The following is a 71,822-nucleotide window of genomic DNA, read 5'->3' on the forward strand; positions in this document are numbered from 1 at the left end:
ATATCTAGATATAACGTATGTTTAGATATATAGTAAAATAGATATACCAAAAAATCAAAACGACTTATAATTTGGAACGAATGGAGTATCTATATCCTCCCTCTATCCTAAAATAAATAAATTTATAAAAAAATTCATATAGATTAAGGACGTTGGCAAAAGATACATGTGCCCTCATCTCCTTTCTTTTCTCGAAGAGTATCTTCTGGATTTGGCAGTTATCACTTGCACTAAGATTTTGTACGTGCTCCATATTTTTATATAATGTTATATTTTAGGATAAATTTTAAACCACCGAAAGTTATTTATTTTGGGTTGGAGTGAGTATTTTGTATCTATAAGCATCCATTATATATCTATATCTATCTATCAATCCATCCATCCATCCATCTACTAATCAATGAAATTCTCACACTAGCCATAGAAGAACAAAACATCTAGCCATTAATTTTTGTGATATTGAATTATAGCAGCTCGGATTTAACTAGAGAGGCCATCTATTTGTTCCATGTCACATGTATAATTTAAAGCTAATCATTGTTCAAGAAAAAAAATTGCCGCATACGCTACTACACAAAACCACATTTATTAAAAAAAGTGTTAACATTTACAAAATCAAAGAGGTAAACTATGAAACCACATTTCATAAGATATCTAACGACACTAATTTTATTTTGTAAATATTATTATTGTTTCTAAAAAAAACCTTGATCAAACTTGACTTAAACAGCTCAAGACCCCTTATATTTCATCAGCATGGAGCTGAGAATAAATAAATACAAGCAGACATTATTGACATTTGCCAAATTCAATTTCTAGAAATTTATTGAGTTGCGCACATTCATTGCCACAAATTACATTAAACATATACGAACGTGTTTCTTGCCTTTAAAATAACATCTCAACAATTTTCATTTTTTTTACGCCAAAATATGAACCAGCAATAATTTAATAGCTCAAATTTTGAGTCATAAATAACCAAACCACACATGGGTCGACGGCTTGGTTGTTGACCTGTGTGGGAAATTGGGGATCACATCCTCACAGGAAAAGTGGTGCTAAAAGCGGCAAACCAGATGCATCGGTGAGCACAGTGAAGGACAGGAAAATTGGCACGCACGGTTGTTGCCCCAGCTTCGAATGCTTCATGACCTTGATGTTTGATATGATCCATGCACGCATATCGCATGGGCATGACCGTGACCACGGACCAGAACTTCACGGGCACCCAAAGTACCAAACCGCGCATGACGTCATGAGGCTGAACCTGAAGCCAGCACCAACTGGCAGCTGCGTACCAACGGGACCGGACCAATCGCAATCCTGCTGCAGTGCTGCTGCTACCCGCAAACCTACGCAGGCAGCCAAAGTGTCTGCTGAAACCTATGCGAGGGCCGAGGAGCAGGGAGTCGACCGACGGCTGAAACCCATGCGACGGCCAAAGTGTCTGCTGAAACCTATGCGACGGCCGAGAAACCGTCTATTCTTGCATTTTTCTGGCAGATGATGAAGGCTAATCATGGGCATGCTTCGTGCATCCAGGTCCAGCCCCGTGGGCCGTGGTCCAGGGCTGCTTGCCGCCCGCATGGCGGCGGAGGCGGCCGCGTGCCCGCGTCGCCTGCCGAAGCAGGACGCGCGAACGGAGTTGTTTTTGTCCACGAGACCACGATCAGGCTTCACCCCGGGATAGCAACAAGCGCAGGTAGCCAGTTCCTGTTGCGTCCGTCAACAGCTGGTCCATCGTCGTGACGGTGAGCTCGTGATTTGCCGGCCTCAGGCTCTGCTTTGTGCCGTGATGGCTACATGGCACATTCCAAAACGGAAAAAATTATCGCAAGTTATATCCGGCAAAAAGGAAGATTGGAAGTCCTGTTGTGCACTTGTGCTGCGCGGAATCTTCTTGACTGAGCATTTTGTTCTCACGCTCGGTTGGATCAAACATCCGAGACAAGTCTGCACATACGTACATATGGTCTTTGATACGGTAGTAGTAGTCCACTACTGCTCCATAAACAGTCACGAAATGCTCTCAAAACTAACATAGCACGTTCAGGTTAAGCTGAGGAAAAATACCGGACCGAGAGAGAAAAAAAAAAAGAGGAGCAATGAAGATTCCTCACGATTCCATTTGATTAGTGGCGTTTGCTGCAGCAGTCGCTCTCTGATTTGAACCGAGCCAACCAACTCTGCAGGTTGCGTCCACGGGCAAGCCCCCAAATCAACGACCGAAACCAAACAAATCGTCTGAATGCAGGCCGGGCTTCCAGGACAAGCTTCGATCTATTAAAAGTCTATAAAACCAAATAAAGCTGCACTGCCGTTGCAGGAACATCGCTGTTATAGGCTGTGGAGGTTTTGGACGATGCAAATGATCTTCTGGTAGGTGGCCAAATAGCTTCCATGAACAGCCAAAAATAATGCCGTTTGGATCGCAGTGGGTCACATGACGCGAGGAACAGGCGGCACAAAATGTGTAAATGTCAAATCTCTCTGGCGAGAGAGGTCACTGTGACTGGCCTGCAACGCAACAGGCTTGTCACTGGGGGAGGGTGTACCACTACTACTGTACTGTGAGGCAGGCCAATGAGATTTGACAGGAGTTCAGCTAGCGTTAGATCCCTCGAAGCGTTGCGGTCCAATGAAACGTAGGCGTGGAACTTCCAGCAGCAAGCTTTGGTTAGGCGGTGTTTGTTACCTAGAGGTTGTCATCGATGTTTAGACACATGCATGAATTATTAAATATAGATTAATTATGAAACTAATTGTATAGTTTGCGACTAATTTACGAGACAAATCTTTTAAGCTTAATTAGTCCATGTTTTGACAATGTGGCGCTACAGTAAAGCTACGGTAAACATGTGCTGATGATGAATTAATTATGCTTACAAAATTCGCCTCGTGGAGTACCGACGGATTATGTAATTTGTTTTTTTATAAGTATCCGAGCACCCCATGCAACATCCTCCCGACGCATCTCCTAAATTTTAATCACCGGATCAAACACCACCTTAGTCGGTTCAGAGTGTTCGATCAGCTAGCTGCTATTCCCTGTACTACTAGTCTACTACCTCCCTTTTGTCTGAAAAATGTCATTTACCTGAAGTCCTGAACCGAACAAGGAGAGAGCGAGGAACACCGATCGGTCTATCAGAAACCACGGACGGAACGGAAGAAGACGAGCAGAAGCAGAGGAAAAAATGCTTATTGCTTAGGGCACATCCCTTTCTCTTTCTCCGGTACCACAGCCAAAGCGACGCCCCATGGCTATGGCCTACTACGGGGGTGTGGTGCTGCCTTGCTGTCGAAAAGGATGCCGCAACCGCGCACGCACTTCGATTTCAGCTAATGTCGCATGAGTCCAGTCCAGTCGTGAATGAATATGAATCTACGTCGCTCGAATGCTTGTTTCCCCCTCGAATTCGCTTTCTTATGGTTGTGGCTGCCTTTTGCGTAGCCAGCCTGCGCTGCGAAGCACCCGCGAGTTGGTCGTGCAACGAGCCAATGGCAGTGCTCTGGAATCTGGACAGACATGGTGTGTGTTCGCTGAAGCATGCATGCCCCGGGTTTCAGGACTGACGAGCAAACACGTTTCCTGAGGGTGAGGGGAACAGAGACAAATGGAGATTATTGGCACACAGGGAGCACTAATTGGCACATTGGGAGCACTAATGCTCGCAGCATATACTAATGTACCGTTACATGATTGGACAGCAACCGTTTTCTTTCGGGATTAATTGGCACTTGGTGGTGGTAGATGGCACAACGGTATCTTCCATGCCTCACAAGAGAAGCGACAGGGCAGCGGGGAATCACAAGCAATTCTCATTCCATTATCGCTTAAGACTTAGTGGCAATACCTAAGTTGCAGAAATGTGGTTAAGTGAAGCACAATAGCACAATGCTACAGAAGTTGAAGCAGCTGAAATGCCAACCGGTGTGACTTTTCTTATGCAAATGGAGTGCTCCCGTGGTCATATAAGGAGAACTGAAGTGAGCCTGTCATGTATATTAACATCTAGAATACCTGATAGGATCAAGAATCAGGGAATTTACGTTGAGCATATAATGGAATAGTAAGCCACACATGTTTTTTTTATTGCACGTCATGAAGTAAGCTGTAACAATAGGGGCCTGTTCGGTTACTCTGGATTCCACCAGGAATCAATCCGGATGATCAAAACTTATATAAACCTATGCAAGCAAACCAGACAAGAATAGTTCCAGGTCACAATACTCCTGCAACCGAACGGGCCCTAAAGGGTTTCGATCCTATTTGGTGCGAGAGGATCAAATCATTTGTACAAGGAGGTGATGTTGAGATAAATGTAAATGATTAATTGGGTCATATTTTCATACCAAGGGCCTAAAACAAGGTGATCCACTATCCCCTGTACTAGTAGGTTGGCAATCATTTTGTCTAGAGCTAAGGATGGTGGTTAAATGAAAGGGGTAATGCCTTGTTTAATTGAAGATGGCTTCACTATTTTCCAATATGCAGATGTACAGTATTTTTATGGATCATGATATTGAACATGCAAAGAACAGAAAGCTACTAGTATATAATTTTGAATAATTGTCTTATCTTAAAATTAACTTTCATAGAAATGAAATATTCTACTCTGGGAAGGCAAGAGACTGTGAGTCATAATATTCATAATAATTTGGCTGCAAAATACTCTTTTATCCTTTTCGCTATTTGGGTGTTCCATTGCACCGTAGGAAAGCCAACAACAATGATTGGAAGACCAGTGAAAGTGCATCTAGCTAAGTTAGTTATAGATGGCTTGAGTAGCACTCCTCAACTCCTAGGTTCGACTCCCCGTGGGGAGCAAATTTCCAGGCTAGAGTAAAAAAAAATCACCTCGTTTGTTCCATACCAAAGCACAGGTCTAAGTTTCAGCCCCTGTCGTTGTGGTTTTCGCATGGACTACAGTGCAACTATATATGAGTGGGGCACGGGTTTGGAGATATTCTCGGCCTACGTGAGAAGGTCTTCTTCTTCTTAATTTAATGTTCGGGGTTGTTTTACCTCCATAGGTTGAGTTCTTCTTTAAAATCCTTTCATGCGGAGTCTTCACAAAGATAGCCTTTTCACAGCCAAGTCTATGTGTAGTTATTGTCAATAATGATGTTAAGGTTACCCAAGAAATTTGCCATTTGAAATTACCTCTCAAAATAAAAATTTTATGTGTTACTTTAACAAAGGAGTCGTCCTTACTGAGGATAATTTATCTAGAAGAAATTGGAATGGTAGTAAATTACGCTACTTTAATAGCCAATCAGAAACTATACAACACATTTTCATAGTGTTATTATGCCAAGCCTTGTGTTGTGATGTGCATTTTGTATTGCGCACCAAACCTCCACACTTGATCTAAGCAAAGCGGTCAGATTCTTAGATCTTTGTTATTGACAGGGGCCGTGGTAGTTTGGTAGGCAATTTGGCTAAGTAGAAATGATTTTGTGTTCAATAATGACCAAACAAAAAATTTCTTGCATGTACTTTTTTTGGGGGGGGAGGTACTGGTTTCGATTCCGGGCCCTGTTACAACACACTGATGACCATAAAGGATTGGTTAATTTCGGTGTGCCAACTTCTAGAAACCAAAGTAATACTATTCTTTACTTCCTATGGATGGCATTTTCGATTTCATATTGACTAATAATGTTTAACATTTTTTAGTTTCCGTCTTTAGTTGTATTTTTCTGTGGACTAATGTCTTCTCTTTGAAGAGGTCTGACACTGGAACTTTTTGTTTATGGAAAAAAATTATGGTGAAGTTATGGGGGTCTTAGTCACTGGTTCACCCTTCACTCTCCAACTACAAATTGTAGTTTATATCTATATTTGTATCTATATCCACATCTATATATCTATCTATATCTATGTATCTACCTATCTATATCTTATATTTTCAATCCTTGCTAACATTCTATTTCTCCATGCAAGTTGACCACATTATCATCCACTAGCATGTGATTATTATAGCCCACTAGCATTTGAAATTACTGCTTTGTTCAAGCTATTCATGTCAGCAAGCTAATCTTCCACTAATGTGCCTTTAGTTATCCACATCAGCGTACTACACCGTCCACTAACATTCATTATAACATTCAGTATGATAGTTTATCTTTTCATATAAATCATCTAATTTTCACTTCAAATCATCTGTGATTTTTTGCAGTAGCGTGCGGGTAACCTTCTAGTTTAGTTTAGTTTTATCTTGAATCAAACATTTCAAATTCAAAAATCGCATCCAACAAGATTGTAATTCTATGGTTCTCTAGCTAATAAAATCACTCACTTTGCCGGTTTGCCCTGAGAAAATATCTAATGAATGTATTACCTGGACATATTTGATGGTGGATTTAATAAAACCAATTTTTTATTATAGATATTTGATGGCGGCCATGACGATGATAATGGGGGTGGTAGTGACGACGGGGGTAACGGCGATCATAATGCTGACGCCAATGACGGCTATGTCGAGGATTGGCCAACACCCCGCAGGAACTCTGAAGTCGACGACGACTCCGGTGACAGCAACTACAACCACTACCACCCTAGGGCCAGCTGCGGTCGCGGCGCTGCCCCGGCAACGTCTGTCCTGATCGGTGCCGTGTCGTGCCCCCTTGCAGCCCAGCCTCTTGGGCATGCTGATGCTGCGCCTTCACGTGGGCTGGTCGTTCACTCTCCGGTGGATTCGCCACCACCCACCCCGCCTCGGCTGACGTTGGAACCGGTGCCCGGGTCCACCGGGGATGCGTTGCCCGCCTCACCTGCTGCGGTGCCCGCAACGCCACTCCCTGTCGCGCACGTCGAGAATTCCCCTGCCACCGGTATGGTGGCCCGCTTCATCAACATTGCCCTGCACCTCCTGCTGGCGGGCATAAGTGTCCAGTGTCCACCAACGCCGCCACGCGAAGACTGGTGGGCAGCATGCGCTGAGGACGAGCTGGCTTTGGCTCCTCGGCCGGGTGTCTCTCCTGTGCGCCTAGTCCTTCCACAGACGCCGGATAGCCCACCCACACCGGAAGTGCCGGCCTCGCCACCGCCGCAGGGATCCTCGACTCCTCCTACCGCACAGCCTCCTCTTAACGCAGTTCCTCTGGGACCGGCGGATGCCGTTTGCGATGTGGTGCCTGATGAACCGTCGATCCAGGAGATGTTGGAGGGCGAAGTGTGTATCCCGTTACAGACACCGCTCGTTCACCGCGGACCGACGCTGCGCCGCTCCCGAACACCTATCTCGATCCATTCCTTACGGCGGAGCGGACGGATCGCAGCACGACCGCGCGCACCGAACGCGACTCGACAGGCGCAAATTGTATTGCTGAAGAAGATGGGGATTCATGTCGACGAGAATGCGCCAGATGCGGAGGCCGAAGCGAAACTCAAGCTTGCGTTTTGCGGGGACATGACCCAGCGGAAGCAAAATTGTTTACAGAAGCTGTTGCTTGGCAACATCGACCTGGCGGCCCTGGACCTCAACCTCGAGGGGCTGGGCAATGGCATGGCCTGATCGGTCAGCGCTCATGGACTTCGTCGCCCAACTGTTCTCCATGTTAACAAACTCTAGCTGCTTTGTGTGGAATGTCCGCGGTCTCAATGACCACGCGAGGAGGAATGTCGTCAAGGAATTTGTGTTGCTCCTTAAACCAACCATAGTTTGCATCCAGGAGACCAAGCTCTCCTCTATTTGTAACAATGTTGCTGTCAAAATAGTGGGGGGCTCCTTTGACTATGATTTTGTGCCTATTGATGGTGCGGCCGGGGGTATCATGTTGGCCTAGGCACGTGATTGGACTCTCTACATAGGGGCAGATTCTCCCTGACCACCAGATTCTCTAGCAGGGCTCTGTTGGAACAGCCCTGGTGGATCTCAGTCGTATACGGGCCTCAGCTTATTTCAGACAAGATCGAGTTCCTTGATGAGCTGCGATAGTTTAGGGCCGCCTCCTTGGGCCCTTGGTTCCTATGTGGCGACTTCAATATGATCTATCGGGCATAGGATAAAAATAATGACAGGCTTGATAGGCGCAGTATGCGGCGTTTTCGGGCTTTTCTGGACCAGCTACAGCTCGAGGAAATCAACATGGTGGGGAGATTATATACTTGGTCCAGCCGCAGAGAATAGCCAACACTGGAGCTCCCGGATAGAATGTTCGCCACGGCGGATTGGCTGTCTGCCTTCCCCAACCATGTCCTCAAACCGCTCTCCTCCGACTGTTCTGATCATTGCCCTCTGTTGCTGCATCACCATGTCTACAATGGGGCAAAATGAAGGTTCAAGTTCGAGCTGTATTGGATCAAGCTACCGGGGTACATGGAGGTCGTCGCTGCCACATGGGCGTCTACCCCGATCGGTGCTGATCCTTTCCGCATCCTGGACGACAAACTCCGTAATGTGGCTAAGGCTCTATGTAGCTGGAGCAATTCCAAGCTCAGTAATATCAGAATGCAGCTTGCGATGGCGAGGGAGGTTATCTTATGCCTTGATGGTGAGCAAGAGAGAAGGCCGTTAGACTCCTGGGAGTTCAACTTACACTGTGCCCTCAAACATCAGGTGCTTGGCCTAGCTTCGTTGTCCCGCACCATTGCGCGACAAATGCTCCAGAATCCTCTTTCTAGCAGAAGGAGACGCAAATACAAAATTTTACCACCTTCAAGCATGTCATCGCAACAGGCACAACCATATCGACTCAATTATTTCAGATGGGTCACAGCTTATAAATGATCGTGAGATGGAAGATGCTCTGTACAACCATTATAATACCATTCTGGGAGTTAATTTTGAACGGACCAGAAGGATTGCCTTCGAGGCTATTGGGCTGCCGTCCGTGGACTTGGACGCCCTAGAGGTTCTTTTCACTGAAGATGAGGTTTGGCCCACCATCAGAGAGCTGCCAAATGACAAAGCGCCGGGGCCGGATGGATTTATGGACGCGTTCTATAAGTCGACTTGGGACATTATAAAAACCGACATTATGCACGCCATCAACGTGTTCTGGTCACTCAACTTCAGAAGCTTCCATCACTTAAATGGCGTGTATATGGTCCTGTTAAAGAAGCGGCCCAACCCGTCTAGAATCAGAGACTACCGGCCCATTAGCCTCATACACAGTTTCAGCAAGATCATCACTAAGTGCTTGGCACGTCGGGTAGCTGTGGTGGCAGATCACCTTGTCCTACAAAATCAAAGTGCCTTTATCAAGGGGAGAAGCATTCATGATAACTTCAGGAACGTCCAACTCACATGCAAGGCTATGCACGTCAAGAAAGCAGCTTGTGTCATGCTGAAAGTCGACATTGCAAAGGCTTTCGATACAGTTGCATGGTCCTTCCTCCTTGAGATCCTTCAGCACATGGGATTTGGCCAAAGATGGAGAAATTGGATATCTACCATTCTGTCTACGACTAGTACCAGAATACTGCTCAATGGTCATCTAGGCAGACGTATTTGCCATGCCGGGGGACTTCGCCAAGGGGACCCATTGTCGCCACTGCTGTTCGTATTTGTCATGGAGGTCCTCAACCGCCTACTGGTCTGGGTGGAGACGTGGGGCCACTTGTCGCCCATCAGTGGTATTGCTGCTTCTCGTGTAAGTCTCTACGCTGATGACCTCTTGCTATTCATCAAGCCCACAGAGAATGACCTAAGGGTGGTCATGGCTACGCTCAACATCTTCGGCCTTGCCTCGAGACTGTTCTCCAACCTACAGAAAAGTGTCGCCATGCCTATTCATTGCTCTGATCAGGAAATACTATGCATTCAGGACATCCTGGCCTGCGCCATTCAGGACTTCCCTTGCCGCTACTTGGGTATTCCGCTCTCGGTTCGCAAGCTGAAGCGTGCGGACGAACAACCACTGCTTGATAAGGTCGCGGCAAGGATTCCGGATTGGAAAGGAAATTTGCTAAATACTGCTGGACGCTCTGCTCTTGTCTAGGCAACGCTATCAGCAATTCCGATCCATGCCTCCATCGCACTCTGTCTCTCGCCTTGGGCAATTGGATGTATCGACAAGCTTCGACGAGCTTTTATCTGGGCAGGCTCTGACTCGGTGGCTGGTGGTCGCTGCAAGGTGGCCTGGACAATTGTATGTCATCCCAAGGAGCTGGGTGGCCTGGGCATTGCGGATCTGACCAGGGCCGGTGTCGCTTTGCGGACGCGGTGGCTTTGGAAGGAACACGTCGCAGGGATAGCTACAAACACCAAGGACATAGCTGCGCTTGCTCTGTTCCAGGTAGCAACGGTTTTCACTGTGGGCGATGGGAGATCGACCATTTTCTGGACGGACCGTTGGCTGCAGGGCTCCTGTGTTCAGGACATTGCACCGACCGTTTTTGCTGTGGTTATGTCGCGAAAGAGAAGGGCGACAGTAGCTGAGGCTATCATTGATGATGCATGGGTACAGCACATTACAGCGTCGACAACAGTACAACTGCTAATTGAGTTTGGTAAGCTCTGCGACCTCATTGAGGGGGTACAACTCACACCAAACCCAGACACTATCACTTGGAAGTTCTATGAGGATCAGGGTTACTCGGCGGCCTCGGCGTACGGCGCCATGTTCCTCGGTTGCTCCACTCCACTGGGCGCATGACAGATCTGGAAGACCGGTGCGCCGCTGCGAGTGCGCTTCTTCTTCTGGCTGGTCATGCATGACAGGAGTTGGACGGCCGAGCATCGATTTTGGCACGGCCTACAACATTCCAGTACTTGTGTTCTGTGTGATCAAGAAGTGGAAACGATGGACCACATTCTTCTTGGATGCTCCTTCAGCCGTGTGGTTTGGCACATTTGGCTGCGCAAGCTGCACCTGCAAGACTCCATTGTACCCAGCCAGGAACCGGCCTTGCATTGGTGGTTAAAAAACAGGAAGCTCATCCCAAAGCAGCAGCGTCGTGGCTTTGACTCATTCTTCTTCCTCATCGGCTGGGCGCTTTGGAAGGAGCGTAATGCAAAAACCTTCAACAGCTCGATAACCACGGCTCAGCAGCTCGCGTTATTGGTGCAGGACGAGGTGGAAGCCTGGTGCACGGCCGGGTTCAGGCGCCTTCGCTCACTCGTGGCCAGGATGTGAGGCTTCCCGGCTGCTTCGTGTGTTTTAGTCGCAAATTAGTTGCTACGTAATCGCTTTATGGTGCTCATTGTTCGTTGGAGTCCGGTAACCTTGGATTACCGTTTCCAAGTTGTTGTTTGAAACTCCTTTCTTCTTAATGAAAAACGCGCTTCGGCGTGGTCGGAAAAAAATTATAGATATTTGTGATTTTAACTTAGTTAAACTTGAGAGTATGACTTAGCATAAAACTAAAATGACATTTTAAAATGAAGGGATTGGGATATATGGTAAGAGACAGTAGTGGCTTTCAAAATCATCCATAGGGCGCGTGTTTAGTTGGAGGGAATTTTGGAATTTGGCTACTGTAGCACTTTCGTTTTTATTTGGCAATTAGTGTTCAATCATGGACTAATTAGGTTCAAAACGTTCGTCTCACAATTTCCCACCAAACTGTGTAATTAGTTTTTTTCGTCTATATTTAATGCTTCATGCACGTATCGTAAGATTCGATGTGATGGATACTGTAGTACTTTTTAGGAAGTTATTTTAGAACTGAACACGGGCTTAGTAGAACATTTTGTCATTCCTTCTTCGTCACAGAAAACTAACACTGGCGCCTGATGTGCTGGACTAGACTCTGTTATTCCTGTTCGTACACGTGGGAAATTTTTGCTCTGAAAACATATCTTTCCCTTCACTGACAAGCCTGATGCACAAATCCAGGAGCAGTGACCCCATCCGCCGCCACCAAGAAGTCTCCACTGTCACGCTGTACTGGAATCAACGGTCACGTCGATGCAACTCCATCATTTCCAGAAGTCTCAAACCGGTCGTTAGCTGTTAGCTCTACGTGCGCTAGCACGTACTGCACAAGGTTAGGCCGTTGGGTGAAATTTGAAAATTTGATTACAGTAATACTTTCGTTTTTATTTGGAAATTAGTATTCAATCATAATCTAATTAGGCTCAAAACGTTTGTCTCGCGATTTTCAACTAAATTGTACAATTAGTTTTTTTCATCTATATTTAATATTCCATACATGTATCATATATCATAAGATTCGATGTGCTGACTACTGTAGTACTTTTTGGAAAAACTTTTTAAAACTAAACAAGGCCTTAGCTGAAATGTCACGCATTATTCTATCTACCAAGCAAAGCGTCGAAAACAATGGGAGAAATCCAATGAAATCCCGGCTGCGTTCTCCCAAACATCCGTGACGCACGCGCGCGCACGTTCTTCTTTCTCGAGAGGAAATGCGTGTTCATGTTGTTCTCAACATCTCCTCATCGTATATCATCATCATATTTCATAAACAGGCTGTCCATGTATATATATAGAATGGAGTTACCTCGTTTCATCAGGTCAGGACCGAAAAAAATCGTTGAATCGCATCGCCGCTTTCTGCTAGCTTATCGTCCAATCTAAGGTCTGCGCCTCCTTTTTTAACGTAATAAAATTAATTCATTCTAAAATAACAGTTTGCTAAATAACAGTTTGCTGGAATTTGTTCCGTTATGTAAAAAAAATCTTTTCCGATCTCCTCAGTAATGTTTAGAGGTGTGTGTGTATATATAGCTTCGTATTCAATACAGTGCTGTAGATACGAAGTAGTGGTTGAAATTAAACTAGTCCTAATATGTCAGTGACGTGCTGTACCACGTTTGTCCATGTCTATAGCATCGTATGGCCAGGTCGCGGCGACTACAGAGAATTTGTCAAGGCATAAAACAAATCCGTTCCATCCCTCCTGTTAATCAACTTTTGGGCTTGTTTGTCTGATAAGCCATGATTAAAAGTACTATTGACTAATTTGGTGCGACAAAAAAAATATTATTTATTAATGAAAAAATACGACTTATAAAAACCAACCAGACGAATACCTGTTGCTTGCACTTGCCTGTTCAACGCCTGCCCAGCCCAGGGAAGAAGAGAAGGGGGAGAGAAGCATCAGGAGATGGCATCCCCTCACCAAATCCGCAGCCCCCGGTGCTGACTCCCCGGCCGGGCCGGTTCGCCAGCCAATCCATAAAGACCCCCGGTGGCTACCTCTGCTAGCTAGCGCGGACGATCCGGCCTCCCCGGCTTTCTGATCGCGGTCGCGGCACGCGTTCGATCGGTCCAAGCGAAAACTAGCCCGGCGCACAGGGAAATCGAGGGAGAGGAGCATCAGGCAGCGCTGGGTAGTAGCGAGCGAGCAGCGGGCGCCATGAGCTTGGCGGGGCGGCGCAAGTCGTCGCTCGCGGGGGCGGGTGCGGGCGCAGGAGCCGGGGCCGACGCGTTCGGCGCGAAGCACGCCGTGACGTCGCTGCGCAAGGGCGGGCGGCTGCCGGTCTACGTGGCGAGCGTCTTCTTCGTCCTCTGCGTCATCGTCATGTACGGCGAGGACATACGGTCGCTCACGATCGAGCCGCTCACGCGCGTGCCCGAGCTAACGGTGCCGGCCACCACTGGTGGTGGTGGTGGTGGTGTTGGTGGTGGCCGGCAAGTGGTGGTGCCCCGGCGAGACATCTCCGCTTCTGAGAAGCCCGCCGCCGTGTTGCACCACAGCGACCAGGAGCAGCCGAAGCACGCGGTGACCACGACGACGGAGCCGGCGCCGGTGGCTGTCGTCGAGAAGCCACCGCAGGATAAGGTGGACACCACCAGGAGCCAGAAGAAGACGTCGTCCAAGAAGAAGGCGAAGAAGCTCCGCAGGCAGCGCGCGGCGAAGAAGACGGTGGTGCCGCCCGCGCTGGGCGTGCCGGAGACGTGCGACCTGTCCAAGGGGCGGTGGGTGTTCGACAACACGAGCTACCCGCTGTACCGGGAGGAGGAGTGCCAGTTCCTGACGTCGCAGGTGACGTGCATGAAGAACGGCCGCCGCGACGACACCTACCAGAAGTGGCGGTGGCAGCCCAAGGACTGCTCCATGCCCAGGTACGACACCTACCAGAAGTGGCCTCGGCTGGCTGGCCATATGCATGCCCATGCGCATAAACGAAAGGCCTTTCGATTCCATTGCAGATTCGACGCGAAGCTGTTCATGGAGCGGCTCCGGGGCAAGCGGTTCATGTTCGTGGGGGACTCGCTGAACCGCAACCAGTGGGAGTCCATGGTGTGCCTGGTGCAGTCGGCAGTCTCGCCGGGGAAGAAGTACGTCAGTTGGGAGGGCCAGCGCGTCGTCTTCCACGCCTGGGTGCGTCTCCGTCCCCCCCCACCCCCCCCCCCCCCCCCCTCCCTTTCTGCCTGCTTTAGGATTCGTGCGCCCAGGATAATCGTCGACAGCTAGTAGCCGGGCGCACGGGGGCCCTCGAGAATACTGCAAGCAATTCGTTCAAGCTTCCACGCAGGCAGCCGTTTTATTTTCAACCGTGACGCGTGCCCGTTGGTGACGGCTAGGTGCACCAACCTCGCGTCGCGTTTCCCTGGACGGCTGGACGGGGCCGTCGCTGACCAGGCCGCCAGCAGCCCTGCGTGTGTGTGTTTCCTTCCTCGAAATGAAATAAACTGACGAACGGACCCGAACCGCCTTTTGGTGCGTGCGGGTGCTGAAAATGCAGGAGTTCAACGCGACGGTGGAGTTCTACTGGGCGCCGTTCCTGGTGGAGTCGAATTCGGACGACCCCAAGATCCACAGCATCCAGCACCGGATCATCAAGGCGGACACGATCGGGGCGCACGCCGAGAACTGGCGCGGCGTCGACTACCTCGTCTTCAACACCTACATGTGGTGGATGAACACGCTCGACATGAAAGTCATGTACGACGACGGCGACGAACCCGGCCACCACCCCGTTTGACACGAGCGCGCTCCCGGAAGGGAACTGATCGACTTGATCGTTACATATTCGCAGGAGACCGGGCGGCAAGAGCTGGGCGGAGCATGACGAGGTGGTGCGGATCGAGGCGTACCGGAAGGTGCTCACGACGTGGGCGAGCTGGGTGAACGACAACATCGACCCGGCGCGCACGTCCGTCTTCTTCATGAGCATGTCCCCTCTCCATATCAGGTATATACTACATTTTTATTTAATTATTTATTTATGCCCACCCGAATTTTCGATGCCCTTTTATTATTCTTCTCATGCGTAGTATTAGATTCCACTCCAAGGCCTGTTCGCTTGAACTTATTAGCTGTACGGTCGTACCGTTTCAACGAAATAATGATATTTTTCTCTCACAACAAATCATCATTAACATTAGCCATTTTTTAGCCAGCCGAGCGGGGCGTCAGAGTACCCCACTTCCTACCTACTCTAAGCTCGAACGAAGCAAGAACAAGTAGTACGTACGCACGATCAAATCAACAAGGGCAAGGCACGTACACAGTGCACGCTCAAAATGCCAAGAGTGCAGAAACGTACTACTACTAGTAGTCAGCCTGTAGTTAACTCTTAATTAGCGTCGCGACGCGTCACGCGTGTGGGGGCGCCGCGCCAGAGCCTTTTATCGTTTCGCACAGCAAAGGGTAATGTACATACAGTACATGGCTGCGCAGTGCGCGTGCGTGGTGGTGCCGGTTCCTGCCAGTGCGATCCGTAGCGTAGCGCCGCATCGAGCAGCTGTACCTGTACTTATATCAAGGGTTTGACATTTCAGCGGCGTGTACGCTGCGCAGTGGTCGCTGGTCACATGCATGGAGTACCGATCCCAACGAGGATCCCAGTAGTACTTCGCTCTAGTAGATGTCTGTTGTTTACAGTAGTTGTTTCACTTCGCTGCTACTGTAATCCAGCCTCCAGTAGTACGTGCTACACCTTTTTGTGCACGGTAACAGGTGGTAAACGCGACTTTTTAGGCGTTACTTGGATCAGCACCTCCCCTCCCGGTTATCAATAATGCACTTTGCGTGGTCAAGAGACTTGCGTCACAAAACTGTCACCGCCCGTTAGAATTCAATCAATTGGGTGGGGGCCGTTGCTATCAGGCTACTATAGGAGGAGTATAAACTATAGTAGTATTGTACTCAGCGGGCTGTCCGTGCACGTTGCGATTACATTAGTACGTACTGTGGCAGGAGAACTCTGAGTTGTGCGTACCTGTCTCATCACATGGTCCATCGAATTATTTGCACCAGGTCACTAATAACCAACCAGATGTGTCGAAGCTTCCAATCGATATTCTCCCTTGGGCGCCGGCGGCTGCGATCCGTGATTAAAACACTGAGGGCTTGTTTTAAATCCAAGGCGTAAAGTTTTGGGTGTCACATAAAGGTATCGTATGGGGGTGTTTGGATACTAATAAAAAATAAATTACAGAATCCGTTAGTAACCCGCGAGACGAATTTATTAAGCCTAATTAATCTGTTATTAGTACATGTGTGTACTGTAGCAGCACGTTATAAATCATAGACTAATTTGGCTTAAAAGATTTATCTCGCAAATTAGTCGTAAATTGTACAATTAGTTATTTTTCTAGTCTATATTTAATACTTTATGTATGTGTCCAAATATTCGATGGGATGGGATAGGAACAAGAACTAAAGAAGGTGTGAATGCAAATATTCGATGTGTTCAAATATTCGATGCAGCTTTTGGTGTTGTTGTCACTAGCCGGCTGGCTACCCGGCTGCAGGGCAGAGGTGTGGTAGCTGCTAGAGTCTTGGTCCTTTGAAGTGGAAAGATCGGTACCAAGGACGAACCATTTGGCGTGCCTAGCCGCAAGCTGCATCGAAATCGTGGACTGTTTCATTCGCGATTGCGTCCACGGACGGAGCACTGACCTAGCCTGGAGTAGTTGGAGGCATGTCACGTCGAAAGATACAGTTGAGGCTCCGCGAACCAGAGAACAAGGTGACGATTGTGGCGCTATATCGCAGAACGCGTGTTTGGCAATTCAAAATTCACATCACGCGTAGAATTCTGAATTGATTTTCTTACCTGTTTCCATTTCCTTTTTAAGGGCGCTAGATATGTTATGCAGTGATGAAATAGCAAATTCGGCGTACTCCAAAGTCAAAACTGACAATGTTTTATTCTTCTTTCGTCTTTGTAATAAAAAACTATTACAGCCCGCAGGTGTGGGGCAACCCGGACGGGATCCGGTGCGCCAAGGAGACGATGCCGCTGCTGGACTGGCACGGCCCGCTGTGGCTGGGCATGGACTGGGACATGTTCCACCAGGCGAAGAACGTCTCCCGCCGGGCGTCGCCGCGGGTGCCCATCACCTTCGTCGACATCACCACCATGTCGGAGCGGCGCAAGGACGGGCACACCTCCGGTGCACACCATCCGGCAGGGGAAGGTGCTGGGCCCCGAGGAGCAGGCCGACCCGGGCACCTACGCCGACTGCATCCACTGGTGCCTCCCCGGCGTGCCCGACATCTGGAACCTCGTGCTCTACACACGGATACTGTCCAGGCCTGCACTCCAGCTCGAGTAAAACTGGTAGACAGAGGCCTTCAGATCGCCAATTCGATTCATAGGCTGCCGCTGGGATGGCATGGCCGGTGCCCGGTGGGTTATACACACACAATCATCGTCGGTTCAAAAAGGAAAAATTTTCTCCTCCTTTTCTTCACACATTTCTCTCCAAGTCGAAAGATGCCTTTGTTTGTTTATTATATAGGGGTGGTATAGGTCAGTCAAGTGAAAAGAGACTGTAAATGGGCGGGCTGTGAGATTAACTGCCCCAGATCGATCGAAATGTACATTCGGGGTAACAAAAGCTGGAATGAAAAGAGATGAACACATACATACTATGGTTTACACAGAAACGGGCACTCGCATGCGTCCACCCTGACCCGCAGCAGAGTCGTGCCCTCGTGGGGCACCTTTTCTGCGCGCAGGTTTGTGTGGATGTCTTGTCGTCGCGCACTCTTTTGCACGGACGTCTCCCTGTTCGTTTGTTTTTTTAGTCAACTAATAATATTTTTTCTTCTAATAAATATTTTTAGTCTTTCCTTATCAGCCAAACGCACGTGACAACGGGAGGCAGATCGAAAGGTGATGGGAGTTGAATGCCCTTTTTAGCAGGTGGCCGTCCTGCCTGGCTGCCTCGTCGTTTTGGTGCACAGGTCCCTGATCCAACTGCGTAGGCCGAGCGAGCGAACGAGAAACGGACACCAGCAGAGGTTGCGGTGCGGAGGTGGTCATCATGTCGTTGCTGGAGCGTGCGCTCTGGACTGGAGACTGGACTCAATTCGGACAGGTTCTGCGCTGCTTTTGGCGTTCGCTGTGGCACTGAAACTCCCGTATCACCTTTGCCCTGAACGGATGGACCTGTGGCGGGGGTAGACTGATGCGAGGGCCGAGAGGACTTCCATTCTGTTTGGACGGAGAAAGTAGTAGTGGACAGCAAGGACGTCTTTCTTGAGATAGAGGCAGTACAAACCAGTTACTACTTCATCCCTCTTAGAAAAAAAAATGTGTATTTCAAAACTATCCATTCTTTCATCAATTATTTTTATCCAATGTATTATTAGATTAATTATGATATATATTTTTACAGTAACCAACTTAGAGATAAATAAATTTGATAATATTCTTTATAAATTTATATTTAAAAATAAAATTAATAGTCTCGAAATGCGAAATATACACTTATATGAAGGGAGTAGTACTACATAGCTATAAATCGAATGAACGTCAGGACACGAGCCATCGGATGTCACGGCCTGTACTTTCAGGAGCGGCTAACCACGCACAAAGGGACAGGGTGAGAGTACTGAGCATGCTCCTAAAGTCGTACCCTCGGAGCTCAGCCGTTCAGCATCCATCGACGTCTCAGGGCATCAGCAAGTAACAAGTACTCCTCCCGTTCTAAATTATTTTTTTTATTTTTTTTCTAAAATATATTTTTATCTACATATTGAAATATATAATGTCAAGATACACAGTTGAAACTATATATATCTAAAAATTTAAATGACTTATAATTCAGAATGGAGAAATCGTATTAGAGAACTTTTTACTAGATCTCTTATATCACATCTCTTATAAATTACTCTCTCCGTCCCAAAATAAGTGTCGCTATGGCATTCATACCGGTCGAACTTTCTCAAATTTAACTAGATTTGTAGAAAATATTAGCAAAATTTATGTGTCCACATAAGTTTATTATAAAAATAGATTCAATGATCTATTTAATGATACTAATTATATACTATAAATATCAATATTTTCTTACACATGTTTGGTCAAAGTCAAAAGCACTTGACTCTTCGGAAAGCTAGAACAACACTTATTTTGGGATGGAAGAAGTATTTTATAAGAGTACTTTAAAATCAGTTTAGAATATATAAGAGAACATTGCTATCGCAGATTACTTAAAACTTATCTCCTAAATTTCTTTAGGGCTGAGGGATAGGAGGTTGTGTCCTTTACTTAGAAGAAAGAGTGCATCTTTTGAGAGTTCTCTTAAAGAAAGTATAAAGATGAGATAGGATTTGGGGGATCTGCTGCAACACTTTCATGTCTTGAAAATTACTTTTTATATATAGAAGATTAGATAGGATATCTGATGAAGATGCTCTTAACCCTCTACATTGGGACTTCTTATTAGCCTCAAGATAAAAAGGTCTATTCCACATAGACACCAATGGTTTCTCAACAGAGAACACACTTCTTTACTGCCCGGTTTCATCACAACTCTTTCATCTTCCTTCTGTCACTTTGACACTGTAGAAGAAGAAAAATACTATCATTCTGCGAGCCACCGTTCTCTCTAGATAGCATCCGAGCCTATATATGTTCTAATGAGTAATAATGAGACCACCAGCTGACTCAAGCACGCCCTTATGCCAGACAAGAAGCATTTTTTAGATATAATAACATCCATGAAAAACATCAGAACGGGAGTAAGAAAACAATGTCTGCTCAGCATGCTAGTTCCTTCATTTCCTTTCTGATTTCTTAGCTTTTCATTACTGCATGTTCTATAGGACGCGAGTGCAACCACACGACAGCACGTCGAAAGACGTTTTATGTTGGTATATAATAGCAACCAACATTTGCAGATAAATCCGGACATCGAGTTTCACAGCCCTGTTAACTATCTAGCCCATGTACACTCAGAATGTTATGGGCCTTAAACTGATGCACGACCGTCCGGCTCAGTGGCTAAGCCCGGCCCGCACTGGGGTCAATGACTCAGTTAACCTTGGGTACGCGCCCGCAGCTTCCCCGCGCCGCCGCCGCCGCCGCCGGCCGCTCTATTAAGGCCCTCTTTGGTGCAGCTCCAGCTCCGGGCGGCTCTGGCTCCCTCAACTGTGACACGGTTCACGTCCTGTGCGGACACTATTTATCAGAGCCGATTTTATCGCTCTTCGTTTTCTCTCACAGAGCCGTTCTGCGGAGGAAAAGCTCGTTTTTTACTCCTTCGGTTTTGGCTACAGTGTCACCACAGTGTAAGAGCTGGAGCCCGCGGGGCCAGCCAAACGGGGCCTAAAACCCCTGATTTGCTTCAAAAACCTCCCGAATCCTAGCTGCATACGAGCCTAACCTTCATCCTCATGGTGCGATGCATTCGTTTGGGCGTTTCTACGGTGCCGTCGTCCGTGCTCCTAACTAGCTAGCTGCTGCTGGTGATTGCGGTTCCTGAATCTGAATTGTCGGGATGGGCCGATGCGTTGTTCTGTTTTTGTTGTAAACTCGCCTTGCGGTTGCGGCGTGAATTGCTTCTGTTTTTTTTTACGGCAACTTTATCGAGAGGGGCCAGAGATTTGTGAATCGGTATCCTTCTTTTTGCTGTTGCCCACATTAAAACCGGCCAAAGTTGCAGCAGAGTGCAGGATCTGTTTTCTTGTCCTGCTCCTGTTCAATCCTGGAGCTTTCCATGGCCGGAAATTTCCGAGTCTAGATTCTGGAGTCCCTGACCCAGGAGCCTGAACTCAACCTCTTTTTACCTTTGGTTTGCAGCCTTGTAGCTGTAGGTGGCGTACCAGAGTAGAGCGAGTGCTTGGAGACTTTTTTTACCCGCAAATTTCCAAAGTAACAGCGTGCCCGTGGTCTGTTTTGCCACCGTTTATTACCACAAATACTACCCTTTTTTACCCGCAAATTTCCAAAGTAACAGCGTGCCCGTGGTCTGTTTTGTCACCGTTTATTACCACAAATACTACCCCGTTCAGAAATATGTACTAAAATTTTTTAGTTTGAGTTAAATGCAGTATAGGCCAAGCGTGTATCATATAGGTCATGAACTTTGAAAATGTATTTTTATACCCCTAAACTTGTTAAGGCCCTGTTCGGCTCACATAATATTAGACTTGTTCGGCTTCTTTTTTTCAGCCGGAACAGTGTTTTTCTCTCACAACAATTCAGCCGGAACAGTGTTTTTCAGTCAGTTTCAGCCAAGTTTCAGACCAGCGAACAGGGCCTAAGTGGTACACCGTTGTCGGTGTTTCGGACCGGGGGATCCTCAACCAACTAGTAAATTTATACCGCGTGTTCCCGATCCCGGATGATGATGTAAAGAGACAGAAGATTTATACTGGTTCGGGCAATTGGTGCCCTACATCCAGTCTGAGAGATCGATCTTGTATTCCTTGCACCGAAGCGCTTATAATAGGGGGTTACAAGCTGGGTGAGAGAGGGAGCTAGTCATAGGTCTCGGCGATGAGTGATGCAGACTGCTTGAGACGTTGCTCTCAGGCAACAGGGAAGTGTGCGTGTTACAGAGTGTTGCTTTGGTGGGTGCCTGTGTTCCCCCTAGAAATGGCTCAAGTCCTTTCCTTTTATAGTTGAAGGGAGGACAAGGGTAGTACGTGTGCTAACTATACGGCGTCATGCGAACGGAGGCGGCGTGTCCGAGCCCTGTAGCCTTTTCCTATGGCGGCGTGGTCGTCGGAGTGGTCCGTCCTTGAAGCGCTGGGGCGACGTGCTGGTCACATCCGATCCTGTGCGTCATGGGAGCTCCAGGGCTGCCTCGAAGCGGACGCGGCGGTCAGCGTGCGGGTTGCCGTGGATTGACTGCGCGCGAGGCCGAGGCTCGGTTGGTGCCGATGCCGAACCGTGGTGGGGGTCTCGGTAGACGTGAATCTCGAGATGGCCGAGGCCCTGACGTAGAGTGCCGAGGCCCGGAGGGAGCGGTTGATCTGGTACGCTGGTTCGGAGGCAATGATGGCCCGGGCCAGACTTCCCATGCCGCGCTGTCTTCGGGGCGTGTGTTACGGGGCACAGCGTAGCGCCGGCCCTGATTATGGGCACAGTGCCTGAACACAGTGGCCGGTAATCCCCGCCGTGCCTTGTCTTAGCCGGTATGGCATTGATGCGACTTCTTGTCCCGTCGGCCACTCCGTGGTGTCGAGCCGTCATCCGGCTGAGATTGTGGGAGTGGTTGACGCATTAATGGGACGTGACATGCTGTCGGGAAGGCTGGTCGAGGCGGGAGCGACGGGTTATTGACAAGCCAGCCTCGAGCGATATGGAGAATAGTTGTCTTGTTCGAGGCTGTACGCACGGGGCCTCGGACGAGACAGAGATTGGGATCCTTGCCGAGGCCTCTCGCGCGAGGCCTCGCGCGAGGCGAAGATTTCATATGGGTGTCGAGACCTCCCGTGCGAGGCCTCAGGCGAGGCGGAGAGCCGGTGGGTCACGACGGGGCTGGTGATGAACCCATGGCTTACCTTCTGGCTTGGTTGTTGACAGGATTTAAGTGACTCTTTTGGTGAACGCTCGGGGTACCCTGTTTTATGGTACCCGATAGTAGCCCCCAAGCCTTAGGGGGAGTGCGTGCACTCTCCCTAAGGGTTTGTCGAAACTTGGCTTGCAGCCGCTCCTGTAGGGATTGTGTCTCGCTTCTTGAGGTTTCGGTGGGTGCGCGCGAGCGCACCCGCCAAGTGTAGCCCACAAGGCCCTGGAGGAGTGGATTTTACTCCTCTAGAGGCTTTTTTCGTGCTTGAGTGAGGAGTTTTTATCATATTTGCCGAGCCTACAAGTGCGAGTTCGGGTCGTGGGGTTTTGGCAAGGTTGCAGGGAGAGCCCCCGAGCCTCTGCACCAAGCAAGAGGGCAATCAGGGGTGCCCCTGACTTTTTGCATGACCCTCATGCTTCCTTTTCGCTCAGAAGGAGGGGTGGAATATGCCAGGCTACCCTCGGTGGGCATGAGCGGTGGCACTTCCGGTGAGCTGTTATCGGGTAAGTCCGAGTGGAGGCCCACGCCCCGTTTGCTAGGGGATGGCTAGTGGTCTAGAGACGCACTCCAAGGGTACCGGAGGGTTTCTCTAGTGGGTGTCGAGGCCGTTCGCTAGGCTCCGGTGGCTCGGTGCCTCCCTATGGTGGGATCCCATTCGAAGACCTCCTTGCCGGTCTCGAACACGACTTAGGACGCCCCGAGCGATTGTTTGCTTGGGCCTTGGCCATACGTGGGCTCGCCCATAGTCATCCCTAACTCTGTTGCCCTAGGGCGGCTGTCGAAACCTCAGGGGGCCCAGCCTTCGAACCCCTGGACCGTAACGGGCTCGGTGCCCTTTATTGTGTTTGTAACGAAACTTCTAGCATGGACTTAGGTTGTTTGTCTTTGTCTTGGGTGCAGGAGGAGCCCCTGAGCCTCCGCCCGGTGCGAGAGGGCGGTCAAGGGCCCCCCTGACTTTTTTGTTCGACCCTCACATATCCTTTTTGTTCGGACGAAGGGGTTGTTTGCCGAGCCCATTCGGGTGCGAGCCTAGGCCGCTGGGTCTCGATAAGGTTGCAGGAAGAGCCCCCTAGCCTCTGCACGGAGCGAGAGGGCCATCGGGATTTCTCCTGGCTTTTTGTACGCCCCTCACGCATGAGGGTTTGTTTGTCGAGGCCCCTTTAGGTGCGAGCCTAGGTCGCAGGGTCTCGGCATATCTGCAGGAAGGGCTCCCTAGCCTCTGCACGGAGCGGGAGGGCCGTCAGGAGCTCCCCTGGCTTTTTGTATGACCCTCGCGCTTCCTTTTCGCTCGGAAGGAGGGGTTGTTTTGCCGAGCCCCCTCGAGTGCGAGCCGAGGTCGCTAGGTCTCAGCAAGGTTGCAGGAAGAGCCCCTAGCCTCTGCACGGAGCAAGAGGTTCGTCAGGGGTTCCCCTGCCTTTTTGTATGACCCGCATGCTTCCTTTTCGCTCAGAAGGAGGGGTGAAATGTGCCAGGCTACCCTCGGTGGGCACGAGCGTTGGCACTTTTCCGGTGAGCTGTTATCAGGTAAGTCCGAGTGGAGGCCCGTGCCCTGTTCGCTAGGGGACGGCTAGCAGTCCAGAGACACACTCCAAGAGTATCGGAGGGTTTCTCTAGTGGGTACCGAGGCTGTTCGCTGGGCCTCTGTGGCTCGACGCCTTCCTATGATGGGATCCCATTCGAAGACCTCCCTGCCGGTCTCGGTCATGACTTAGGGCGTCCTAAGCGTTTCGCTTGCTTGGGCCTCGGCCCCATGTGGGCTTGCCCATGGTCGTCCCTGACTCTGTTATCCTAGGGCAGCTGTCGAAACCCCTAGGGGCCCAGCCTTCGAACCCCTAGACCGTAATAGGCTCAGAGCCCGGTTCCTTCATCTGAAAGGAATAGGGCGGGGGGGAATATCTCCCCCATCGGCTCGACAATGGCTGGCGCGCCTTTTGAGGCGGTTTTCTAGGGAGACGAAACAACGCCTGCTGTCGCAGTGGTCGGGCGCGACGTGGTGGATGGGACGTAATTGTTCCCGTAATTAATGAGAAAAAGGTGGGCACGTGGGCGGTAAAATCGGATCAGGATTAACCGCGCCGGATCCAGGGGAAACTTCCCCGATTTCATCACCCGTCTGTTTCGCCTTTACCTTGTATAAATACGCAACGAGCCTCGCCCCTCCTCACCTTACCTTTCCTATGTTAGTTCTGCCCCCATCGAGCCATTGCTAGAGCAGCGGGCGTCGGGAAGAAGAAGGGAGAAGGGCGAGCCAGAGAGAGAGAGAGACTCACCACCGCATCCGAACCCTCCACCACACTCATGGCCAGCAACATCTTTGTCATCGAGGCAGACCCTTGGGATCCGTCTGACATCACCGTGGAGATGCTCCAGTCACTCGTCGACGGCGGACTCCTTCGTCCGGTGACGGACCCCAACAGGCCGGAGTGGATCGCTCCGTCGGGTGAGCCAGAGCTAAGGCCTCACGACGGCTACGTCGTGAGCTTTGTCTCCTTTCATGAGCGCGGCCTCGGCGTTCCGACGGATCGGTTCATGCGGGCGCTCCCGCACTACTTTGGCGTGGAGCTCCACAACTTCAACCCCAACTCCATCACGCAGGCGGCTATCTTTGTCGCTGTCTGTGAGGGGTACTTGGGGATTGCTCCCCATTGGGAGTTGTGGCTCCATCTCTTCCAGGCGGGGCACACCACTAAGCCAACGGGCATGTCGGGCATGAGGAAAGCGGTGAGGGCCAGTGGCTGCACTCTCCAAGTGCGTCAGGACCACCAGCACCTCTGCATCCCAGCCCAGCTCGCATCATCCAATCGTCGATGGTACATGAGCTGGTTTTATCTTTGCAACGGTGACGGAGGACTTCCCCCTACACTGGGCAGATTGTGAGGAGCTGTCCGGAGAGGTGGAAGTACGGCGTCCTGAGGAAGGATTAGCCCAAGCTGCAGCCGCTTCTAGAGGGGCTAGAGAGGCTGTGGAGTCGTGGCCTTACTGTAGCCATGGTCGTGGCTGCCTTCCACCGCCGAAGGGTGCTGCCGCTGATGGCTCAGTGGCGGCGCCTGTTCGAGATGAGGCCGGGTGAGCCAAATGAGGGCATCTAGATGTCCTCCTCTGCCCTTTCCAACAAGGAAAATCTTTGCCTGGTGGGGGAGATGGTGGAGGCGAAGCTGAGGGGCGGCAACCTGACCCCCATCGTGATGCGCCCGTCACGGGGGTTCCTCTCGCTGGTAAGTCGCGCGACGCTGCAGCCCCGAGCCTTCTCCATTTCTCCTTACTTCTCGTTCCCTTATGCTTGTTCGCCGTTCCTGCAGGGGATGAGGGATGTGCATGCCTCTCCGCCGCCCATCCCCAAGGACGCGAGGCGGTGGGCGATCAACCAGGCACACGCTAAGGCACAGAAAAAGCGGAAGGACGCCAAGGCGGCGAAGCACACGAAGAAGATCCTCGTGCGCGAGGAACTAGACAAGAGCCGCCACCAGCAAAGGAAGGATGGCCTCCCGTTGGAGGAGTCCCCGTCGCCATCGATATCAACGGATGCCTCGGACGGGGATGACGAGGGCAAGACGGGGCGAGGTCCCCTGGACCATCTCCCTGACGTAGGGGAGGCGGTGCCTGGGGCGTTGGCAAGCAGCCCGACGCTTCTAGGAGGAGGAGGAGGAGCTGCCCCGGGGTCAATAGTTGCCCACCTCGGGGCCAAGGCCAACACGCCCGAGGAGCGGGCATTGGGAAAGCGTGCCATCAGCCTGGTGGGCTCGGCGGCAGCGGTGGAGTAGGTGGCGGCGGGGGCGACGCAACTGCCCCCGTAGAGGACCGAGGGGGCGTCGGGGTCCATCAAGGACCATCCGGCGCCAATGGACACGGAGGCCGTGCCTCTGTCGCCGCCACCGCCTGCACGGACAAGGGTCGCCGTGGTGAAGCGGTTGCCACCCCGCTCGAGGTAGGTGTATTTTTGGTGGAGTCACAGTGCTTTCCGTCCGTCCTTTTGTCTTGTGCTGACCTTGTAAACACTTTGTCCTTAGCCGAAAGTGGCCTACAGAGGTGCCTACCTTAGCGCCCCTAAAAGCGCTCAAGGTTAACCCCAGCTTCACCACCCACTGGGTGGCGGAGGCGCAAGCCGTCCTGCAACGTGGCACGGCATCAGTGAGGGCCGACCCGAAGGAGCCGACCACCCAAGGAGGGGCTGCCGGGGTGGCCCTAACACAGGTGGGGGAGGGAGCGCCTTCGCCCCATGATGGGGAGGCCCATGGGTCGGATGGGGCCGAGGTTCCCTTGCCTGCGGAGGCCGCTGAGATCGAGGTCCCTATGGTTTCACAGGCCGGGGCGACGGAGGCCACGGCGCCTAGGACCATCGAGGTCGCTGTGGCGGGCGCCAGAGCCCCGGCGACCGCCGAGGCCACGGTGGTGGGGGTCAAAGCCCCCAGGACCACCGAGGCCACGGTGGCAGAGGCCAGAGCCCCCGGGACCACCGAGGCCACGATGGTGGAGGTCGGAGCCCCCGGGACCACCAAGGCTGACGTGATTGCGATGAGGCTATCGACCCAGGAAGTGGAGACGAGGGTCGTGGAGGCCTCGGGGGCACCCTTGGTTCAAGGCCCGCTGTCATTGCGGGAGAGCACCCGGGAGGTGGAAGTTCTTCCGATCTCCTCCGACGATACTTCCCAGGCGCAAGAGATGGCCGGCGCCGAGGTGGTCGGTGTCATGGAACAGCCGGTTCCAACCTCGGGCGAGGGAAGCTCAGCCCTCGCGCGAGTACGACCCGAGCCCCATGGGTGGGATCACCCACGTGTCTTGTGGCAGAGCTGGGACAACCCTAGGGTGGAGCCTCTGTTTGCCCTCGAGGACGCGGCCGACGGCGGTCGCTGGGACACGTTCGAGCAGTACCACCAGCTGGTGGAGCGGTCACTACGGACGACGCTGTCCGTGGTGGCCAACGATTTGCCCGGAGTCACCCAGGTTCGTGCTTTCTTTTCTCATGCAGTGGTCTTTTTCTGAGTTTTCTTTGTAGGGATTGACCCCTGTTCTGTTTCCCCTAGGAGCTCGAGACCTGGTCCCTTGGGAAGTCGGTCTTTCTCCGGCGGGAGAGAGACGTCTGGGACCAGCTTCAGCGGCAAAAAGGCCTTCTTACCAGCGCCAACGAGCTCCTATCGGCGCGGAGCACGGAGGTGGAGGACCTCTGCCTTTGTTGTGTCGACGCGAAGGTCGAGGCGGCCACGACTTAGGAGCAGCTCACCCCTCTGGCGGCGTGGGTCAAGGAGTTGGAGGAGGAGCTCACCCGCGCGGCCAGTGATCGGGACGCCTTCAAGTCTTGAGCCGAAGAAGCCACGGCCTCGGGTAAGGCTCTTGCTAGGCAGGTAGGAGCGGAAGAGAGTGCACACCAGCTGACGAAAGGCGCTTTGGATGAGGCCCTTGCAGTGGCTGAGGCCTCATGAACCGAGGCTATGGTTTGGAGGGGAAAGGCCGAGGGTGAGTCCTAGTCCCCTCATTTTATTCGCTTTATCTTATGTTCGCTCCCTAACTTCGTGGTGTGACGTAGAGCTAGGGAGTGAAGCTTCTAGGGTGGCCGAGGCTTCTCGGGTTGAGGCCAGTGCCTAAAGGAGAAGGCCGAGGCCTCTCGGGTCAACCAACGCTGGGAGCTGAAGGCCAAGGGTGAGTTCCGTAGGCTTCCGTCCTTATTTGGCTTGTTTTTCCTCTCGTTCAACCCCATTCCATTTCCTATGGTGCAGAGTCAGAGGCGGAGGTCACCCAGGTCGCTGAGGCTTCCATCGTGGTGCAGCCGGTGCTCGAGATCGAGATCAGGGAGCACGATGCACTGAAGGGTGCTGCTCGTGCCGCCTACGAGGCCCTGGTGGTCAAGGGGGTTCAGTCAGGCAGCTCCCTTGGGAGCCATCTGATTGTGCTGAGCGATCAAGTGCGTAAGCGGCTCTAAGGAGCGCTACATACGGGCGTCAAGTGCGCACTGGCCGTTATCGCCTCGCACTATGTCGGTGTTGACCTCCAAGCCATCAGCGATGGCTACATCTTGCCCGATGATGACGATGAGGCCAACGAGGTGGTGACAAAGCTGTTGGAGGCGGCGGAAGGCCCTGGCATAGCGCTGGCAACGTTGTTTGAAGAGGAAGTGGTCCCTCCCCCACCGTCTACCGATGCCGGAGGTCCTAAGCCCTGACCTAGGCCCAAGCGGCCATGTAAATAGAGTAGGAATTAACTTTGTATCGTAACGCTTGTGGCCGTCGAGGCCTTTCTTTTAAAGTACTCGTGTTTCTTTAATCGTTTGTCTTGTGTTTCCGAGCCTCTGCCCTCTTGTTGTCTCTGATCTGATTTCTTTGCAAAAAACCTCCTTGGAGCCTAAGCTGTCCCCTGGGCGAAAGGTGGTGAGGGAGCACTGTAGCCCAGAGGCTTAGGCCGCCTTGTGACTCTACCGGCCTTCTGGCCCTGAGACAGACTTTTGGTCCTTGGGTTTTTCGCAACCGATTCATCAGAGCGTGCTACAGGGTTCGGCGTAGGAATTTTTTCGAAAAACGACTAAAAAATGGTGCGTGGGACTTAGGGGGAATCCCCCATCTATCCTCTGAGGGAGATTCAGTTCTATGGTGGTAGAGCCGAGTCTCCCTTATAGTGTCATCGTATTGCTGAGACCAACAATAGGCTCGGGGGGGGGGGTTCTCGAAAAATTAGGACAACTAAAGAACGCTTTTCAATTGTATTTCGGAAAACAATATATACAATGCTTGGAATTTTAAGGGTAAAAGTGACGTAGTTGTTCTATATTCCAAGCGTTGGTGAAGATTTCACCCTTCTCGTTGGCTAGCTTGTAGGTTCCGGGCTTCAGCACTTGGGCGATGATGTACGGTCCTTCCCATGGCGGGGTCAGCTTGTGGCAACCCTTGTTGCTCTACGCTAGCCTCAACACAAGGTCACCTACCTTCAAGTCTTGTTTTCGGATGTGCCAGGCCTGATAGCGCCGTAGGGTTTGCTGGTATTTAGCTGAGTGCAGCAGCGCGACGTCTCGGGCTTCCTCCAGTTGGTCGAGGGCGTCCTCTCGGGTGGTGCAGTTGCTGTGTTTGTTATAGGCCTGTAGCATTGGGGAACCATATTCCAAGTCAGTGGGAAGGATGGCCTCGGCCCCATAGACCAGGAAGAAAGGCATGAACCCCGTGGCTTGGCTTGGAGTGTTCCTCAGGCTCCAGATGACCGATGGGAGTTCGGCGAACCATATCTTACCAAACTTCTTCAATTGGTTGTAAATTCTTGGCTTGAGTCCTTGTAGGATCATGCTGTTGGCACGCTCTACTTGGTCGTTGGTCCTTAGGTGTCCTATGGCCGACTAGGCCACACGGATGTGGTGGTCATCGTAGAACATCAAGAATTTTTTTTCGGTGAACTGTGTCCCGTTGTCGGTGATGATGGTGGTAGGGACCCCAAACCTGTGGATAATGTGAGTGAAGAACATCACTGCTTGCTCGGATTTGATTCGATTGATCGAACGAGCCTCGATCCATTTGGAGAACTTGTTAATTGCTACTAGTAGATGGGTGTAGCCCCTGGGGGCCTTTTGCAGAGGCCCGACCATGTCGAGCCCCCACACAGCGAACGGCCACGTGATGGGGATGGTTTGGAGGGCTAGGGCTGGAAGATGTGTCTGTCGAGCATAGTACTGGCATCCTTCGCAGGAGCATACTAGCTTGGTGGCGTCGGCAACCGCCATCGGCCAGCAGAACCCTTGGCGGAAAGCGTTTCCTACGAGCATCCGAGGCGCCGCATGGTGCCCGTAGGCCCCTGCGTGCAAGTCCCAAAGCAGGGCTCGGCCTGCCTCGGCGGTGATGCATCGTTGGAGGACACTGGAGGGACTTCGCCTGTACAATTCATCATTGCAGAGGACATAAGTCTTGGCTCACCGTGCAAGCCATCGGGCTTCAGTCCTGCCACTAGGAAGCTCCCCTCGATCAAGCCAATCAAGGAACGGGATTCGCCAGTTCGCGTCCTAGTCAGTCTAGGGAGGCTCGGTGTTGACTTCCATGACCTCGGGCTTGGTCGAGAGAGTCTCGGCAGCGGAGGGGGCGTCGAGCCCCGTCGTGGGTTCGACAGGTGGGCCCTCCTCTGCTACCAAGATGTGGTCAATGGAAGGTTTGTGGAGGTCCCTGATAAAGACGTTCGGGGGGATCGGAGCCCATGCCAAGGCCATCTTTACCAGTTCGTTGCGCGGCCTTGTTGTACTTCCACGCAATATGGTTTAGTTTGAGACCGTCGAACTTGTCTTCTAGGCAACGTACCAACTGGTAGTACGCCTCCATTTTGGGGTCGAGGCAGTTTGACTCCTTCATGACTTGATCAACGATGAGCTGTGAGTCGCCCTGGATGTCGAGACGCCGTACCCTAAGTTCGATGGCGAATTGCAAGCTGTTGACGAGGGCCTCATACACGGCTGCATTGTTGGAGGCAGCGAAGTGGAGCCGCACCATGTAGCACATGTGTACTCCGAGGGGTGAGATGAAGAGGAGGCCTGCGCCTACCCCGGTCTTCGTTAGAGACCCGTCGATGTACATGGTCCAGCATTCTATCTAGACTTGAGCAGGTGGTAATTGGGTGTCGATCCACTCAGCGACAAAATCGGCCAAGACCTGAGACTTAATCGCTTTCTGAGGTGCAAAAGTCAAGGCTTCCCCCATAAGCTCGACGGCCCACTTCGCTATCCTGCCTAAGGCTTCCCGGTTATGGACTATCTCTCCCAAGGGGAAAGACGATACCACAATCGCTGGGTGGGACTCGAAGTAGTGACGTAGCTTGCGCCGAGCTAGGACTACGGCGTAGACTAGCTTCTGGATGTGGGGGTAGTGTGTTTTGGTCTCGGAGAGCACTTCGCTGATGAAGTAAATAGGTCGTTGGGTGGGTAGAGCATGCCCCTCTTCCTGCCTTTCTATTACTACGGCAGCGCTGACCACTTGGGTCGTTGCGGCGACGTAGAGTAAGAGGGCCTCGTCCCTGGCCGATGGTACTAGGATGAGAGGATTGGTGAGCAGCGCTTTGAGCCTGTCGAGGTCTTCTTCGGCCTCGGGGGTCCAAGAAAAGCGCTCGAATTTTCTCAAGAGTCGGTAAAGAGGCAAGCCTTTTTCGCCGAGGCGCGAGATGAAGCGGCTCAGGGCGGCAAGGTATCCCATGACCCTCTGTACTCCCTTGAGGTGTCTGATTGGTCCCATGCTGGTTACGGCCGAGACCTTCTCTGGGTTGGCTTCGATGCCGCGTTCCGAGACTATGAATTTCAAGAGCATGTCTCGGGGGACCCTGAACACACACTTCTCGGGATTGAGCTTGATGCCCTTCTCTCTAAGGCATTTGAAGGCTATCTTCAAGTCGTCGATGAGATCCTCAGCCTTTCTGGTCTTGACCACGATGTCGTCCACATAGGCCTCAACAGTTTGCCTAATGTGGTCGCCAAAGACCTGGGTCATGCACCGCTGGTACGTGGCCCCTTTGTTTCTAAGGCTGAAAGGCATAGTCATATAGCAGTACATGCCGAATAGGGTGATGAAAGAAGTCGCAAGCTGGTCGTACTTTTTTATCTTGATTTGATGGTAAGCAGAGTACGCATCGAGGAAAGATAGGGTCTCGCACCCTACAGTGGAGTCAACGATCTAATCGATTCAAGGTAATGGGAAGGGGACTTTTGGACAGGCTTTATTCAAACCGGTGTAGTCTACGCACATCCTCCATTTCCCATTTTTCTTCCTAACTAATATGGGGTTAGCCAACCACTCCGGGTGGGACACTTCCTTGATGAACCCGGCTGCCAAGAGTTTCTGCACTTCCTCGCCGATGGCCCTACGCTTTTCCTCATCGAATCAACACAGGCGTTGCTTCACCAGTCTAGAGCCTGCCTGGATGTCCAAGGCATGCTCGGCGACCTCCCTCGGTATGCTCGGCATGTCCAAGGGACTCCATGCGAATATGTTGGCATTCACACGGAGGAAGTCGACGAGCACGGCTTCCTATTTGATGTCGAGGGTGGCGCTGATCCTCAGCGCCCGGTCGTCGAGGTAGGCGGGGTCGACCGGGACGAGCTTGATGGCCTCCGCGAGCTCGAATGCCCCTGTACGACGCTTGGAGTCAGGCGCCTTGCCACCGAGTTGGTCGAGGTTGGCGATGAGGGTCTCAACCTCCGTGGGAGCCTCAGCGTACTCGATGCACTCGACATCGCAGTCGTATGCATGTTTATACGTGGACTCAATCGTGATGACACCATTGGGACCCGGCATCTTGAGCTTGAGGTAGGTATAGTTGGGGACTGCCATGAACTTGGCATAGCACGGCTGCCCTAGGATGGCATGGTAGGTTCCCCTAAACCCAACCACCTCGAAGGTAAGGACCTCCTTGCGGCAGTTGGAGGGGGTGCCAAAGCAAACGGGAAGGTCGATGCGCCCGAGGGGTCGCATGTGTTTCCCCGGCACGATGCCATGGAAAGGTGCAGCGTCGCCTCGGAGCCTCGACCGGTCGATTTCCAAGAGCTCCAGGGTGCTGGCGTAGAGGATGTTGAGGCCGCTGCCTCCGTCTATCAACACCTTAGTGAGCCGGGTGTTGCCCACGATTGGGTCGACAACGAGCGGGTACTACCTGGGATTTGGGACATGGTTGGGGTGGTCATCTCGATTAAAGGTGATTGCCTCCTGAGACCAGTCGAGGTACCGGGGAGTGGCCACCTTGACCGAGAAGACCTCTCGGCGTTCCCTCTTTCGCTGCCACGCCGTAAGGCACACCGAGGGTCCGCCAAAGACCATGAAGGCGTTGTGTACCTCGGGGAACCCATCGTCCTTGTCATCGTCCCGGTCGCCGGTGCCTTTCTACTTGGCGTCGTCATCGGGGAGTCCGAGCCTAGCGTAGTAACGCCGCAGCATGGAGCGATCCTTGAGGGCGTGCTTTATCGGGCCCTGGTGGTAAGGGCAGGGTTTCTTAAGCATGTCGTCGAAGGGCCTAGGGCCCCTAGGACCTCGGGGATTCTTGCGTTCTATGGCCATGACCAGATCAGCCTCGAGGACGGCCCGCTTCCCCTGGCGATCCTTTTTCTTTCTTTTGGGGAGGTGGGGAACCGAGGCCTCGGAGGCCTCATCCCTCCACTTCCCCTTGGCGTCGTTCTTGGGGAAGATGGCCCCTACAGCCTCTTCGCCCGAGGCGAAGTTGGTGGCGATGTCGAGGAGCACGGCACGTTCCGACCTAATTCTCGGACCAAGTCTCGGTAGGTGGTGCCAGAGAGGAAAGCCTGGACGATCTCTGAGTCGCCGACGCTGGGCAACTCGGTGCACTATTTAGAGAAGCACCGAATGAAGTCTCGGAGAGACTCGTCTGGTTTCTGGCGATAGCTCTTAAGGTCCTAGGAGTTTCCAGGGCGCACGTATGTGCCCTAGAAATTCCCAACGAAGATCCTAACCAAGTCGCGCCAGTCGTGGATCTGAGAAGGAGGAAGGTGCTCGAGCCAGGCTCATGTCGAGTCTGACAAGAGCAAGGGGAGGTTGCGGATGATGAGCAGGTCATCGTCCGCGCCACCTAGCTGACAAGCCAAACGATAATCGGCAAGCTAGAGTTCGGGATTGGTCTCGCCGCTATACTTCGTGAGGTTGGCTGGTTGTCGAAACCGGGCTAGGAACTGAGCGCTACGGATGGCCCTGCTAAAGACTCGAGGACCAGGCGGATCAGGAGAAGGACTGCGATCCTCTTCACTGTCATAACGGCCACCTCGGTGTGGATGGTAGCCTCGGGCGGGCCCTTCATTGTCGTGGCGTCGTCGTCTGCTGACCACCTCATGGTCTGCCTACACCTCGCGTTGGTTGCCGAGGCGGTCGAGCCGCCCGGGGACCCCGTGGGCTGTTGGCGCCCGAGTGGGCTCAGGACGAACCGAGGCCTCCCTATCCTACCGATGCGGTGCCGAGGGGAGGTCCAAGGCGGCCCCGTGCCACCGGGAGGCGGAACTCTTGGCCTGCTGCACCGCGGTGGTCTCAAGGAGATCCCGAAGCTCGCCGTGAACCCGTCGCCCTTCCGTGGTAGAGGGCTCGGGCATTGCGCACACTAGCATCGCTGCAGCCACGATATTCTGGCTAGCGTGATTGAAGATTGGGGGACGATCATCCCCTTTGTCGTCGTTGATGCGGTGGTGCACGTCGCGGGCCTGCCACCGGGCTCCTCCGCCATCACCACGACCCTGCTGCTCTTGCTCGAGAGTGTTTCGGAGCTGATGCAGAAGAAGTCGATCTTGCTCGACCTTGGCTTGAAGCTCACGGAGCTGCTCCAGGTCCGGGCGTCGAAATTGTCCGAGGGCAAGGTTCTCATTCCGTGCTGCCGATGGGACAGTTCGTGAAGGTGTGGCATCGCCCATTCCCTGATGAAGTGGAGTACGGTTGCCTACCCCCTCGTCCTCGTCGCCTGTGCTTGGCATCCCAAGTCCGACGTGTAGGCACTCATGAGTGGGATCGTAAGTACCTTCATCGTCAGAGTCGGAGTAGCCAAAGCAATAGTCACTTGCGGCCATGAAGCGGCACATGGTTTCGCGGTCATGGAGGTCGGAGAAATCCGCTCCGGCCCATGCCTCGTCCTCCTCCGAGGAGTCGGCGTGGGTGTGAGTCGACGTGGTGGTGTCGAAGTCGAGAGCGAAGTGCTGGCGGCGTCCTGAGAGATCCGCGTGAGCAGAAGCGTAGGCGTAAGCATAAGAGGCGACGGCATTTCTCAACCCAAAGGGGTATGGAGATGGTGCCGTCGTCTGGCTCTGCTCCGCTGGAGTTGGCCCCTCAGGGAGTGGTGGAGCGGAGCTTGATATCGGGGCGTCGTCGGGTGCCACCGGCATTTTTCCCTTGTCCAGGCTCAGGCTAGACAGGTCCCCAACCAGGAACCCTACGCCAACAGCTGGTCGTAGGATACTGGCGGAGAGCGGCGAGTCGCCCTAGGTTCACGTAGCATCGGGGTGATCCTGCTCGCGTCGTGCCCGGCGAGTGCGGTGAGAGCGGTCGCCCAGGCGCCGCCTGCACCTGGGCTGTCGGTGTGCGACGTCGTCGTCGGCAGGCGGGGCTCGGGGTGTGAGGAGTACCATGTCGTACTCGTGCCCTAGAGACATGAACTCCAGGCTCCCAAACCATACCACCGTGCCGAGACGCAGCGGTCGTACGGGGTCTGTCATCCGGAACTTATTGGGATGACAAAATTGACACGCAGAGGCCCCTACCTGGCACGCCAACTGTCGGTGTTTCGGACTGGGGGATCCTCAACCAACTAGTAAATTTATACCGCGTGTTCCCGATCCTGGATGGTGATGCAAAGAGACACAAGGTTTATACTGGTTCGGGCAATTGGTGCCCTACATCCAGTCTGAGAGATCGATCTTGTATTCTTTGCACCGAAGTACTTGTAGTAGGGGGTTACAAGCTAGGTGAGAGAGGGAGCTAGTCACAGGTCTCGGCGAGGAGTGATGCGGACTGCTTGAGACGTTGCTCTCAGGCAGCAGGGAAGTGTGCGTGTTACAGAGTGTTGCTTTGGTGGGTGCCTGTGTTCCTCCTAGAAATGGCCCAAGTCCTTTTCTTTTATAGTTGAAGGGAGGCCAAGGGTAGTATGTGTGCTAACTATATGGCATCGTGCGAATGGAGGCGGCATGTCCGAGCCCTGTAGCCTTTTCCTGTGGCGGTGTGGTCATCGGAGTGGTCCGTCCTTGAAGTGCTAGGGCGACGTGCTGGTCACATCCGATCCTGTGCGTCATGGGAGCTCCAGGGCCGCCTCAAAGCGGACGCGGCGGTCAGCGTGTGGGTTGTCGTAGATTGACTGCGCGCAAGGCCGAGGCTCGGTTGGTGCCGAGGCCGAACCGTGGTGGGGGACTCGGCAGATGTGAATCTCGAGATGGCCGAGGCCCTGACGTAGAGTGCCGAGGCTCGGAGGGAGCGGTCGATCTGGTACGCTGGTTCGGAGGCAATGATGGCCCGGGCCAGACTTCCCATGCTACGCTGTCTTCAGGGCGTGTGTTATGGGGCACAGCGTAGCGCCGGCCCTGATTGTGGGCACAATGCCTGAACACAGTGGCCGGTAATCCCCACCGTGCCTTATCTTAGCCGGTATGGCGTTGATGCGACTTCTTGTCCCGTCGGCCACTCCGTGGTGTCGAGCCTTTGTCCGGCTGAGATTGGGAGAGTGGTTGACGCATTAATGGAACGTGACATGCTGTCGGAAAGGCTGGTCGAGGCGGGAGCGACGGGTTATTGACAAGCCAGCCTCGAGCGATACGGAGAATAGCTGTCTTGTTCGAGGCTGTACGCACGGGGTCTCGGACGAGACAGAGATTGGGATCCTTGCCGAGGCCTCACGCGAGAGGCCTCGCGCGAGGCGGAGATTTCGTAAGGGTGTCGAGACCTCCCGTGCGAGGCCTCAGACGAGGCAGAGAGCCGGTGGGTCACGACGGGGCTGGTGATGAGCCCATGGCTTACCTTCTGGCTTTGTTGTTGACGGAATTTAAGTGACTCTTTTGGTGAATGCTCGGGGTACTCCGTTTTATGGTACCCGACAACCGCAGATCCATACCAGCTACATGAACATTTTTGCTAAGGTGGCATTGCTAGGGTGACATGTATTTTTCATTTAACCCCACAGTTTTATTTTTCTTTTAAAAAAGAGCCTCTTTCTCCTCTCTCACCTCCCATAGCCAGCGCCCTGTGGTCCAGCGCCAGCTCCACGTCGACGTGCACGTTCACGGTCCCAAGCCCGAGGTCGGCCATCAACCGCAGCGCCGCCTCGGGAACGACCTCTCGTCCAGGAAGTAGAGCACGCCAGCACCGTCGACACCCTGTCGTGGTGAGCAGGGGCGAGCTAGAGCGCATCGACGCGGGCGTCACGCAGAGGCAGTATAGTGGAGCAGGATCTGCGCCGAGTCGTCGGCTTATAGCCCCGGCCGTGTCGCTGGAGGGGCAGGTGGCGCGCGCGCCCCCGCACTCGGAGCCGGAGGAGGGCGCGGGCGTGTGGCTGGTGATGGTCCATGCTGGCCTGTGCGGCTGTGCACGTCAGTCTGCCTCCTTTTGCCCGGCCTCAGCGGTAATGACGGGGCACTGAAGGCGACGCGAGAGACAACCCAGAGCCCCTTCCTGCGTGTCCAGGTCTCATCATGCGTGCTGCGTGTTCACGTCCCGCCGCGGCCCAGCCCGGGCCCCGTCCGCGCGCCTCGTGTAGCACATGTGCGTACTGAAATATTCGGCCACTGTTGTTCACGCTACACACGGATGCTAGCTGCAGGCAAGGTTGAGGAATGGCAAGCCTTTCATGGGTTCCGGCTGACGGCGGCAGAGGTGTTGTCGGTCGTCCCGGCGCTCGGCCTGTTAAGCTGTTGCTGTGCGCCAGCAGCTCCTTCCCTACGGCGGCACCAGTCGCGGACGGAGAGGTACAGGTGCTTGCCTGCCGCCAGCATCTCCACCGTTTGCCGTGGCGTCAGGATCTCCGTCGTCAACGCCCACGTCGTCGCCATCCTCAGCTCGTCGGCCTACACCAGCAGCCGCGACAGCGCGGCCTTGTAGCTGTCCAGCGCCGCGTCCACCTCGGCGTCCGCGCCGGCGCAGGTTCCGCGAGCAGAGTCGAGCGGTGCCGCCGTAGCCGCCGCCGCCGTGGCAAGCTCGCCGCGCTGCCTCACGATGGGCAGGAGCGTGCGGTCGGCGATGTCCTCCTACAGGGTGGCGAGCTGATCCGACAGGGCGTTCTCCGGTGCCCTGTCCTCCCGCAACAGCGCGCGCCTGCGGGTGGCATGGTCCTGTTACGTGAGCATGCACCGCTCCACCACGGTCCGCAGCTCGGCCTTTGCTCGCTCGCAGTCACAGCGACGACGGCGGACGGCGCTCTACGCTTCCTCTGGTATGCCGTCTAGCGCCGGCAGCCAGTCGCCGCACCGCGCTACGCCCGCGCCCTCCCCTTCTCCGAGCGTGGGCGGCTAATGGACGACCTGGGGCTTGGGGCCGTGTACGTGCACGTTGACAACTTGACATAGAGCTAGCGCTGGACCACAGGGCGTTGGCCATGAGAGGCGGGAGAGGAGAAGGTAGTGTCTCTTATTTAGGAGAAAAATAAAACTAAAGGCTAAATAAAAAAATACATGTCATTCTAGCATGTCACGTCAGCAAAAAAAAAATATCCACATGGCTAATATGGACCTGCAGTATATCACTTAACAAGTTTAAGACCTAGAAATGCATTTTTAAAGTTCATGGACCTACGTGACACACGCTTACAAGTTCAAGGACCTCTGGTGCATTTAACTCTTTTCATTTCTTTGAGAGCCAAATAATTTTTGAATTTGACTAAATTTGTACTAAGGATTACTAATATTTAATTATATTAAATAAGTATTATTAGATTAATTATTGAATAGTAAATCTATTCAAAGATATAAATGTTGATGCTATTCTCTATAATGCTATTCTCTATAAATCAAGTTGAATTTTAAAATTTTGACACGGTTTAATTTAATCTTGAGTTGCACTTTGTTTTTAAAAACGGAGCGAGTATAATGGTCCCGTTCGGCTTACCTTATAATCCATACTATTCAGCTTGTTTTTTCAGCCGGAACAGTGTTTTTCTCTCACAACAATTCAGTCAGAATAGTGCTTTTCAACCAAGTTTCAGCAAGCCGAACGGGGTCAATATATATAGCGTGCAAGTATTTCAGTACTTAGCCCACATTGGATTTATTTTCCGGCCATTTTGACCAGTTCAAGTCCAACCAAAGCAGAAAACCACAGCATTTCAAACTTTAGCTGGGCCAGTGCAGCTGTGCAGGCCGACGGTTACCTCCCAAAAAGGCCGAAAGCACTCTTTGGATCGGCTGTAGGCACAGTCTTTGGAGTATAAAAACAGCAGTGGCAGTGGTTGCTTGCTGCAGCATCAGCTTCTCCTGGGGTGAATTATTTTTTAATTTTAACCATTTTTTTAATATAATTTTAAATCTAACCCTGACGAATTTTTTTTAACTAACACTTTTGGCCGCGTCTATTATCCTGGCGCGGCCAAATGCCTGTGTCGTGTCATGCATGGTGGCGCGACACAGAGCTGACGTGGCGTGGTGCGGCCGGGGGGCCGCTGACGTGGCCGGTCCTGCCGCGCCACCCATCATGGCGCGACAGTGCCGCGCCATGTTGCGTGGCGCGGCAGGCCCAAAGATACCACACGAGCACCCACACCTACCGCTGCGCCCGCCGCCGGCCCGGACTACCTGGATGGTAGAATCGAAACGGGTCGCGTCAGTATATTGTTGAGTTTTTTCACGGCCGAATAGAGAATTTGATAAGCCAATGATTAGTTTTTCATCTTTCATAATGCTGTTATGCACCATTTTAACTAATCAATTATGACAAATTACCACCGGTGTCCAGATACGCTGGGACTACCGGTTCCCGAACGTAGGGTACTTAATCTTACCGGCAGTGCTGCCGCGACTCAACGAAACGAATAAGAAGCAAGTTGACAAGCTGCCACATAACATATTCATTGTTTTGATATAAGTTTGACATAAAATAACGAAATAAACCCACAAGTTTTGGACGTCACTATTCGATTGACCAAAACAAACTAAGACCCAGGAGTGTAAGGATCCCTCGGACGTCTCTGTCTCTTCGGATTTGTTGGCAACACATTGGGAGTGTAGCCAACGTCGGTATGGTCGCGTCGATGGTGCGTACGGCACGTACCCTGCAGGTATATGATACGCACGATTACATATAATTCTTTATGATCGTTAGTTCATGGAGCCTACGTACTGAAACAAACTATCTTTGTTAGTACCTATGAGGCTTCTTGGGTGCCAAACGGGGCACCACCTAGCTGAGACATGCCGATCTCATCCTGCGGCCATTCGTCCCACTGGTCGTGCTGTCCGTGGAAGCCCGGGGGTTCGTCGTCGTCGTCATCGTCGTCCTCGGCTGCAGGGTTCTTCCCAGCGCTAAGATGTGGTGGTGTACGTACCGCGGAAGTGACACCCTGCGTCATCGCCTGAGAAGAACCGGCTGGTATCCTCAAAGAGGCTGAAGACGTGCCACCCGACCGCGCGGGGAGTGGCGGTTCCTCATAAGGGGTGTCCATGCAGCTCAACTTCTGAGCTAGCTTCCTGCAACCCTTCTTCACCTTCTGTATAAATAGACGTTAAAGTTAGTTCATTAGCCAAACACATATACAATAAAGAAATATTTTTGAAACGGACAAGTTTATGTTTACCTCCACGAAAGCCATGAGAACGCCTGGCCCCTGCCCTCTAGACTCGTGAAGCCGGAATGCTGTTTCGTTGGACAGCCTTGAAAATTGTGTCGCCTAGGTACAGAAACGCGGTAGGACAGTTTTAGTACATATACTTAATACCAAAAGGATAACAAATTGTACCATTTAAGTATCTTACCACGTATCTTTGAAGCGGTGCTCTCTGTAGCTGTGTGTCCTCCCTAGTGGTAACGTCATACACATCTTCGATGATATCTTCCTCCGAGTCCTCGTCAATCGTCACGTCAGTGTACGGGGGCTTGATATGTGTCCTCGTAGACCTGTGAAGCCACCGCAGGTACTCGTCGAAGGTGTGCTGATCGTGTGGAGAACCCTCAAGGACCGCATGTGGTACCCTGGTCTGCCACAAATGGATGTACGAGCTGTGTGTCACGCGCCAATCCTTGGTCTTATACCTCTTCCTGCGGTCAAACCTGCAACAAAACAATATTAGTTGTACCAAACACACCTCTAAATTGTAGCATTGTTATTAATCGATAACGCACCCGTGCAATTCTTGATTGGTGGAGTACAGCGGTGGTGGGCACCATGTCATTCTTCCGAACTGTCTGCAGACCTGGATGGGCAAGTGAATCTCGACCACATGGAAGAAAATAAGAGGGACGTCACAGCGATACTCGTGTGACTCATCCCTAGTGATAGGACTCAGATAGTCCTGGAGCTCCAGAGAATCCCAAGGACACCAAAACACCTAAAATTTCGTAATTGTGTTAGGTTATGATATAGTGTACATCGAAGAAGACACTGCTACGATAGTATAGAGAGCGTAACCTAGTGCTGTGTCAGGACGTCGAGACCGTTCGTATACTCCCTGTACTTGCGTCATGCATTCCCTCTAACTAACTGTGCTTCGGTCCAGATATACAGAGATGTAGAGAGTGTATCATGCCCGTTCCATTACTGCATTAAATACGATAACGAATTAGCAATAAATAATCTCATCATATTTAACTGCCTAGAAGAATATAATGAACCGAAGTACTTACCGGTAAACTATTATTAAGGGGCCTCCCAACGGGTAATCGTTTCCAACACCAAACCTAGAGTAGGTAGGAGCAACCCCCAAGGTTCACATGTACTGATGTGCGACGACAGGCAACGCATAGCTACCGATACGTCTATGCCAGGACTGCGCTGCCCCATCTATACCCCGCTATGTTCTCCCACGGCTGGCGAAGTATGTCAAGGAAGATTCAGCTGATGGTGCTGCCCGAGGCGTCTAGGAAGAGGAAAGCACCAAGAAAGTGCCAGAGCCACACTCGAGCGAACCTATCGATCTGTGCCTCCTCAGCTTGTGGGTCCAAGTACTCAAAACGATCTGTGATCTAGGACGACGAAACACCGGAACTTTTCCTATAATTGATTAAAGAAAATAAGACCCGATTGCTGCAGGAAAGCAATGCAAGTATTAAATAGACTTGAATTTCTCACTTATTTTTCTTGAAAGCCTTGTCGTCCGGTGGAAGAAAACCAGTAAACTGAGCCACCAGCTCCCTCTAGTGATCGTTATCAACTATTTCTGTCACTGGAAGTCCCCCCAACCGAAGGCCTAAAATAGCCTTCACGTCCTGCAACGTCAAGGTCATCTCGCTACAAGGTAGGTGGAACTTGTGGGTCTCAGACCTCCACCTGTTATAAGAATAGAACGACTATTAGTTGCCTCCAATTTGTTACAAGAAAATTTACGTACAAAGAAAGCACTCGCACCTGTCTACAGCTGCAGTAAGTAGTGCTGGGTCAAGGGGTGAAAGACCGTGGTTGACAACACGGACAAGATCGAGGAAGCCGGCACGCTGTATGTACGGCGTATAACGCTCGTCCCACTGATGCGCCCTGGTGTGAGTGCGGGGCCTCAAAGGAGGCAAGGACACATCTGCATCGTTGTCACTTAAGATGTGTGCCCGGTGCTGGTCGTCGTACTCCACCTCCAGAATGGGGTACTACGGGTGCTGCGTGGGAGAGGTCATCCTGTTACAAATTGATAAACAAAGCGTTAGAGTATTCAAATTAACAAAATTTAAATTAACATTATGAAGCATTGCAAAATTTAAACTACTTGTAATGCAATATGAAAGCACATGTATATATCGGCAGAAGGCTAGGATAAACAAGCGAGCAAAAGAGGTAAAGCCCGATGGTCATGTGCTATGGACGTGGATAGGGGCTAGAGATCGTAAAATAAACACCAACCAAGAAGCGAGAGAGCGAGTTACGCTCAGCGTTACGGTCACGGTAGGATTAACCCATGATCGAAACGTTCGAATGAATTACGATCCATCGACCGGCTCGCTACAATCCCTAACTAAATAACTAACTACAAACTAAATAATAAATACCTAATCAATCACAAACTAAATATCCTAAAACAATAATAATCACAAACTAAATAATAAATACATAAAATCTAAAAACTACCTACGTAAATTACAAACTAATTATCCTAATACAATAATAATCAAAATAACTTTAAATCAAGAGAGAGGTACCTTAGGAGCGGGCGGCCTTGACGTGCCGGCGTTCGTGACGCGGTCGGTGAGGGTACTGCGAGGCGCGGGCGGCCGCGGCTGGCGGGAGCGGCCGGCGAGGGCGCGGGCGGGCGCGGCGTGGGCGGGCACAGCCACGTGCGGGCGCTGGAGGCGTGCGCTGGGCGGCGGCGGGGCGCGGCGGCTGGCTAGCGGTGTGCACGGGCGGGCAGGGGTGCGGGCGGGCGGGGGGCTCGCGCGCTATATTTATTTGGCCCTGCCGCGCCCTGATCCATGGCGCGGCGGGTAGCGCGGCACGACCAGCCACGTCAGCGGCCCCTCGGCCGCCCCACGCCACCATGCATGGCGCGGCACAGGCATTTGGCCGCGCCAGGGCAATAGACGCGGTCAAAAGTGTTAGTTTAATTTTTTTTTTGTCAATGTTAGATTTAAAATTATATTAAAAAAAGGGTTAAAATTAAAAAAAAATCCCTGCGGTAAGCTCTGGCGAGCAGGCCCTTCGGTTTTTTAGCTGGCCTCCAAACTCTCTTCACGTGGGTGGGTTCAATCCGAAGGCCAGCTGGTCCGAGAGGCCATCTCGGATCGGGGCAGAGACCGAGCCCATCTGCCCAGGTGCGAGTGTGACCCGTGTCCCTGGCTCCCTGCAGATGCGCCGTATCGATCGAACGACGACGCCCACGCCCCACAGAGCGTGGACTGCATCGAACCACCGTGCTCGACGTTTTCTGGACTCCTCGCATCTGAAAGCGAAAGAACATTATCGCTAGGGAAAGACAGCCTCTTTTGTTTCTGCTACTAGAGTAGGCGAAGAAACCGCCACAACGCCACATCGCAAGATTCGCAAAGATTTTACAGCGCCGTGCGAATTGAAAGAAACAACAAGTGCCCAGCTGCCTGAACGCCTCCCCGACTCCGAGTCCAATGGCGGGTGTCGGCATGGGCATCATCCATTCCGTTCTGCGCACGGCCTCCGCACCGCGACCGCGATGGAACAAATGATCAGACAGCTTCGCTTCCGACGGCGGCGTCTGGTTTGGTGGCTACCGCGGCGGCGAGAAGCGTGTCCCGGCACAAAGGACAGCTTGCCCTCGCCCGCAGCCACGCGTCCACGCATTCCGGGTGGAAGCCGTGCCCGCACCGCGGCAGTGCCTTCACCTTGTCGCCCTCCTGGAACTCGCCGAGGCAGATGGAGCAGCACTGCTGCTGCGCCGCGTCGTCCGCAGCACCCGCACCCGTGCCGCCGCCGCCACGTTGCCGGTACAGCGTCACGGCCAGGCCTGCGAGTGCGGCATCGTCGAGGCCCGCCACTGGGAAACAGGCGGTGGCGCCGGCCAGCGGCGCCGCGGAGGAGTACCAGGGCGGCGCCGTCGCCGACGCGGCGATGAGGCGGCGGTCGTTGTAGCGGTGGCAGGTCCATCGGAGGTAGAGGCAGACGGCGACGAAGCAGACGAGGGCGCCGAAGAGCGCCACGAGGACCGTCACGCCGCGGCCGCGCGCCGCGAAGTTGCCGTCGTCCACGTCGCCGTAGCGCCACCGAAGCGCCTCCTGCGCTGCCATGCGGCTCTCGCTCGCTAGCTCCCTCGGTGTCTGGAACAGTGGAACTTGTTTACAGCCTTCAGTTTTCTTTTTCCCTTCGCCGCTCTTGATTCTTCTTGAACGGAGTACTACGTAAACAAAAAGGGAGGGCTCGTGTCGCGCCGGCGTTTCTCGTGGCTTCCGTGGGCTGGGCGGCCTCCGGCCCCAGCGCGCGCTTCAAATGGGCGGCCTGGGCGGCGTCCGCGACCGAGGCGTTCCTAAATGTTTTTTGGCACCCGATTTGCAGCGCCCGTTCGCTATAAACTCCTCTTGTTGTAATGGTTTGAGTGTTTGACGAACGCTGCTGCCTGCTGGACCATGAAACGTGCTAATGACTGCTCGCTCCATCACGTTGAGTGGGACACAACAGGATAAAAGGTTCGATGCAAGTTACGGGGTCTTGTCGACCAGTTGCACTTAGCTCGCCAGAGTCCAGATGCGACTGCAGATGCGTTGGATTTGCCGGTCTCTTCTGCATTTCTGGAAGCATCAAACTATTCTTCTTCAGCCTTTTTGTTGCAAATGGGTGGCTCTATTAGGTTGCGTACTTGCGTTAATCAAATGGTTCGTCAGCCTGTTCGGTTGGCTGGTTCGTATCGTTGCTGGTTCGTGAAGAAGTACTGCTGGCTGATTTGTGTGAGAGAAAAATATTGTTCCGGCTGGAAATTTACGATCGTTTACGACAAGCCACAGCCAAACGAACATGCTGTTCGAATGCCGGGTGGGCTACTGAAACTTGGCCGTTGGCACCATGGAAGGCCAGAATTTGCTAACTAGCGGTCGAAGGAACCATCTCGGTAGATCCGGACCAATAGTGTGTCAGTGAGTCGTTCTGACCATAAACCGGGATGTTTTTTTTTTCATATCAGAAGCGCATTAGTAAACTGAAAGGTTGGCCGCCTAACCGTGGATGCTGCTGGTGCTTCGTTCCGGAACTTCTGAAAGGATCACATTTTGGTATGCGAAGAGTGATCAGTGGGCGCAGACTGTACGGAGTACTTCGCACGAAAGTTTTATGAATGAGCACTTCGCTCTAACTTTACTGTATCTTTCTACTAGCAGCCTGTTCGCTTTGTCGTAAATGATCGTAAATTTTCAGCCAGAACAGTATTTTTCTCTCACACCGATCCTTATCTGAGAAAATGCATCGGGTTTTTACTTTCAACAGTTGTTTCAAGCCCAAAGGCCAAAGCAGGCGGGGGATATTGAAAGAAAGAATTTTCTTGCTTGAGGCTGGGAAGTGTGAGAATGGTCTGGTGCAGCGTGACTAGTTCCTTGGTGAAGTACTGACGGCAACAGCTACAATAGTGCCAAGAGAGAACGATGTGGTGCCTCGATCACAGCCACACACCCAGTCTGTTGCTATATAGCGTACAGGAGAAGGGGGAACGCAGCAACTTTTTTCTGAAATACAAGTATATCATTAAGTGAAGTTTTACAAGGCTTGGAACTAATACGAGCTCTCCGTGTCATTAGATCTGATAGTTTAAAAATAGGAGGAACCAAGTGAAAGGAACCTGAGTTATGGACCGGAACTAAAAAATATGTGGACTCGAAACTGGTTTCTAATTAATTTTGAAGGGTATAGCAGTATCTTTACGTCTTTATTAGGAGCTGCTTCTCATATCAGCAGCTACTTCTCATTTGTTATCCGCGTGTTCTCCCTCAGACAGCAGCAGAGTCCTCGGCCCCTTCACACCTAGCCACCGTCCCCACCTCCACTCTTTCTTCCTCGGAGCCGGCGGACTGCGCCTAGCTGCCCTTGCCGTGCAGAGCTTGCTCCGGCAGGCAGCCACTGCCGACGCTCCTCAGTGAGCATTCCTCGCACCCCTACGACCTCCCCATTTCCCAGAAATCCGGCCATACGCTGCAATTCGCACCGCTGCCGCCAACTCCGGCGAACACGAGGTCCCGGGCATGGCCGAGCCAAGCGCGCGAAGCGTGTCCTCCCGCATGCACGTGCACTCGCAGAGCGCTGCGCGGCATCGACGCAAGCAGCCGGCCGGCCGTGCGCGGTGTGCCGTGCTTCATGCGTGCTCTGTTTTGCTCTGTCCATGGTAATGTCACCGTGTCGTCATGCGTACGCAGTATATGTCTGTTTTCCTTTAGAAAAGTATAGATCGAAATACAACATAAATACACATGTACCCTGAAGAAGCGTCGAGCTTCTCAGTTCTCAGCATAGGGCACGAGCACTTGCAGGAGCACGAAGCACCCCTCCCGCCTCCAAGCGTCGCGACAAGGAGAAGGGGCACCGCAGCTGGTGCAGCAGCAGCCTGGGGCGCGCCGGCGCGGCCGCACACAGCCGCGCGGAGCCAGAGCGACGGGCTCACGGGCAGACGGCAGGACGAGGCGAGTGGGGCGGAGGCCGAGAGTGCGACGACAGAGCCACAGAGCCCGCATGGGATGCTGGATGTGGGCTTCGATTGCACCGTCGCGAGTCGGATCTCTCACGTTTGAAGCCGCCGCTCGCATCGGGTTCACGGCGGGGCGAGGTAGGACGCGGAGAGGGGCTGTTGGAGTTGTTATGTGTGGTAGAAATACTAAGCTACCCTTAATTACTTTTTAGGCTCCAGATAATTTTCAATGGAGGAATAAAGAGTACAGAATATCGATAAGACAAACAACTCATAAAATTTAATCTATATACGGATTTGCGGGCTAACCCATTTGTATCCAACCTACAAAGGAGTGGAAGCTCGGCCACACGCATCAAGTGCAAACCGTGGAAGGCCACGTCGATGCCCTTGGGTGGCTCATCGTCGACTGAAGCTGATGACATCAGGATGGAGGGCTTTGTTTGCCGAGTTTGATTTGGGCTGTACCAGCATGTATGAATTGTCATTGCCGGTGACAAAAAGATGTTGAAGAAGATCTCATTGGCGAGTATTATTTCGATGAATTGGTTGTTGCCTGGAGATGGAGGCCGAAAGCGTGGAAGCAGCATGGGGGCCTTGATACTCAGTAACGATGATGCATTCCATGCCAGGACACAGAGAGGCACGAAGACGGGTGGTGGTTGAGGCAATGAAGAAGATCAAGCTGTTCGACCGATGGTTTTTATGGCTAACGTTGTTTTATTGTTAGAGAAAAATATTACACCATGACTGATAACTTGATAAGAGCCTGTTTGTTTCCCTGCATTCACCTGAACCAGGCTGGCGGGATGCAGGGACCGGCCGTTTGGTTGCCTGCTCACCTGGTTGAACCAGGCTCTGCGCGTGCACGAGGCACCCCGCGGCCAGGCTCTGCAGGAACGAGCAAATCGGCCGTTCTTGCCCGGCCTGGCTCGCTGGAAGCAGCTGCTTTCACACCTAATGACACTATTAGTGTATGATTAGTGAATAGCAAGTGATATTAATGTATTTTAAAGATGTTTAAGACATAGTTAGATAAAATAAGTACTTTAGGAGTGTATTTGCATAAAATAAAAAATCATATTCATAACCTTGTAATATTTTTATCTCATGCAATATATCTTCGTACAAGCAACTAAACAGTATCTCTTCTCAGCCAGGTTAAGTCGACGCAGTCAACCAAACATGACAAGGTCGCATGCACTCAGCCTGTCCCATGTGAGCCATGCTCTCTACTAGTACGCGAACCAAACAGGCCCAAAGCGGATGGCCAATATTTGTTTGGAATCCTCTATTGGTTCGCATGCCCACGGAGAAGATAAGGACGCGGAAAAAAGAAGAAGAAAATGACTATGATTGCTGGGCCATAGCTTACATGTAGGATAAATTTTGATAGTTGTCGTACGCGAACCAAACAGGCCCTAAGTTCAAGCGAACAGGGCGGATGGCCAATGTTTGTTTGGAATCCTCTATTGGTTCGCATGCCCACGGAGAAGATAAGGACGCGGAAAAAGAAGAAGAAAATGACTATGATTGCTGGGCCATAGCTTACATGTAGGATAAACTTTGATAGTTGTCGGCGGTATTAAAAAAATGAGATTATCCTGTCCCTAAATTCTTTCTACCAAATAAAAAATAGGAATTAACCTATACTCTCAACCAAACACATAAATGAGACAATCTTGTTCCCAAAATCAGGGACACGACCATCCTGGCATTTGCATAACCTGATACTGATTCAACAGGCCTCTACTAGTTGAATAACCAAGAGGTATTCCCGGCTTAGTGCGTGTTTAGTTCATGAATTTTGGGAATTTGGCTACTGTAGCATTTTCGTTTTTATTTGGCAATTAGTGTTCAATCATAGACTAATTAGACTCAAAATGTTCGTCTCGCAATTTCCAATCAAACTGTGCAATTAGTTTTTTTTCGTCTACATTTAATGCTCCATACACGTATCGCAAAATTCGATATAATGACTATGGTAACACTTTTTAAAAAACTTTTTGGAAACCAAACAAGCACTTAATTTTGTCGTCTCACCCAACCCAACCTCAGTCCTCTCACGACCATCAACTCCGGCCAGCCCCGGACGGCCGGCCCCCTGCGGCCCTGCCACAAAGCCAGCGGCACGGCTGGGCAACCGGGCGTGCGCTGCCAAGGAAACTGCACACACCACGGAGCTGGCTCTCTCTCTCTCTCTGGGGCACTGCAGCTAGATGAAGGTGGTCTCGTCGACCGAGACACGCAGAGAGACATGCAGTATCTGATAGAATGCCTAGCTAGTGTATGTGTCTTTGCCTGTGCATGCATATTTTAACGCCCTAAAACTTGCACGTCTGCCGCTACATAACAAATTAAGGGCCGGTTCTGCCAAAATCTCTCTCCCTCTGATCACGATTCACACGGCCACACGGGTGGATGGACGTTGCCGTCCTCATCAATGAGACGAAGCCTTTATTCTCGTACAGTCCAACCACTGCATGCGGATGCGGCCTGCGGGGATAACCTAGCGCGTTCACCTGGGCACCGTGCTACACTACTGCCAAGCCCCTCCGGTCGGCCGGCAGCTGAGCATATCGGTTATGCTCCAGTGTTTTGCTTTAGTAACAAACCACTGAACAGTACTTTTCAGTTCCGGCTTTCCAGCAAAGTGAATGGGCCGGTCATGTACTCCATCCATTCTAAGTTATTAGTCGTTTTAATTTTTTTGGTATATCTATTTTGCTATGCATCTAGATAAATAATATGTCTAGATACATAAAAAAATAAATGAACCAAAAAAGTCAAATTGATTTATAATTTGGAACGGGGGAGTATAAGACTACTCTCTCTCTCTAAAATATAATAATATACTTATAGGTAGCTCATAAATCATCATTAGCCTTGCTCTTAGCATTGCTGAAACTCGACACGCTTAAATTTGACTAAAAGTACCACCAATACAACTAAAGAAAACGGACATGGTACATATGAAGATTATCACAAACAAGCACACACAAACTGACCTCTATGAACATATTATCAAATCTGAGACTTTAAGTAAACAGATCTTGAATTTGACAAAGTCACCATTCGTGGCTTATTATCGACGGAGGGATCTACCACTAGAAAGATAGTTAGCACAAAATACTAGTAGCCAGATACTCAAACCTAAATAGATAGGTCCTATCAACCCAAGCATATGCACTAAAACATGGAGACGATACACCCCTTGATACTATTGCATTTAAAATATGAGTCATTTTTGTCATTCGTACCATACTACACAAAGTGACACTAACGAATATTTTATCTTACAGTTGTAGAAAATTTTGTATATTGTGACAATATTTTATAGGTCAACTAGTACTACCAATCGTATGTTGTTCATATAGATATTTATATGGACTTATATTTGTAACCGTCGAAGTATATTGGAACTTTAAGCACCCTCCTAAAGAGCTGGAAAAAAAACTAGCAACCCATTACAACGTTTTTTTTTCTTTTTAATGGGGTGAGCTAGCATGTTAGCTCGTTAGGTTAATGAGCCAGTTTGTGATCTAAACAAACGAAGCGCTTCATGATCCAACATTATAAACAAGAGACAATTAGACTTATGTTATGATGTATGGTGTGTTTGAAGTCTAGAACTAATGCATAATACACATTATACTTTATTTTCTTGGCTTGATGTTTGTGAGTTAGTAGCTGTTGATTTATATATGCTTTTGTTATAGTAGTTAACGAATTGACTTGCAATAGCTAAACGAACCAAGCTGATCCGGTGCTTTAGCATATATGTTTCCTTGACGGCTAGGTTTAAACCGCTTTGGTTATACTCCCTCCTTTCAAAATTATAAGTTACTCTTGCTTTTATAGATACATAGTTTAACTATGTATCTAGATATAATATATATCTAGAAGCGTAGTAAAAGCTATGAACCTAAAAAGCTAGAACAATTTATAGTTTAAAATGGCGGGAGCAGCGGTTAAAAGTATATATAGATCACTTTTACCAATAGGGAATTAAATTGTTGTATGTTTTTCAGATAATTTCAATTTTCTTTTCTCATTTTAGCTTGCACTAGGTTCTTATTGTCTCATGAGTTACACATCTACTACTTCAATTAATTAACTATAGAAGTCATCAAATTGAAGGGAAACATGGTGAATCATATCATGTTCAACCTTAATTCGAGTGACAAAATATTAAATCATTTGTATTTTGGATGGGACAAAGTGTGTATGATTCTTTTGCAACTACAAGCAGATGCAGTGCAGGACTGCAGGCAGTGCTATTTTAACTCTTGAGAAAGCATAGATCAGGGCGTCGATGGTGGAGTTCTGTTTTGTAAAACCAATTGAAGAAAAAAAAGGGAAATTGGCAATTTGCAAATGATATCTAGTTGGAAGAACGACATCACAACTGGATTCAGGTTCTTTGCCGAGTGCCTGAGACACTCGGCAAAGACCAAATTGCACTCGGCAAAGAACACACGGCAAAAAATCGATCAGCAAAGCCCTCTTTGCCGAGTGTGTTTTATCGGGCACTCAGCAAAGGCTTTGCCGAGAGCCCCAGGGGCACTCGGCAAAGAAAAGCGACCATCACGGCGCCGGCCCCGTTGACAGTCGCTTTGCCGAGTGCCAACCCTGCAGGCACTCGGCAAAGATTTTTTATTTTTTTTAAAAAAAAATCTTTGCCGAGTGCCCTCTATCTGGCACTCGACAAAGATGTTTTATTTTTTTCTAATTTTTTTTGCCGAGTTCCCCTAGCCGGCGCTCGGCAAAGTTTGATTTTTTTTAAATTTCTTTGCCGAGTGCCCTCTGGCCGGCACTCGGCAAAGTTTGATTTTTTTTTAAAAAAAATCTTTGCCGAGTGCCATGGTCATGGCACTCGACAAAGCTGGAAAAATGGTTTTCCGAATGCCCATTTTTTCAGCTTTGCCGAGTGTTGTGACCATGACACTCGGCAACGGGGTCCTTTGCCGAGTGCAACACTCGGCAAAGTGTCCCAAAACGGTAATTTTTAATTTTTTTTTACATTCCATCATGACAAATAAATTCATACAAACATATATATCTCATTCATCACATATATATCTCATCCATCACATATATATCTCATCCATCCGCACATATCACATCCATCACAATATATATCACATATATAATAATAAGTGCTCAAGTCCATCTAAATAAATCCACAAGTCCATCAAAGTCCACAAGTGCATCACAAGTATATCACAAGTCCATCACTAAGTGAACAACAAATGAAAAAAAATACAACGTGCACTCATCTCGGCCACTGCGACTGTGGTGAAGGCCCAGCTCCATCATTTGGAGGTGCATGAGGTGGATTATTCGAACCACCGTCAGATGGAGACTACACAAAGGAGAAAAGATTGTATATGAGACAAGATTATTTGGATCGCTAATCTAGGAAGGTAGAGGCCATACAAGCAAAGCACAAGTGAAAGTAAAAAAACTTTCATACTCACAGGAGTAGCTGCAGCTGCAGACGTGGAGGCGGAGGTGGAACCAACAGCCCAGGTGACAGAGAGAAGCCCACATGTTGCCCAAGCCCTTGTAGGAACTCCGTAATGTCCGTTAGCCTCTGCGCCTAGGCTTGCCGCTCGGCCCGCTCGGCCTCCAGCTGGGCCGCCATGCTCTGCTGCCCGGCCTCCAGCTCCTGATGTTGCCTCATTTCTTGTTCTAGCCGGACCTACAATATTTTACTCCAATGTTTCAGTAATGCAAAGCTAATTAAGGTGTGTAAAGATCAATGCATGACGAGTAAAATAGGAATAACCTCGAGTGCGTCGATCCGGTGCTGTGCAGCGGTCGGTCGTGTGCGAATGGTCGGGCTCTCGCTCGTGCTCCGTGCTCGGATCTAGGAGAGAGAGGGAGTAGAGGCCGTGTCGATGACGTCTCGCCAGGCCAGAACCGCCCATGCTTCTTGCCTTGCCCCGCCCTCATGACAGCCTCTCTATCGAAGTCCTAGGTGCTCGGATCGTGGTCTGACCCATGGAGCGACCTCGCCACCTTAGTGTACTCACTGATGCGGGAGTGGACGCTTCGGGTTCGTGTATGCCTCGGGCGGGTCCTCCAGGTTGAAGGAGACGTCGGACGTCGCCTTGCCCTTGTGGGCCATACACCATGCTTGGAAGTCCGAGCAAGCCTGACCACTATGTGACGCCGACTGTGAGAAAGACAGCACAATGATTAAAAATCAAGCAGAACTGAGCATCACAATAGATAAATGAATTAGCGTACCCATGCTTGTTTGTATCCGGCGAGGCTGCGGCTGCCTTGATGGTGTGCTAGACCTTGCATCTGTAAACGACGGTCTCGGACATCCCTGTGCATCTTGAGGTACTCCTCCGTGAACCACCTCTCCACCATCATCGCCCAGCAATCGGGATACGCTTGGCATCACCAGGGAATCATCTACACGTCATCAAGTATTGGACATATAAGAAGATCAAATTCAACCAACTTAATCTTAAAATGAATCAATATTGATGTTCTTCATTTACCTCAAGGTACTGCTCCCGGGTCAGCTGCATCTCTCTTGCATCTTTCTTGGTTTTCCTCTATCCAAGCTTCGACCCGTAGTAGGTTACAATGGCCTGGATGCGCACCTCGTGATGCATGTCAATGATGAGTTTTTTACAGGCTTTGGTAGTCACCTGCTCTGCCCTGGCCTCAAATCCCTCCTCGCATATGTAATAAGTCTGTATACAAAAGCAATGTATCCATTCATTATTTCAAGAAAAGTCCAATGAATGCAACGTATTGAGCAATGTTGTGCGCGGGAGACTTACCCAAAACTCTGCCTTCACCCACGCCGCCTTATTGGGGTACTCCGCATCGAGGGCGACGACGTAGTGGTCAAACGAGTAGGCCGGCTTTGTCTTCGATGCGTACGTGACAATGTCAAGGAAGTGTTGCCTGCATAGAAGACCTAGGATGTCGTTGACTAGACGTGCGCTACCACCTGATACAACCACCCAGGTCCTGCACAAGTGGTTAAGAAAAATTATTAGTTTTTTTTCATCATATCATATAAAGTAGTAGTGATAACATATAAAGTTACTTACTTTTTCCCTTCGGGGCAAATCACTGGGCATTGGTGAGGAAGCGGAACCTGTGGGAGGCTCGCGGGACCTCGTAAGTAGACACTCCAAGAGGAGTCAGAGGAAGCGAAACCCGTGCCTGCCACCTCCCCCTCCTCCTCCTCCTCATCCGTCTACCGAACCAGCTCCTCGTCCGACTCGTCCATGGGCACCACCTCCTCCTCCAGCTCCTCCTCACGCGGCGTGGGAGGAGATGACCCCCTCCTATGGCTGGCGGTCCTCCTCCTCCTATTTGATCCCTCCACCGCCCCTCTGCCTCCTCCTGTAGCCGACGTGGTCTTTGGTAAATTGAGTTCACGGACCTATGACGGTCGCCCGCCATCTTTGTTCAATCACCTACAATAAAAAAGAAAAACAAGACGTAATTAGAAATAGGTGCAAAAATGAAAAAAACATAATTACAAAAAAACATAGTAATACATGTATTAGAAATATATGAAAAAATGAACAAAACATAATTACAAAAAACATAGTATTACATGTATTAGAAATAATCTTCATGATTGAGATTAGCTGGATCATATGTCTCGTCATCACTATCAACATTGTCCAACTCATCAACACTATCCGAAGAAGGAATGTTGTCTTCATTGTCATTGCCTAAACGTAATCGCTCAAGCATTTGTCTGTCCTTCAGATTTTGCACCTCGTCTCCAGCGTCCTCGTCATCATCCCTTTCGTTGTCTACTTCCATTCCTATCTCTTCGGTTAAGTCTATGTCAAACCTCCCTTGTAGCCCCTCTTCTTGATAGAACTCTCTATCATATGTGTTTGGGTTGAAGTTGTAATCTTCATCGTTTGGGACAGGTAGTTTACCGTGTGGCGATACCTTATGCAGAATAGACCAACCCTTAAGATGCTCGGTGTCTTTGCACGCGTATGACGTATAATAAACCTGGACGGCTTTGTTGAGCCACAATGTAGACATCTTTTCCTGGATAGATGGAATCCTATCGAATCTCGACTTGCCCAAGCTTAGGGGTCCGTCTTGTTACTCTAGGATGAAACCAGTGGCATTTGAATATGATAGGAGTAAGAGGTTTGGAACCAAAGAATGATAGTTTATAGATTTCTTCAATTCTTCCATAATAGTCGAGTCCATCAGTGCCGGGCGTAACAACTCCGCTATTTGTGGTTTTTCGATTGGGCCGACTCTGCTCGTAGCTTGCTGTGTGAAAATGATATCCATTCATGTCATAACCTGTAAATGACTTGACCCTAACGGCACAGCCATTTGCAACCTGTCTCTGCTCGTCACTTATAGGCGCATCAGTTTGGGCTTTCTGTTTGAACCAACAAATAAAATCAGGGCTCTCTGGTCCCGCACCCTGTGAAAGAAGGGTATCATTTTCTTGCGGGGTAGGTTCCCTTGATCCATGCCAGGATTGATAAAGAAATTCCCTGTACCAACGAGAAACAAGGGGGTTGGACGAAGAAACAAGGACATACGACGAAATGAAACAAGTTCGTTCAGAACTTACCCAATGAACGACTGCACCTCGACAAGGTTGGTCAACACATATAGCATGATACTGCGCCACTCTTCATTTTTCAATTGCTTAGTGGTCGATGCACTTGCGCTTCCGAGTTGCCCTTGGAAAAGGCTGAGGTTCGATTCATTTTTGCCAGCATTGTAATGAGGGGGTGGATTATAAACGCTAGGAAGGTTCTTAGTGTAGTATTTCTCTATGAAGTTCAACACCTCCTCTAGAATGTATGCCTCTGCAATGGAAGCCTCAATTTTAGCTTTATTTCTGCATTTTTTGCGAAGAGTCTTTAGACATCTCTCAATTGGATAGCACCAACGGTTCTGCACAGGCCCCCATCCGTGCCTCATACGGGAGGTGCACAATCAAATGCTGCATCGGCAAGAAGCAGCCAGGTGGAAAGATCTTCTCCAACTTATAGAGCAACAGGGGTGTCGCTTTTTCCAAGTCATCAATGACGGTCTGAGAGAGCTCCTTGGCACAAAGCTGGCAGAATAAGTAGCTCAACTCTGCCAGCACTTGCCAGACATGCTCCGGGACATAGCCTCGAACCATCGCCGGAAGAAGCCGCTCAATCCATATGTGGTAGTCATGACTCTTCATCCTGTTGACTCGCAGAGTGCCTAAGTTCACTCCCCTCTTTAGATTTGCTACATACCCATCAGGGAACATTAGCATCTTGATCCATTTAAGTACTTCCCTCCTTTGGTCCTTTTTCAAGACAAAATCGGCCTTAGGCTTTCTCTAGGTCTTGCCATGACTAGGAGGCTACATCTCTTGATTTGGTCTATCACACAACGTTGCCAGGTCCACTCTAGCCTTAGGTTTGTCCTTAGACTTTTCAGTGTCCATGAGTGTTGCCCAAAGTGCCTCGGTGACATTCTTTTCAGTGTGTATTACATCAATGTTATGTGGCAGAAGAAGGTCATCGAAATAGGGGAGCCTCATCATGCCTGAGATATGAGTCCACATATGTTGCTCACTATATCCCACAAAACTGCCTTCTTCATTGGGCATGAGAGCATCTATCTAAGCATGACCCTCGGCACCAATCATCATCCGCGGTGTAGGGTTTGTCACTTTAACACCTTTCGTAAAGTTCTTGATGTCTTGTCTGAATGGATGGCTAAGAGGTAGCAATTGACAATGTCTATCGAACGACAAATACTTGCCACCCTTCTACAGCCATACGAACCTCACACCTTCCTTGCATATTGGGCATGGGAATTTCCCGTGAACACACCAGGCATAGAATATCCCATACGCCAGGAAGTCATGTAGGGAGTAGTGGTACCAAACATGAATTTTAAAGGTTGTCTTTGTAGCTCGATCGTATGTCCATACCCCTTCATCCCAAGCATGGACCAATTCATCAAACATGGGCTCCATGAACACACCCATATTACTCCCTGGATGTCTAGGAATTATCAACGATAAGAATACATTATGTCGTTGAAAGGAGACACCGGAGGGGAGATTAAGGGGGATAACGAAGACGGGCCAACATGTGTATGGGGCAGCGCAACACGTACATTATGAGCCTCATCTGCTTTGTCACGATGTTTGTCATTAAAGCAGATCCAAGCTTCACCATCGGATGGATGTACCATCTTGTTAGGATTGTGCTGTTTGCCATTTTTGTGCCATGTCATCTGTTTCACGGATTCCTCGGTCATGTATAGCTGTTGGATCCTTAGTAGGAACGGAAGGTACCGTAGGATTTTCACGGGGATCATAAGTTGACTCTTCTGGCCATCATCAGAGTCTACCTCTAGGTACCTGAAGGATTTACACTTTGGATAGAACTTTGCATGCTCGTGTTCTTTTCTAAATAGGACGCACCCCTTCGGACAAGCATGTATCTGCTCATATGGCATCTTAAGTGCACGAAGGAGTTTCTGTGACTCGTACATGCTCTTTGGCAGAATGTGGCCCTCCAGAAACAGGGTGCCAATCACGGCCAACATCTTATCGAAGCCTTCTTGACTCAAGTTTAACTCGGACTTCAACCCCATTAAGCGTCCAATGGCTTCCAGTTGAGATACCATTGACCGATTGTGAAGGGGTTTTTGTGCCGAGTCCATCATGTCATAGAACGCCCGTGTGTCGATGAAATATGGTCAGCAGTCTACTTAGGGGTATGCCCAAGGTAGTAGATTGTCGGTAGACAGATGCGCAAGTCACAAACAAGATGGTGACGCAAGATAGACACGAGGTTTTATCCAGGTTTGGCTGCCAAGAAGGCGTAATACCTACATCCTGCGTCTGATTGGTATTGTTGTATGTCAATGAGAGATGTTTTTCAGAGGGATCCCCTGCCCGCCTTATATAGTCCGAGGGCAGGGTTACAGATCTAGAAACTAATCCTAGTCAGTTACAATTGCCATATGTGGCCGGATAAGGATTCCTATTCTAACCGACCAGGATCCTGCTTGATCGCCAAATCTGCCTTGACTCCTTACGTGGGACTCCAACCAGGTTGGCCGAGCCGCACGTCATCTTTCGGATGGACCGGACCCATTGATCCAGGCCGGCCTAAGCTTAGCCGTAAGGGTATAGGGGTTAATACCCCCACAGCTAGTCCCCGAGCACCATGTATTATGCTGCGACATGCCATTTCGACCTTCTCCAACAAGTTATGCCCGAGTCCTTGACATCTTTCGACCACCGTCGTCGCCAAAGAAATAGGTTGTCCGAAGAATGTATGGTGCTCTTAAGAAAAATGAAAAAGATTTATGTCCCGGGAAGTGTGCCCACTTGTATTTCTGAAAAGAAATGTAAGTGCGTCTTGAAGCGTAGCATCTTTGATCATTAGAGGCGTAGTGGTCGAAAAACAAACACATTCACCGCAAGGTGAAGTATGCCCCCTTAGTCCCTGAGCCTGGTAGTAGGTGAAGTAGGCACATGGTGCCAGGGTCTAAAAAGAATTCCCAGTTAAGTTGAGAACCCAATCGTCGTACAGGCGATACGAGATGCACCGGCAGGTGCATCGTACCGATGTAGTCCCCGAGCCTGCTGGAAGGCGAAGTATGAGCCTTGTAGCAAGGTCTAAATAAATGTCTCTCAACTGTATATGAGTACAAATCACATGTAGCCGAGGAGAATGATTCTCCGATCAGTGGTCAGGATAGCCCCCGAGCACATCAGTTGTCGGAGCAGTCCCCGAGCACGATAGTGGTCGGTGTAGTCCCCGAGCACGTTAGTGGTCGGAGCAGTCCCCGAGTACTTTAGTGGTCTGGGCAGTCCATGAGCACGGCAGTGGTCTAGGCAGTCCCCGAGCACAGCAGTGGTCTAGGCAGTCCCTGAGCACTTCAGTGGTCTGGGCAGTCCCCGAGCACTTCAGTGGTTTGGGCAGTCCACGAGCACGGTAGTGGTCTGGGCAGTCCCCGAGCACAACAGTGGTCTGGGTAGTCCCCGAGCACTTTAGTGGTCTGGGCAGTCCTAGAGCATGGCCGTGGTCTAGGCGGTCCCAGAGCATTGTAAGAGTTTGATCCATCCTTAGCGCGAAACAGACATCGAAAACGCGAACGCCATTGATGTATTTATTCAGTGTATTTATTTATCTCTATTCTCTGCCAAGTCTAGTCTGACATGCCTAGTCAAAAAAGCAAATGGGTATAGTATGTCATTCTGTCTTCTTACTCTTTTCTGGTAAACAGTCGCTTGGCACCTGTATGGAGGTGCGTCAGTGTGGGCCCTCTTACACTATCAACGAAGAGGCGCGTACACTAGTAAAGAAGGAGCGCATTTATTGGCGTAGATCTCGAGGTTGTGTGAACAACAGTCTGTAGCGCATGCGCACATCTCCCAATAATCTCGGGTGGACGAAACGACAGAGCTCTTTATTTTATATAATGTAGATCTGGTAAGTTCCTCACACCGTTCCCCATTACCGCCGCAACCTTCTTCTTCCTCCTACCGAACCCTATTCCTTCGAAAATCATCACCAATCCCCTTGCCACCGCATCCACCCCCTTAGTAAGGACAGACTAATGGCGAAGAGAGACGCCTAGAAGAAAGGCGGGGTCATGGCGAAGGAATGGTGGAAGTCGCAGAGCAATGAGCAGACCATCGAGGACCTCGTCGCTATGGGAGTGCTCCACAACAAGGCACTCGCGGGATGGCGTGCGCCGGAAGGATAAAGCTTCCCTGATCCACAACCAGGTGAGATTGTGGTTTTCGAAGACTTCTTCAAATGGGGTTTCGGGATTCCAGTGCACCCTTTCCTTCAAGGTCTCTGCTTGTATTACGAGATTAGGATTTGCAATCTACATCCCAACTCGATTCTTCTTATCTCCACCTTCATCCATCTCTGCGAGTCTTATGGTGGCTTCCAGCCCCATTTTAACCTCTTTCGCCACCTGTTCTGTCTTTGGAAGAAAGGGAGTGGTGGCTCGAAGATAGCCGAAGGCGTCTACCTGAATCTGCGTGACGGCATGAAAGCACAATACTTGCACTGCCCTTGGAACACCTTGCTGGATGAGTGGTACAAGAAGTGGTTCTACATCCGTGAAGAGCCAAACACCATCACCCTATGCGACGTGGGGCTGATTCCAGAGAAGAAGAATAGCTAGACAGAGAAGCCCGAGAACCTGAAGCAGATCGCCGAACTGCTCGGGATGATCCCATGGGGAAAGCTAGATGGCCCAAGTGTGGTCGAGAACTTCATCAGCCAAAGGATCTAGCCCTGCTAGAAGAGGGTTCATCCAGGCTTCGAGTACCAGGGGAGCGCCGATCCAACAAGGACCAGGAAGGAGCCGCTTGACAAGCTGGAAATCAAGGCCAGGACTGGGGAGCTATTCAACCTGGCCAATCCCAATTACATCTGGCTGAACGACATCGAGCACGCCTTCAAGTTGGCTCGACCTCCCCCAAAGGTAAATGATGCCTCCTTTTAACTATAGAGTCATGTTGTAACCAGAAATTGACTGTTGTCCCCGCTTTGTGTCTCAGTGTAATGGTCGTGACCGGGCAGCAGTGTTCGTGTCGCCTCCCCTCGGTGTAGATTGGCCACAAGCTGCCGGCCCAGCCACCTAGACCAGCGCCAGGACCGACGACGTCCACTTGGCGGCACTCGAGACTATGGAGGACGCATCAACCAGAGCCGCTGGCAAGCGTCCGGCGGCGAGCAAACGACGCCAAGCCATCTTCCCCCTATCGGACGATGAAGCAGAGGACACGGACATCTTTTGGCTCATCCCTCAAAAGAGGAGAAGACAAATGGGGTCATCGGAGCAGGGTGGCTCCTCTGTGCCAGTAGTGGTCGCATCACCGACCACTGCAACATAGAGGACAAGCGAGGGAAACGTCGAGCATCAAACCCCGATGCCTGTACTAGAGGTGGAAAGAGACCCGATGGAACCTGCCGAGCATGCGGAGCAGGGGCGGTCGAGGAGACGCTCCTTGGCCACATCATTCTGCAAATCGAAGCTGTAAGTATCTATATCTTTGATGGAAGCTTATAATTTGCATTGGATACTATTATCTTCTGAACTTGTCTCTGATATATTAGGTCGGCATCCACTGAGAACCCCGACCAGCTAGCCGGGTGCGGCTCAACTTTGCCAGCAGTGGTGGGACAAACTGCCCAGCAGCCAGCCGTGGAGGAGCCTGTAGTAGGAACTCTACCGGGACCTCAGCGGGTGGACGACCAGACGTCAGTCCCTGAGCGGCTGGTCGAGAAGACAGCCGAGCAGAGTACAAGTGCTCCAAGCACAAACCCTACTGAGGCGGATACCTTGGCACCAAGGGAACCAGATCTAGCTAAGGAGCAGTAGCCAGAAGTGGCACAGAGCATTCTTGCCGATGCGACGGCTCATGGAAAAGCCCTGGTGGTCGTGGAGTCTACAGACGCCAGACCAGCACCGCCTCTCGAACAGGAGGCTGAAGAGGAAGAAGTAGAAGAGGTCCTGGGCTGTCCCCAAGATAGGCGACAACATGTATATGTGTCGCGCTATCGGAACGACGAATGGGTTACGCACGAAGAAATCCCAGAGGTCGAAGAGACCTTAAGAGTCGAACGGGCGGCCAAGTGTCTGGTGACAGAAGTCCAGGTATGTTTGGCTTGAATCCTTTACCCTGTTATGTAGTCAAACTGTCTAACTTAGCTTGTCTGTATGTAGGACTTGATGAAAACCTCAAAATACCGAAAGAGGTGCTTCGACCAGATTGAAGGGATCACGACGACCAATAAAGAACTGGCGGCCGAAGTGGAACGCTTGTGGCGCCAACTTGAAGCCGCCGACCAGGAGAGGATAGAGCGAGAAACACAGAACCAAAACCTGGTTGGCCAGCTCAATAACAAAGAGCTGGAGAAAACAAGTAAATTTTCATCTTATCATAGCAAGTGCAGGACTTGTGTTGTTGTATTTTTAGCAGTAATAGCTGTAATGCCTCCAAGGGGAAAATAGCCATGTGACCGCCGAGTGTGGTCGCCTGAAGGAGGACAACGTAAAGCTAGCACGCAGCCAGTCTCAACTCCAAGACCACACCAACAAAATGAAGGAGGAACTAAAAAGTAAGTATTCTAGATCACCTTTCTCATTCTGTTGCCCACCTTGCCTTGTCGTGTTATCACATTTGATGTCTTGTACTATGTTCAGTTTTGAAAGTCAATGCCAAGAAGCACCTAGAGGCCGTGATCAAAGAGCGTGACGACTGGAAAGCACGGTGCCTCAAGGCCACCGAGGAGCGGGACACGTGGAAGAACCGGTGCCAAGAAGTGGCAACTAGCATTGTGCCCGTCCTCGACCTTATCGACCCAGCGCTCACAGAGGAAGAGCTGAGGACGCCCTAGCTCGAACTGGTCGAGAGATGCAAACAAGCATGGGGATGGTTCCGAGAGTTCGTGACGGAGGCTGGTGAGTACACGGGTACCCATGTACTAAGCATGGTGCGTGCCCACTACCCCCTGATCGATCTCAAGCGCCTAGAGGCTGGGTACCCGAAGGAGGTAGACCCAGACAAGGCAAAGGAGCTTCGGATGGCCCAGCTGGACTTGTCGTCAAAGATAATTAGCGATATTAACCTGTGTGGAGGTGGGACAGCACCTGTACAGGGTACGCCATCGATGAGTCAGCTAGAAATGCTATCAGCTGCAAGCCAACCAATGAAGCCTGCGGTCTCGACCAGCCAGGCACCGGTGGGGCCATCCCCTTCAACTCGACTAGCACAAGAGTCCCCAAGACTCGAGTAGGGTATCGAAAGCGGCGAGCAGTAAGTGCCATGCGCCCCGACCAGCCAATGTAATAGGCTTAGAGCTGTAGAAGGAGGACATAGTTGTGTTATTGTGAACTTGAGCCTCTTGAGGCAAGCTTGTAATAACGTAACTGTATATTATTATAAGCTTGTTTGCTTTGCATAAAGCGTATTTAAGCTTGATACTTTATGTTGGTGTAACTAAGTAAGAACATATTAATGTTCTGTTTAGTTGTACCATCATGCTCGACACACCATCCTGAAAAGTTTGTGCGGCCCTAGTTTTCCATGTGGTCGGAGTGTGAGGTCCGATGACCTGTGCACACATAGACGCAGACAAGTAGAGAGCGGATCCCATGCACGTATTGGGAGGAACCGGAGATAGGGCCTGCTTAGAAAACCGTAGAAGGAGTGGTGGTCGGCTTTTACTGGCTAAGTTAGAATAACCATAAAACTCGAAGTGACACATTAGAGTGGTCGGAGAAATCATAATTGCTTTATTGAATTAAATCAAAAGTACAAGAGGAGTACATATCTCAGTATTTAAGCATACAAACGTCTGAGCTTGTTAATGTGTTACGAGTTTGGTACGTCCGTACTGTCCAGGTGAGCTAACCTGTAAGACGTTGGTCGTGTGACTTCCTTGATCATGAAGGGTCCCTCCCATGGAGTTGCAAGTTTGTGTACACCAGCCTGGTTTGTCTTCCACTTCAGGACTAAGTCCCCGATCATGAAGAACCGTTCTTTAACATTCTTGTTGTAGTACCTACGCAAAACAGCAAGGTATTTGGCCGTACGTACACAAGAATCGAGCCTTTTCTCTTCTGCGCTGTTTACTTCTAGCTCCCGTACTTCATTGACCTTGCCCTCATCGAAGTTCTCTACCCGTGCTGATCTGAAAGCTATATCCGGTGGGAGGACTGCCTGAGCCCCATAAACCATAAAGTATGGTGAGACGCCGGTGTTACGACTGGGCTGAGTTCAGAGGCCCAGACCATGGCTGGTAACTCCTTGAGCCATCTTCTTGGAGCTTTGTCGTTTTCTCTGTACATCCTCTTCTTTAGTGCGTCCAAGATCATGCCATTTGCCCGCTCGACTTGTCCATTAGCTCTAGGGTACGCCACCAAGACGTATTTTACTACTATGCTCCTTTCATCGCAGAAGTCCCAAAAAGCGTTCTCGGTGAACTGAGTACCTAGATCGGTAATGATGCTATTGGGTATGCCGAAACGGTGGATGACCTGGTCGAGGAACGTGACAGCCTTCTCTGAGGATGCCTGTACTAGAGGCATGTATTCTATCCACTTAGAAAATTTGTCAATCAGCACGAAGACGTATGTAAATTTCCTAGGAGCCAGTTTGAAAGGCCCGATCATATCCAGTCCCTAGCATGCGAAGGGCCAAGAGGCTGGAATCGTCTAGATCGCATATGCTGGTACGTGGATTCTCTTGGCGAAGAACTGACAACCCTCGCAGTGGCGAACTAGCTTCTCTGCGTCGGCTACTACTGACGACCAATAGAACCCTGCTCGAAAAGCCTTACCGACCAGTGTTCTTGAGGCCGCATGGTTGCCACAGGAGCCAGAGTGGATTTGGTCCAGGAGATGCTTGCCTTCCTCCTGGGTTATACACTTCATCAAGATTTCCTCCTTTGCGTTTTTGCGCCATAACTTACCATCGACGAGTAGATACTGTTTACTGCGACGCATCAGGCGCTCATTTTCTATCCAATCAGTATAACTGCTGCCATCTGTTAAGTACTTGACAAAAGGTGTTCTCCAGTCTGGCTCATGAGTGGTCGGAGGCGGCTTGGTTGTGCTCAGCGTTGGAACCGTAGCCACTAATTGCTTGTCTGGAGCTTGGTCGACCGTGGAATCCTCGTTGTCAATGGAAGGCGTGAGCAGGTCTTGGACGAATATGCCATGTGGGATCTTGGCTCGGGATGATCCTAACTTTGACAGCACATCCACTGCTTGGTTCTTGTCCTGGACCACGTATATGTACTCGATGCCATAGAACCTACCCTCCAGCTTTCTTATCGATTTGCAGTACGCATCCATCTTTTCGCTGGTCGTGTCCCAGTCCTTGTTGAGTTGGTTGATGACCAGAGCCGAGTCTTCGTAGATGTGGAGGCGTTTAACACCAAGCTCAGTCGCGATGCGTAAACCATGAAGGCATGCTTCATATTCGGCAGCATTATTAGATGCCGGGAAATAAATCCTGAGGACGTACCGGAGCTGCTCCTTGGATGGTGACACGAAAAGAACTCCTGCTCCCACACCATCAATGTTGAGAGAGCCATCGAAGTACATCATCCAATATTCGTCAGATCCCGGAGAGGCAGGCGTGCTTAAGTATGTCCACTCGACGACGAAATCGACGAGTGCCTGAGACTTGATTGTAGTACGGCTTGCAAATTCCAAGGAGAAGGGGCATAGCTCCATTGCCCATTTGACGATGCACCCGTTTGCATCCTTATTGTGGATGATGTCCCCCAAAGGGTACTCGGTCATAACCACCACACGATATCCGTCGAAGTAATGTCTCAACTTTCGGGATGTTATCAGTATGGCATAGAGTAGTTTCTGAATCTGTGGGTACCTAGTCTTAGATTCGTTGAGTACCTCGCTGACGAAATAAATTGGCCGCTGTACCTTATTGGCGTGGCCCGACTCGTCGCGCTCGACCACCATGGTAGTGGAGACCACCCGATTGGTTGCTGCAATGTAAAGTAGGAGGGTTTCGTCTTCTCTAGGAGCAGTGAGGACTGGAGGTGATGTAAGGTAATGTTTTAGCTGCGTGAAGGCAGCGTCTGCTTCTTCCGACCACTCAAACTTCTCGGATGCTTTGAGCAGTTTGAAAAATGATAGCCCTTTTTCTCCTAATCTTGATATGAAACGGCTTAGAGCGGCCATGCATCCGGTAAGCTTCTGGACATCCTTCACCTTTTTAGGGGGCTTCATGTCTAAGACAGCTTTGACTTTCTCTGGATTAGGGCGTATGCCGTCGTAACTGACGACGTTGCCTAGCAATATACCAGAAGGAACACCAAAGATGCACTTCTTTGGGTTTAACTTCCATTGGAATGTATTGAGGGCCGCGAAGGTACGTTTTAGGTTGTCGACAAGGGTATGTGCTTCCTTGGTTTTGACAACTACATCATCCACATAGGCCTCTACTAGGTCATCTTTTATCTCGTCTGCGAGGCAGGCCTGAATGGCGCGTTGGTATGTAGCCCCGACGTTCTTGAGCCCGAACGACATAGTCGTGTAGCAGTAGGCGTCGAAAGGCGTGATGAAAGACGTCTTGATCTGATCGTCCTTTTTGAGAGCGATCTGGTGATAACTAGAGTAGCAATCGAGAAAGGAAAGCAGCTCGCAACCGGCGGTTGAATCTACGACCTCGTCTATGCGAGGTAAGCCGAAGGGGTCCTTAGGGCAGTGTTTATTGAGATCAGTATAATCAACGCACATTCTCCATTCATTATTCTTTTTGCGTACAAGAACCGGGTTGGCTAACCACTCCGAATGATACACTTCTTTAATAAATCCGGCTGCCAAAAGCCATGTAACTTCTACCCTAATCGCCTCCTTTTTGTCACGAGCGAACCGTCGTAGCTTCTGCTTGATTGGTTTGGCCTTGCTGTTGACATTTAAGGAGTGCTCGATCAAGTTCCGAGGTACACCGGGCATGTCGGCAGGTTTCCATGCGAACACATCCACGTTGCTCCTCAAGAACCTGACGAGCGCGTCTTCCTATTTGGGATCCAGGTTGGCCCCGATAAGGGCCGTTTTGCTAGAGTCGCCATCGACCAGCTAGATCACCTTGTGCTCCTTTGACTTGATGTTCTTGCATGGAGTCTCGAGGTCTAGGATCCCCAGGTGGTCGGCTGAGGTCTTCTTAGCGTCGAGCACGGTCTCGGCCATGCGAATAGAGAGGTCGTGGGCCTCTGCTATTTTGAAGCTATCGTCCTTGCAGGTGTAAGCTGTGTATACGTTGCCCCTGAGGGTTAGGACTCCTTTCTCGGTAGGCATCTTGAGCACCAGATACCTATAATGAGGTATGGCCATGAACTTGGTGAGCGACGGTCAACCGAGAATAGCATGGTAGGTGCCATCGAAGTTAGCGACCACGAAATTGACGTAGTCGGCGCGGAAGTGGTCTGGAGTCCCAAATTGCATAGGTAGCGTGATCTGCCCGAGAGGTGTAGAGCTCTGTCCGGGGAGAACGCCCCAGAACTATGCCTTGTACGGCTTCAAGTCCGCCTGGGCTATTTTCAGGGCAGGTAGGCTGTTCCTAAATAATATATCGATGGAGCTGCCACCGTCGATAAGTACCCTATCAAACTAAACCTTGTTGATACAAGGATCGAGGACCAGGGGAAAACACCCTGGCTCAGGTATGGCGGCCCATTGGTCCTTCCTACTGAAGTAGATTTCACGGTGAGACCACGGAAGGAGCCGCGGATCGGTGAGAAGGTTATTGGTGTTTGCCACGTTCAAGCAAGCGCGGGCGAGCAGCTTGCGTTCTCGTTTGGTCTCAATGGACACCTTGCTGTCGATGATGGTGTGCACATGATCAGTTGGCTTGACGTATTTATGACGAGGGTCTGCATCGTCATCGTCGTTATCCTCGTTGCGCTGTTCCCCTACGTCGTTAGGCTTGTCGGACGTATCCGGAACCTGTTGACGCGTGTAGATAGTTTTGAGGACACGGCAATTCTCCATGGTATGGTTTGACTTAGGATGGAGCTGGCAGGGCCCCATCAATGCTTTGGCGTAGTCATCTTCATAGTTACGACGTCCGCCCCCTTTTTAACGGTATTGACCTCGCCATCGTCTTCCCGAGCACGCTTGCTCCTATAATCGTCATGGCGGTTACGCCGCTGATTACGTTGGTCACGGTGGTCACGGGAGTCGTTGTGCTGGTTGCGGCGGTCAAAATTGTTGTTCCGACCATGACTGCCACGGTAATCGTCACGGTGTGGGGGGGTGATTGGAACGTGGAACCCTTGCTGCTTCTTCAACAATTATCTTTTTAGCGTCGTCGGCATCCGCGTATTTCTTAGCGGTGGCCAGGAGCGCTATGACTGATTCAGGTCTCTTCCGGAGGAGCTTGTCCCTTAGGGCGTCGTGGAAGCGGAGGTCAGTGATGAAAGCCTCGATTGCCTCATTATCGGAGATTGACGGGACCTTGATGCGCATCTCTGAGAAACACCGAACGTACTCGCGTAGTGGTTCGTCCTTCCGATCTTAGATCCGTTGTAGATCGTACTTGTTGCCGGGTTGTTCACAAGTAGCGATGAAATTGTCGATGAAGGCCTGCTTGAGCTCCTGCCAAGAATCAAAATAGTTTGCCGGCAAGCTAAGCAGCCATTGGTGACCTGCATGACCAACAGCGACTGGGAAGTAGTTAGACATGACGTGCTCGTCGGCCATGGCTGATCGGCACGCAGTTTCATAGAGCATGACCCATAAGTCGGGGTTTTCCTTGCCGTCGTACTTCTGGAGTTTCTCGAGCTTGAAATTTTTGGGCCATATGACTTGGCGAAGGTGTGGAGTAAACTGCTTCAGACCCGGCAGGCCGTGGGCAGTGTCATATTCCATACGGTGATAGCTTTCATGAGATGCACGATCGTTGGCTCTCTGGTTGATGCGAGCGCGCAGGTCATGTCCACCGAGGTAATGGCGGAGATCGTTATTGCCATCGTGGCGATCTCGATTGCCATCTGGGTTAGCCCTACGACTGTGGTTATCACGGCGATTGTCGCGGTTTTCTCAGCGGTTGCCATCTCGAATGTCGTGGCAGTTATCCTCTCGGTGGCGGTTGTTGTCCCGACCACCATCATGACCACCGTTTCTGCCCTGCCGGTTGTTCGATGGGTCATTGTTGCGCGAGCCACGTTGGTTGAGTGGCTGTGAGCGACTTGAGTATTGGCGGCTGTGGCTTGATTTGACTGAAACGGATGGAGCCTGGGCTTGGTTCATCATCTCTGCAGTCTGAGCCATAGCAGCCGTCAGATAAGCTTGTATGTCGTCGCGAACTGCCTGGGTCTCGGGAGTGTTGGGTAGCCGCTGTATTGTCGCCATGGCGACGGCTACGTTGGCGCTTGGAGTCTTGAAGACTTGTTTGTCCCCCACCCTGTCGAAAGCATTGTTGATGTCACGTGGCTGGACCCTTATGCGTCATGCCTCCTGGTCTGCTTCAGCTTCGATCTGTCGGTGATTAAACCGGTCAATATTGCGTGCTTCGCGAGCAATTCTTTCTTGTTCTATTTCACCAACTGCTAGCGGCTCGTCATTGCTGACAACATGGATCAAATCCCCTCGTCTTGGCGGGAAAGACGGAAATTGGGGAAAACTCGGGGCATGGTCTGGCAGATCCAGGTCATATTTGACGCCTTCATCTATGCGATGCTGAAGCTCGGTGTGGACATATGCATTAGATGCGATGCCAGACGAGGAGCTGGAGTCGCCCTCTCGGACTATGTGGACAGATCCTTCTTGATAATCTTCAATCCAGACCATATTAACGAAGTTGCGTGGCTTTGGCTGAGGTCGGTGCATAAAGCACAGATCCGAGCGGCGTTGTAGGTTGTACGCATAGATGGAAGCAGCGTTTCGTAGGCCATAGGGTTGGACCTGGTGGTTCTCCGTCGAGGCTTCGTATTCGAAGAGCGGGAGACCCATTGCGAAGGTTGGCTGGCGACGAGCGGAGCGCCCCTTAGGAGTAGATATGACCACGAGATCTGTTCCGAGTCACGTAGGACGACTGGTCCGAGCTGGTCGGATAGATCTGTTGTGGGTAGTGGTTACCTGCTCATTAGGTTGACTTTGAATCGTACTTACCAGAGCTAGGGTTTCGGTTAGTTTAGTGCCGACCCGATCGATGGAGTCGAGCAGGTCGGTGTTGTCGATCTGCTTCCCTCTGTAGCGGGGAAACGGATGATGGGCCATCGGCATGGCTGAAGGTGACGTAGGCATGGTCAGAGCCAGATGTACCGTGGTCGGAGCCAGATCCATCGTGGTCGGAGCCGTATCCGTAGTGGTCGGAGCCGTAGCCGTAGTGGTCAGAGTCATAGCCGATGCAAGTGAAGTAGTGGTCGGCGCAGACTGAATCCATGCTTCCTCCGTAATCATGGCGATGGCGTCGTTGGAGCCGGTGGTCTAGGTGATCTGGCCGACAGTGAACATGAGGCCGTTCGGCGTAGCCATGGAGCCAGAGATGATGACCATCTTGTTTGCTTAGAGAGCAATACGCACACCCCCTACTTGGCGCGCCACTGTTGACGAAATATGGTCGGTAGTCTACCTAGGGGTATGCCCAAGATAGTAGATTGTCGGCAGACAGATGTGCAAGTCACAAACAAGACGGTGACACAAGATAGACACGAGGTTTTATCCAGGTTCGACCGCCAAGAAGGCGTAATATCTACGTCCTGCGTCTGATTGGTATTGCTGTATGTCAATGAGAGATATTTTTCAGAGGGATCCCCTGCCCGCCTTATATAGTCTAGGGGGTAGGGTTACAGATCTGGAAACTAATCCTAGTCAGTTACAATTGCCATATGTGGCCGGATAAGGATTCCTATTCTAACCGACCAGGATCCTGCTTGATCGCCAAATCCACCTTGACTCCTTGCGTGGGACTCCAACCAGGTTGGCCAGGCCGCACGTCGTCTTTCGGATGGACCGGACCCATCGATCTGGGCTGGCCCAAGCTTAGCCGTAAGGGTATAGGGGTTAATACCCCCACATTATGCGGCTGCCTCCATCTCCTCCTTCTCACGTCCCTCATCAAACTGTCCTTAGTGAAATTCATCTAACATGTCTGCTACCCCCGCATCAGCATCAAAAGCCTCCACCCGTGGTCTCACCACCTCCTCTCTCATACGATGGGCTTCACCATGGTAGACCCACTGGGTGTAGTTTGGCATAAATCCATTCTTCACAAGATATTTACCCATTTCCACCTTGTTTACCCTTCTCCTATTTCCACATTTGCTGTAGGGACACAAAACTAGGCAATGTCCTTTAGCAGCCTTGCCAAATGCACTGTTCAAGAAAGCATCGGTCTTGTTCATCCATTCCATGGTGTAATCACTCTGACTTCTCCAGCCCATGTACATCCACTGACGGTCACCCATCCTCTAACATATGTATCAGCGAGTAATGTAACCATCAATTGCATCTATATGGTGTTCCTACTGTCTAATAGGTGAGGATAGGTCCTAATCCCACCTGCGGATGCGTAGATAAGGTTAGTTTCTATGCTCTACTCCTATCCAAGATAGAATTTCGGCAGCACCTCCCCGTTGTTCTCCAGATACACGTCCTGCCAAAGAAGAGTGCGTATCCAGAGAACAACAGGGAGGTGATGCTGAAACTCCGTCTCGGACCGGAGCAGACCATGGAAACTAACTCATCTACGCATCCGTGGGCTGTCCAAAAAAGGTGGACAATCCGAAACAGATACGGTCATAGATATGCAAAGATATGCATACCTCCAACCGTATCTCTTTCGAACGGGAGACGCCTAACTAGGTTACGCGATCTACGACCATGATACGGAAAGAGGGGTTATACCTAGGGTGGCGGCGGAGTCAGGCTAGCGGTGCCATGGTGGGTCGGCGCAATGGCGAGGCGACGCGGTGTAGGCAGACCAACACGACGATGGGAACTCCGATGGTCTCTTCTCTACAAAAATGGAACAAACAACTTTCATTTAAAA

The 71,822-nt window shown here is 50.9% G+C and overlaps 2 protein-coding genes and 1 pseudogene across 2 annotated transcripts; 1 reads left to right on the forward strand and 2 right to left on the reverse strand.

Annotated features, from left to right (window-relative positions):
* Window positions 1-12,962: 12,962 nt before the first annotated feature.
* On the forward strand, window positions 12,963-17,572 carry LOC136450687 (xylan O-acetyltransferase 1-like; annotated as a pseudogene).
* Window positions 17,573-30,725: 13,153 nt separating this feature from the next.
* LOC136455303 (uncharacterized) lies at window positions 30,726-31,070 on the reverse strand. The gene has a single exon (XM_066455391.1). It carries the CDS (start codon window positions 31,068-31,070, stop codon window positions 30,726-30,728), a length of 345 nt encoding a protein of 114 aa, XP_066311488.1.
* Window positions 31,071-44,115: 13,045 nt separating this feature from the next.
* Window positions 44,116-45,293, reverse strand: LOC136453485 (RING-H2 finger protein ATL66-like). The gene has a single exon (XM_066454048.1). The coding sequence runs from the start codon at window positions 44,913-44,915 to the stop codon at window positions 44,358-44,360; it is 558 nt and encodes a 185-aa protein (XP_066310145.1). The 5' UTR covers window positions 44,916-45,293; the 3' UTR covers window positions 44,116-44,357.
* Window positions 45,294-71,822: the final 26,529 nt, after the last annotated feature.

This window comes from Miscanthus floridulus, chromosome 5, assembly GCF_019320115.1.
Source record: "Miscanthus floridulus cultivar M001 chromosome 5, ASM1932011v1, whole genome shotgun sequence".
Classification (NCBI taxonomy): Eukaryota; Viridiplantae; Streptophyta; class Magnoliopsida; order Poales; family Poaceae; genus Miscanthus; species Miscanthus floridulus.

What these genes read in the sequence shown, in the direction of transcription:
- LOC136455303 (XM_066455391.1), bottom strand. Translation starts at nt 31,070, where the DNA reads ATGGTGCGGCTCCACTTCGCTGCCTCCAACAATGCAGCCGTGTATGAG.
- LOC136453485 (XM_066454048.1), bottom strand. Translation starts at nt 44,915, where the DNA reads ATGGCAGCGCAGGAGGCGCTTCGGTGGCGCTACGGCGACGTGGACGAC.